The following is a 72089-nucleotide window of genomic DNA, read 5'->3' as shown; positions in this document are numbered from 1 at the left end:
CAGAGTGTGGAATGATTGAGCGCAGGTAGAGAGGTAAGATGACGAGGTTGTTGATAAGTCAGAAGTTCACAGACATGTGAGGAAGAGTGCTGTGAGGATTCCAGCCGAGAAGATGTTAATAGTTCGTGCTATTGAATGGGTATGTGTCCTGAACCCGCTTTTAGTTTGAAGAATTAGACTCACCTGTGCTGCGCAGGTTCCACTGCTGTTTTCATTTATATCTTAAAGTGAGTTACAAAACACTACCACACATATTTTGGTAGCTTTGTGAATAGTTCATGACCTTATCTTTGAAAATTGCTGGAAACAATTGTCAAATAATAAATGTTTGATTCCAGGCATTCATTCTTTTAAAATAGGTTTAGAATATAGCAGTTTCAGTCTTGCTATGACCTTTCTTTCTTATTTGAGAGTTCGCTTAATTTTTAATTTCAGGGTCAGAATAAAATCCGTAAAATTTTGATAGCAAATGCATGTGTCTTTAATCCTGTTACTTTTAGTTTTGTTACAGCGGGAGGTCGGGATATCAAAAACTCGATTTGTCTCCCTAGCACGGGAGCGATGGAGCAGAATACCTGCATTCAAAATGCATTTAGCAATCATAATATAGAAAGATATAAATGAGATATAAATGCAGGTTCATGTAGAGCATTATGAGGCTGTGGTAATGTCTATAATTACTGAACTGGAAGGTTTGAATAGAGTACAAAGTATCGCAGAACGAAGAGGTTTGCTTTGAGCAGAATTGTACTCAGCATTCTGTTTGCTTGTTTACATGAGTTCACTATGGTTGTAATGAAATGTAGATTTGTGTCAATTAATTAATGTAGCACTGGACATTCATGTTTGTAACCATAGTAATAGAAAGAGCGTTCGGATCCCTTGATGTGCTAACATTGAAGAAAGGATATTAGAAAAAGAAATGAAAGAAGGGAAAGACAAATGAGAAAAGCAGGTAAATTGAAACGAAAAAAAGAAGACAATAAGAAAACAAGAAAGCAAAAAGAAAGATCAGTAAGGAAGAAATGAAAGAAAGAGAGATGAGAAATAAAGAAAAGATAAGGAATAAAAAATAAGATAGATGGGAAAGAATAGAAAGAGAAAAGCAAAGCAAAACGAAAAAGGTTGGAAAGCCCAAACATGAAATGTATATACACACAAAAGAAAACACGCACACATGCACACACACACACACACATACGCACACACACGCACACATGTATACATACACACACTCGTGCTCGCTCTACAAAAGCCTAGCAAAAACTCAAAATGATGAAACCTCTAGAGGATTGCAACCTGGAAAATGACTCCTTATACAGATGAAGATTTTTACAGAATAGACAGATATCCATTTTTGCCCTGTAATAGGGACGATTATTGGCCGCTTCCATCAAAGCACCTTCCTTCTCCCGTCTGTCCTGCAACTTGCAACACCTCCTCCGCCTCAGTGAACTTTAGACTGGGAAATGCACGGGTGAGTCGGCTGGCAAAATAAATCAAAGGCAGGCTGACTTGTGGACGAGACCCTGTGGCTGGAAGACAGAAAGATAAATGAGGAGCGGTGCACATTCTACTTCTGTGCATCGTCGTTTGAGCCAAACCCCAGTCGCTGTTGTTGTTGTTGCTGCTGCTGCTGCTGCTGCTGGTTGTGCCTCTCGTGGCCAGGGTAGTCACCTTTGGAGTAAAATGTACAGTTGTACAGTTTGTATTTGCAGTCTTTCAATGAATCGGTTCTGTAGTACCGCAGGCAGAGTTCAACTTAAACTTCAAATGTCGCCGGTTCAATGTTTGCTATGACTACAGACTGCATTTTTCCCTTCTCTCATCAAGCTTCTCGCATGACATGTCCTAGACATGAACTATTTCCAGTTCAGTGTCTTGTGGTCCATAAACTATAGAACTGTTAATCTCGCATTGTTATATCTTCCAGTCCATATAACCCTTGTTTGTCATCACATCTATTCTTGTCTTGCGTGCATCTCCACCATGTCTATTTTATATAATTCTGCTAACCCTTTCCCTTCATTGTGGGTTTGAGAGTTTATATTTTTCGTTCTTTTCTTTATGATTTTCCCACTCGGTTAAATTGTTCATACCACTTAGAAAAAAAGTTATCGTCCAACAAAGATGTTATGCTTTAGTCTCTTTTTTTCTCTAAAGCTCTACTCAAGCTCCCCCCTCTTTCTTTCTCTAGTTCTTTTTATAAGGCCGTAGTTGCTGAATGGTTAATATAATTTGAAGACATTCGTTGATAAAACTTTAATAGAAGAAGAAAGCAGATTGCCTTTGACGATGTCTGTTAACATCTCCGGCACCGACGATCAAGACAGACATTATGTTTTTGCAGCAAAATAATCGCTTTAAATCAGAAGGTTCTTTTGATCTCAAAGCTTTGCTTGTAAATTTTTGTGTAAAGATCAGATTTCCAGATAAAAGTATTATTAATAGGACTTTAAAAATGTTTTATATAAAACTAAAACGACATAACATATCAAAACCAGAGTTTTAAAAATTCTTAAATTTAATAATCAGAAAATTGAGCAAAAACGTTTTTGTAAGCTATTTGCTCTCGTGACATGAGTTTTGTGGTGAAGAGCATGTCTCTGGCCGAGTGCAAACATTGCTTCAGGACGTCAACACCAATTAAAGAGCAACGTAGTAGAATTCAACATGTCGTCCGCACGTAGTGTACAAAACACATTCTTGCCTCGCCTTTGCCCTCGCTCTGGACTCTCGACTTGCACCACGTGACCATATGATGCTGCGTGCAGTGGATGCCAGAAGCCCTATCGTCGTTCCTCGATTGGGTTCAGCACCGTGCAAGGCTTCTGCCATTTCCACTTCTGGCACATCTGACGTTGTGCGCGCGTGCACACGCGCTCGTGAATCGATCATGCATTGACCTGTAACACCTGCCGGGGTGCGGCGCGGGAAGGAGGGAGGAGGAAATTAGAGGCACACGGTGCCCCGGCATTTCGTTACAAAGGGAGAAAACCCATTTGCATGGCCTTCGCGAGGAATCCCGTTAGCAAATAATGGCGTGGTGGTAGCGGTGCTCCACCTATTCCCACGACAGTGAGTCCACCGGGGCCGGACGGCCTGCAAAAACAGCTTCTGTACTCCGTTTGATGTATTCATACCTTACGCGCAACACTAATTCGCACTTCCCAATAAAAACACCGCTCAGACCCATCAGGAGGAAAGGAAGTACCTCCAGCTACGGACAGAAACAGAAGAGTAGGGCGAGCAAAGGGCTACGTTGGGGGCAAGAGACACCAGAACAGGTGGAGTTTGTTGCTTCCAGACCCAAACACCATCTTAACATGCAGACAAACAGAGCAAAGATGCAAGCAGGCAAGTCAGGATGGAAGGCAGAAGCTATATCTTGTCCTATCCGTTAATAAACATTAATCGTTGAAACAAAGGTCCTACATGGAGTTGAAGCATTATGTTACGTCTTCAAAATCATACAGTACCACAAAAAGTTGTACAAGTTTGTCTGCAGACCTACTTCAGTTTGGCTCTATGCTTTGTTGTTGAAGGCGCGAATGTAGTGGGCAGAGGCCATCGGCTGGACCGTCCAGAAAGCAGTTCATGGGGTCAATACAAATGCATCACGTCTTGAAATCGAGGCTTCGGTCTTCTTCGGTAAAAAATAAGAATGGCCATTGGCGATATATTGTTGGAGAGGGAGTCGAGAATGTGCAAGTGGCGTAGCATCGGTGTGCAAAAGTGTGTTTAGCAAACAAGGAAGCTGTGAATAGATTGTGTCTGCTTGATCTTATACTTCTGTCGTGAAAAGCTCGATAGTTACTCATGAACGACTCAGAAAAATTTACACCAATGGTGTCACCATACCAGACGCTACATCATAAGTTGTACTTGCGGGCAGGAAGAGAGACTATAGGATGTTTTTATTATTTTAGATGCTCATGCGCGCGCACACTCACATACAGAACAAACTAATCACCCCAAAATGAAGTATTCTGCTAACTTAATTTAATATTCTAATCCCAACATTGATCTGATGTCATCAGTGACACTAGCTACCGTCCTGTCTGGACCCAACTGCCTTCTCCAGCAGTCTCTATTACCTTCTTTCACACGAGGGAGCCAAAACGAGCTGCAATCAGGATTTCACATGTTTTGGAAGAAAACAAAAGACAGTCCTGCTCTGAGAAAGATTCTCTCCCTTGTTCACACATGAACAAAGGAGTTTCTGTCGGCACATCCTTTTCTCTCTCGCCTTTCTGTGTCGTGTACAAAAGATGAGCGTTTCTCTAATGTAAACAAATATTCTCACCTGTAAAAAACGAGGTGTCAGAAAAATTTGCAAGCGTTATGAGAAACACGCATGCATCAGCAAAGTTTTCGATATTCCGGGAAGGAAACGGCGCATCCTGGGAGAGCGTTTAGCAAGGTTCATGTGGTCCCGATGCTGTTGCTGAATTCCAAGCAGTCGATTAGCTTCTTTCTTGCAAGAGTGGTTCCTTCCTGAGAAGGACCGTGTCCGTGTCCAAGAAAAATAATGCAGAGAATTGTTGTGCAGCCAGACGAGGAACTTTCTCTGGGCAAAGCGAAACTTTCAAGAGAATGCACCATGTCTGAGGCTGCGCCTGTCTGCTGACGTGTGGTAGTCACAAGTGGAGGTACACAACTTTTTCTTAAGTTTCATCAAAGGGTGTCTTAATTTGGACTATCCTTCTAGGTGCAAACCTGGGATAGTCCCAGGATTCTTGCTTACTAAAAACTCAGTCCACCTCGAACTGGTTTCGTGTTGATCGCTGACCAGAGTTGTATCTATCTAGTTGTAGATGGTAAATAGAAGATGGCTGCGTTCATTTTTGTTTTGGCATATATATAAAGCATATATATATATACTTGAGAATTATACGAGAGAGAAAGAGAGGCACGTACATGTGTGTGCAATGGAGAACTTCTAGATTATTTTCCAATTGCTGACATGTTCGTTCACCTGACGTCCCTCATTGTGTTCAGGTTTTCAGGTAGCTACGAGCTATTAATGCAGAGGGAGAGGAAAGAGGGAATGTCTAGTGGGAACAGAGGATTGTTCAACGAACGAATCAAATAGAGATTTCTCCTCGCCATTTCTGCAGTCTTTCTTAACTCTCGTGAGAGCCGCCAAGGATAATGCACTTCAGTTCGGAGCAGAAGGTCGATGGTTCCATGCTCACCAGAGACTGCGACTGGAGCTGCACACCTAGCATGTGAGCACCTGATTCATCTTGGGAGTAAGAAGACAACGGATTCTCTATTTTCCACTTTCATTGCCCTACAGGCGGTAAACCACACGAAGGATGCTGCCTGTGGAACATCCAGGCTGTGGGAGTCTTCACCTTAATTAATTTGACTGAAACATCAACAAATGTATCCTAGAGTCTAACAACCCGAAGCTTGTGGCATTGGCGTAGTTTCTCGCTCATGTTTAGGAAACATTTGCTCTCTTTTTAGTTTCAATGTATGTTATGACAATTTTTCAGTTCTTGAATTATTTATGTTCCAAAAGTGGATGTAATTTCAGTAAAACGTGCATGGTAGCGTGCGTGCTACAAGAAAACTGGAGGCTGGAAGCCACAATCGCTTGGTGCCATTTCATAATGGACCATATTTGGAATTCATGAAATAATATTTTTGCCACTTTCTGCTCCTGTGCATTAATAATTGATAAAAACACAAAACAAAGGATGCTATCAAACCTTATAGACTACAGTTGTATTACGGAACCTGTCACTCTTTGCGGACATGCTTTTCTGTTCATACTGCTCCTTCTTTCATGCTCTGTATGTGTGTCTACTCATATCTGTCTGTCGGCGGCTCTGTATGTATAAGTGTGTCTTTCCTGTTTTTGTTGGGGTTTTTTTGTGAGAGTGAGAAGGAGGGAGAGTACACCCCTGTGAAAAATGTCTCCCCCTGACTTCGGGGCGTTGTGACCGAGGGCGCTGGCATCACATCCAAAGACTACATCGTGTGGGGCTCACTGTCCCATCCAGCATCTCATTAGGCGGAGATAATAGCGCCTCCTCTTTGTATTCGAGGAATATTTTTTCACACGCGTGACGAGTGCTTCTTGATTGCGTGGATGATTAGCACATTCCTGCACGATGAACACTTTTTTTCCCTCTTCTCGATTTCCTCTCAAGATTTCGAGCGAAGGATACTTTTTTTCTGATTATTGTTTGCGTGCGTTCATATTGTTCCCAGACAGTTGGAGTAGCTGTTGTGTTAACTTTGTCCTCGTGACATTTTCTCTTTTTGTGTCCTTTTAGAATGTTGCCGTTAAGCATAAACATCCTATAAAGCAGCTGACCTGTCGGTATGTGATATCGTAAAGTCAGCGGAAAGGTCCAAAACAGACAGAAATGATGATGAAAGTAGAGAAGTGCACCTCATCAAATTATTCTTCCATACCCGGTGAATCCTAATTGCCATTGGATGCTTTCCTCTTCCTTCTCTGGCATTTCCACAAGCCCGCGCCATCGGCCATTCGTGTGTGCAACAAACCGTAAAGAAAACTCTCCCGCAATAAAGGAACATCTCTATTTACATCAAGAAAAATATTGCTTTCGATTGCACAAGCCTGTTCTGCTCTCTAGAGAAAACTATTCAGAAAGCATGCTTATAAAAGGCTTGTTGCACAGAGAAAGCGGGACAAAATATGTTTCTTTGTTTACCGGACACACGATTCTTTCACCGACTTTCAGGCAAACGATGTCATGGCGAGGTGACTCATGATGGCTTTTGACTCTTTTGACTAATTATTCTGGCTTGTATTTATGCCCATCGGAATTTTACTTGTGGGAAAAATTTCCCTGATTTGATCGGGTTGGGAACGAGAGTGGGTAAAGTTAACCTGGAAGAGAAAAGAAGCTTACAATTGTTATCCACTGGTAGTTGCAGTTATCTGACCGACCGGCTAAGCTAGAATGCTTAAAAAGGTTTGTTTGTTTGATTGATTGATTGTTTGTTTGTTTGATTGATTGTTTGTTTGTTTTTTCAAAGAAGTTATGATGATGAATACAAGATTAATTTCCTTGCTACGTGACCTTTTCAAATACAATCAAAGACTTTTATTTGTATATATTTTTTTAATTTTCTCTGATTAACAACTTAATAAAATGATTCAAAAAGACTTTTCCGCTTCTTTTCATGCTGTTGTTGCTGGTAATGTAGCAAGATGATGGACTGTTGAATGCCGGTTGTCACACGCCGTGTCTCCATGTCCAAGAAATGCAGTCAGAACATACAGAAGACATTTCCCTTGAGTCTCTTGGCTTGTCATGAACCAGTCACACCACAAACTAAGAAATATCTACAATGTTCATAAACAGCAACAGAGCCCCAGAAGAATCTGAAAAAGGGAAAACGAATTATTTCGTGGTCAAAAAAGGAAAGGGTCTTATTTTGTAACACTGGAAGTGATTTGTGTGTGTGTGTGGGGGGGGGGCGTGCGTGCGTGCGTGTGTGTCTGTGTGTGTGTGTGTCAGCGGAAATATTACCATTTCAAAACATGGGGGGAAGGGTGTTGTTTTGTTCCGCATGCGTTCTCGTCTTAACAGCAAATATCTCATAAACTAATAGGAAGCTAACAAGAAATAAAAACCAAACAATTACAGAAAACACAGCAATTGTTGTGCCAAAACAGATCAGTCATTTTTGTTATTGTTTCTTGGCATATTTTGCAGTGGGAGTTCTCCCCCTTTCCTGAAGACAGATTGGAGCAAAGGGGTATAACTCATCACGCACAGAAGCAAACACATGCCCACAGGGCCGTCAGGACAACAATTCCGCACCAAGTCGTCAGTTTGCATGACTTATAATCTCTTGTAAACCCATCTTGCAGGCAACATGATCACCTTTTTCGACCATGTGAAATGAGAAGAGACAAGAACATCCATCCGCTTCATGGAAGGTTTATCTGTGATCATTTCATTTTTAAAAAAGAAACAAAACAAAAACAGACCAAGAAGAAAGAACAACATAAAAAAAACGCTGAAAAAAACAACCAACCAAAAAATAAATAATAAGGAAGGAAAGAAAAACACCAACAAATTAACCAAGCAAACAAACAAAACAAATAACCAAACAAACAAAACAAATAACCAAACAAACAAACAAAACCAAACAAGTTAAAAGCTAACCACAAAAATAATCTCATTCTTCTATAAATAAATTTATATCATGCTGTATCTTAGTGTTATGGCTTGTGCGATAGAGAAAAATTAGAAGAAGATTATCGAGCGAGAGTTGCACGCGAAAAATCTATTCCGACATCTGCCGGCACCTTTTCCCCTTTGGGGAACCGCAGAAAGCTGAGCACCGGCTGGAATATGCCGGACAGTGCAATATTGACCACCTTGCAAGCGGAGATCTTATTCTCAAAAGATTTGCATAGATTTTCTTTGACAATCCAGTGCCGCTGGCTGCGGCAATTCTATGCATGAAAGATGGTTGAGATTTATGTCGAAAGGCACAATCTGATTATGAAAGATCTGTTTATGGAAAATCACTTGCAGCTAATGTTTCGAGCCAAGTCCGCCACCCCTTCCCTTTTTTCTTCTTCTTTACTCCCAGGCATATGGAAAAGAATTTGTGAAGAGCGTATACGGAGTTTTGCCAAGTGCAGGTTTCATTTGCATTCGGCAAAGACTTCTGTAATTCTAAAAAAAAAAGAAGTTAGAAAGTGTAGAAAACTCTGTCGAGTTATTTGCGCAGGCAGTTATTGGCACTGACGTTTATATGGGACGTTGTTTAGAGAAGCAGAGAATAAAATATAAAATGTTTATGCCGGTTTTGAAGCTTTCTTGTGACAATGTCCTGGTGGTGGAGGTTGTGGAAGAGAAATGAAAGCAAAAAATAAATCAGAAACATGACAAAAATGTGGAGAATTGTGTTTGCTGAAAGAATCAACCGGCGTTGTTTACGACATTAACAATCCACAATGACAAACCTATGATAGCAAGATGGGTACCGATTGCTACCCCTGCTGCTGAACAGACACCCGGAACATGAACAAACCATGAAAGGGGATGTGGTGAATGCTTGAAACACAAAACATTCCATTTTAAGACAGGCTTCAATTTTTTTTAAGTTCAAAATTATTGAGATTCACGCAGTCATAGGAAAGCACTGCTGTAATGTGTAATATGTAATATGTAATGTATTATATATAGATAGAAACAGATTCAAAATAATCTATTTGCTTGGAAAAATCACATATGCCTTTGAAGAAAGAGAAGGAGGTAAAAGGACTCAAGTTCATGGGTTTGTTGAAAGATATTGTTTACAAAACTAAAACTGTGTTTATGAAGAACAAATTTTAAAAAGACCAAAAACAAAGCAGAATAATATGACCATTAGACACAAAACTACATTTATAATATACAGTCCTTAAAATGTGGCATAATTTCCTATACTAACATTCTAAAGTCTCGACAAACATTTATATCACATAATTATTAACTCGAGAGAGAATTGCAATGTCTTCATAACACACACCTTTAATACGATTCAAATGGTTTCAGATTCTACTGTCTGCTTCAATCACTTCTAATGATTTCAGTACCGCTCCTACTGATCAACTGTCAGAAAGTGTTCCTGTAGTAATAATGTCTACAGGGAGTGCAAGGGGCAATTGCACAGCAATGTAAATTCGTTACACAAAGGCTGCCACCTGTGATAGAAGAATGTCTTTGAGGACCAAGTCAAGTCAATTTTTTAAACTATTTTTCAGAAAAGTTTAGCCACCCACCCCTACCTCTGGACATGTTTGCGCACGCCATTGCTTCTTCTGCTTCCAAGACGGAACGTCTTACACAAGGGACACAACTCATGATGCCCTTCCCATTCCCCCCCCCCCCATCCCCTGACAACGGAAGAAGGCCGACTGTCATGCGCACAGAGGAGAACGCCTACAAAACGATAATGTGTGCTTAATCCATAGGTCGACAATTCAATTCTGCGTCTGCATGTCATTGATTTTCTGCTCGTGCAAATTACACGCGCGCTAAACTAATCATATGCACCGCGACAATTCCCAATAAATGCGCAATGATTCAAAATAGAATTCGGCGGCTTGAGGAATTGCATTTCGGGCCATCAGAAATCGCGATCTGTCGAAAGAAATTACTTTCAGTTGGCAGAAATTTGTCGTGTTACTGGTTTAACGGGTTATCAAATTACCGCAAACACACCTCCGTTTAAAGAACACAGAGAGAAGAAGAAGAAAAAGAGAGACGGACACAGAGAGAAACAGACAAAATTTTCTGCTTTAATATTTTCCACTTGTAGACAGTGTGTCTGCAAAACATCCAGACCGTGTACAATTGTTGTTGTTGTTGTTGTTGTTGTTATTGTTGTTGTTGTTGTTGTTGAGACTTTAGATCTGCTATGATGAGGTTTACACCCATCGTCGTCGTCGTCGTCGTCGTCGTCGTCGTCGTCGTCGTCGTCAACGTGGCGGTCGATGTTGAAGTAGCCGTGGTGGACACACACGCACACGTGAGAGCGCAGTCACGTGCAAGAGAGACTTTGCGTGCGCACGACTTGGCAGTTTTGCGAGAAATGAAATGGAAGAAAAAGCGAATGGGAAAACAGAGAGGAAGGAAGGGGGAAGAGAGGACATCTAGAAGGAGACGAAATAAAATCATCCTGAGAAGCAAATGAATTATTTTTTTTAAACTAGGGGTAGTATTGGAAAGACACGGTGGTGGTGGATGGTGAAGACATGAAGGACGTATTTTTGGAATGAATGCGTGTTTCCGTTGGAGCTGGTGTTGCCGTGGTCATGGGAATATGTCGCATTACACCGGTGTTACCATTCATTTGCAGCTCACGAGACCTTTCCGCGCCAATCGATCCTCCACACGGGTGGGGGAGGGAGACGCGCACGACGTTATCGCCGTTACAGACACTGCAGGACGATTAGCCCTCGTTTGTCACGTCGTTTGCTGTGCAAAAGCTATTTCCACCAAATGTCTTTTCCGGAGCGAGCAAGGGTCATCGCGGACGAAAAACGAGATTCCCCGTCTCGCGAGATTGCCCGCGGACGAAGGTTAGCCAAGCCGTCATCGGTCCACATGAGGGTGGAGATAGGCAAGCCGTCATCAGTCTGTATGTGGATGAAGATGGGGATACCATCATAGGTCTGAATGTGGCTGAAGATAAGCATCACCGGCCCACACCAAACGCAACCAGAAGGCAGGAGAGTTCGTCTTCAAGAGCACCTGTCGATTTCGACTCCATCTCCCCGCCATTGGGTTCTGCTGATGCTGCCATCCGTGCACTAGCAAGGGCGATCGACCCTGCGTGTCGCCAGGCATCATCTGGATGCTCTTTGACCAGGATAGGTATCTTTTAATTCTTTTTATCCTTTTGGAAATCAGGTGGCAATATCACACATTCGACCTGGCAGTCGATCCGCTAATGCGTGTGTTGCTTTGATGTATGCGTGAGAAAGATAGAGAAGAAAGTGGGAAAGTGAGTCTCTCTCCTTTCTCCTCATCCACCCTATAACATTTTTTTCTCCCTACGGATATTCGCACCCTGTCCCTTACAAACGACTCTCTTACTGACTGTCTCGATTTTCACTCTCTTCCTAACACATAACTCTCTGCTGCAAACTGTCGTCTCCATTGCCAGAGACTCATGCCCTGAATAAATAATTTTCACTACTCGAAGTATGGTCACTCGATACTGAAATCTCCAGGCTTCCTCCGGGATGTGAGTGAAATGTCAATGACCTCAGGAGCATTGATGACAGTACCTAGAAAACCCGTTGCCCATCCCAGCAGCAGCGGGTATCTCCGACCTTTCAGCGGCTGCAGTGTCAAGGACGCAGTCTGTGATGCTGAGTGATGGACTGTGGCTGAAGACAGACGACAAAATTATACAGTCGACACGCAAACAGCGTCGTTGTATCCTGAATGTGAAAACTTACCACCAAATTTGAGATCTTCTGACATATACTAAATGTCTGCCAATGTAGGAGCACAAATTGCGAAGAAAATGTTTGAGAATTTATTTGCAAAATAGGAGGACATAAGACATTATCTTATGAAACTTAAAGCCATTGAAATCATTGTTACTTTGTTTTACTTAATTAAACTTGTAAACTTTGGTTTTCTAGCAATTTCTGGACAGGACTGAGATCCGGCAAGCCATCAAAATACTAAATAATGAATGACACTCTCTAATACGAGGTTAAAAAAGATATTGAAGACCAGAGATGAACACAATCTGTGGCTCAGATCGGGACACGACCTTTTCATTGATAAGTATGTACAGAACACCCTCTCTCTCAGTTTGATCATGGTTCTAAACACTTAGTGAAGAAAACAATTTTTAAGTAAACCCCAATTCTGTGACTTCTTCATTCTTCTTGCACATGTTTAGACAACATCACATAAGCCCATATTTTTTATAAACTGCATTGAAATCCCTACAATCGAGTCCTAATGCAGGTCACATGTAGATAATCCGAGGACAAAAGTCGACCCACATATTTGGCTCTTCGAAAGGTTCCGGCACTACCCGAGATTCCCCGTTCCTTGGCAGTGTTCCCTTAAAGATGAAGACAAGAACAAGTGTGATGATGGGACGCCTGTTTCCCATGCACGCTGCCTCCTCCTCTCCCTGGCGGGGCTGTCGGCAAAGTGAAGTCAATGACTTCTGAGAAGCCAGATCAAACTAATCCATTTCCAGCTAACTGTCACAAAATATGCGCGGACTACGTCCTCGTGATCAATATCGGTGAGGAAAGACGGTCAGAGCTGTAATAGGTTTCAGGCCCATCGGCCATGCCTCCGGCTAATAACCTCTGCCCCTGAAATACCGTGCCCTTGACATGTCGTGCCCCAGAAGTATCATGACCCTGGAATATCTGCCAGACTTGCTAATGTTACCTCCTGCTTACCTACCCACCCTACATTTCTACATTTGGTTTTTCCTTATCGAATTTCCTGCATCTGATTTAGATATGCCTATATATGGCCATGTCAGTCCAGAAAAGCTAGGACCTTCCAATAGGACAAGATTATTGCGCTAAATCTGCGGTTATTTCTTTGCTGTCACATTATTTAGTCTTTACCTTGTGTAAGGATGTACCTGTAGTTGTGTTGCAAGCTGGTGTTTTGAAGACTGTCGGTATGTACTTCCAACAAGAAAAACATTTAAACTGTTCAAACTTTAGTCTTGTGGTGAAAGAAGTGGACATTGGGTCTGGAAGTAAAGCTGATTTCCAACTAATTCAAGAAATCTGCTCTGCCACGTTGAATGTGTATCTCTCAACTAACACAGAACACGGAAAGGAAGCGGGGTAGGAGCTTTACCCGAGTCAGCAACTAAGGCTTTGTCACGGCCAAGCAGTCAGCCTGTAAACACATTCCATGTGAATAGAAAGAAGAGCGTGCCAGAGACGAGATTCGAACCCATGACAGCCAGTCCTCATTGTGTTGGTGACAGGCGCTAACCGCTGTGTCACCAGACCGCGCAACACACAACAAAGGGAATTAACTCTCACCTTCACTTAATATGACTTGTTGTGGCAGTGGTATATGGCGACAGTGAAGACAACAGATAAACAGCAGCTGTGAGAAACTGCGACGAATAAGATGGAAAGTAATAAAACTTCAAAGAAAACAGCTCTGGGATCACATAATCACAAATCGCTGGAAAATCCCTAGCGCTAGGAGAGAGAGAGTGAAAGGAGGGACAGAGAGAGATGGCATAACCCACAGGCATAAAATTAATTCAAACTTCTACATTTTCAAGGGAACGAAAAAGAAACAGCGCCCAATTTTTCTTTTCTGGCACATACGCATCAGTTAGCAGCGCCAAAGAGCTACGTTCCAATGAATTCATTAAGCACAATGGTTTTACGCAATCTCCCTCATGTGAGTTTATAGCTTCCCTTTAAAAAGAAAAAAGGAATAAAAAGAGAATACAAAGCAAAACAAAAGCGAAGCATCGATATTCTTCTGAAACAGAAAGACGGTTTCGTCACATAAAATAGTGCTGGACGCAAAAACATGGCGCTCGCAATTTTCCTGCCACATTTGCCAGAGAGCCCGCTTTCTTTTGAAGCCATTTGTTCCAGTCACCGTATCTTTTCTTTAACGACCTCTTCTAAAAAGAAAAAAAAAATCTACAGCCAATTTTTCGGTCCATCCTTTTATCACTTTTAGCTGTTAGGTCGGGGAGTGTAGGAAAGAGGTCCTGTTGGAGAGCGAGTTATTAGTGTTGAGTGTGAGCAATGAGGACACGGTTGGCAGTTTGCTGGGTGGTCACGGTCGTCGCCAGGCTACCGTATCTATGTGTCTAGCTTGCAGACCCTGGGTGGACTCTGAAGCGCAAAATAATCTGCGAGAAAGTTATTGTGATTCAGTGACTCTATTTTCATAGTACTAGAGCAAGAGAAAGAACACACACACATAGATAGATGAACCAGTGAACAACATAAAAAAAAAGAGTTCACTAAAACGAGATGGCAGGCTCAACTGTTAGAAATTTTGTTTACCTTCCCCTCCCACTCCTCCATTTTATTTCAGTGGAGACCGATGCAGAGGATCTGCAAATCATATTTTGTGACTCGTTCTGGTGTTTTTGTGTCTTGATGACAAAGTGGTTTCTCTGGAAAAAAATCTCAAGTCAGCTTCACTTATGGTGAAATGGCAGGCTGGGGTGGCCTCGTTGTCAGTTCTACTTTAAGATGCGGGGGAACACATCGACAGTTCGTTACCAAATGCTGCTTCTCCGATGTTGATCGCAGTCGTCGTACAGATGTTAACTTCAAGTCGTAATTATTACTGTCATCGCCGTCATCACTGCTACATTGTAATCTCTCTCGCCACAACAGCAAAAATGTCAGATTCGTGCGTCCTCGAGTGACTGCTGAAAGAAAGAGAGAATCTCATGAACATGAGTGATATTTTTTAAAAATCTAGTACAGAATAACTTTTTAATGACAACTTAAGCTGAACTTATTTAAAAAAAATGTTTTTAAACTCAAAGTTATTAACACCCATCTGTTTTCTAGATACAGTTCAACAAACATCACCTTGCTTGTAAGATTAATAGTAAAAAAAAAAAAAATAAGAAAAAAAAAAAAAGAAACCACAAAATATGCATGGCTACGTTTATATTGTCAAGACCATGTAACATGTAACAAGACCATGGGCATGTAACATGTGAATTCTGACCTCGGCGTCAAACCCCCGAATCGCCGTTGACTGTGTGTGTATGAGCTGTCTTGAGTACTACACACAAAAAAGAGTTAAGTGCTCTTGACACTAAACGTCGACGTTATATTCAGGAAAAAAAATTTTTCTAAGGGGAAGTAACCTCCCTTTTCGTTAGTATTTATTTCGCTGCGACCTTTCGTGCTGCAAACTCTTTTTTTAAATGCTGAAGGCCGTCTCCGTGGGCAGCGCTGCTCTTGCTTGTTTTGCTAAACCTAATCCTCCAGAGTAGCCTCCCTTCACTCATACGTCATGCTTAGCAAAGAAGCCAGTCAATTTGCGCTTGCGCGACGCGCTTCGGTTTGAATTCGTGCATTAACCGCTTGTCCAGCTCTGGCCTCGTGCGCGTGCAGAACCGCATGTTACGGGCGACGACTTCAGGGGGGGAGGTTTTGTGGGGAGGAAGGGGAATGTAGGGGAGGCGGGTGCCTTGCAGCAACCCCATAGGTGTTGGCGTTGCCAGGATCTTCTTTCTCATTTAGTTCTTGATGAATTGTGGCGGTGTTGTCTGAGACGGGACAACCGTCGCCCACGAAAAGCTAGTGCTGAAATGTAGAAAAACATTGGGAGTTCATTACCCTGCAGCCTTTCTGTCAATGTGCAAGGCGCGCGCCGCATATTGAAAAAGCAATTACCGTTCCATCCCTCCCCCCCCCTTCACCTCCTCCCCTCCAACAACTGCCACACACACGCACGCACGTGCGAGCGCGCATGGAGAGTAAGAGAAAAGCTTCAGGCTGTGTTGTCGTGTTTCATGTTGTCAGATTGAAAAATCCATTTGCTGGCGAGGATTGGAGCAGGCTTACACAAGCACACAAGACTGCTTGAAAGCGATGATTAAGATCGTAATATTGTACATAATGCCGAGTTTTCCTTAAGAATTTGGCAAGCAGTCGCCACATCCTCCCCACCCCAAACCCTCCATCCACTTCCAAATCTTTGACAAGAGAGTCATTACGATCATGGTCGTTATGATATGAACGAGGACGATGACACCAAATGATGATAACTACTAATGGGAATAAGTGAGAGAAAAATATAAAGCTAGCGGACAAGAACGAAACGAAGGTGGTAGAAAAGAGAGGTCCACGGAAATAGCAAAAGAAAGGTAAAAAAAGTTACTCAGCGCTGAATAATTTTCTGCGATTTTATTTTTATATACTCAATGTTCATTCACGATGATGAAAGAATACAATATCTTGAATCTCGTGAAAACACAGACACAATATATGGCACCATGGTAACAAGCAGTATATTAGAACACCTATCACGTCCACCTCAGATAATTCTAGTGACAAACTAACTTCAGCTTCGTTTATCTTCACTGCACGCTTCTCTCTCTCTTCATCACCGCATTGTATCAACGAACTGATGAGAGGACGTGCAGTGTCTTCACTACACGTGTAGCCAAGAACTCCAAGATCCTCGCAGAGGGAGCAGGCATTGCTGTAGCAGCAGCAGACCATAACTCGGCGCTGAGGGAGCAGCCATTGCTATGGCAAGTCAGACGGGGTTAGCGGGGTTAAATAAACCCATTATGCTCCCTCGTTAGCCACCTGCCCTGGGGAGTCAGGAGGGGTTCGCCTGCTACTTAGGGCGTCGCGTGAGCTGTAGGTTCTTGTACTTCAAAGTCTGATTACAAAGTCACAGTTTTCATATCTGGAAACACTGTTTCCACGCGTCGGCGCCGTACCGGAGGTTGTCGGGAAGGGAGGAAATGGTGCATTCTCGTGTGGCGAGTGGTAGTCCTCCAGGCACGAACGTTACATATCTGCTGGACTGCTGACTTAGGTCACGTGACCAGTCAGTCCCACACAGCACGGGGTTTTCATTTGCGGTATGGGTGATATGGCTACCCTTAGTCAAAATCTAATAACACATACATCTTTAGCTTTTTTGTCATTTAATTCCTTTTTTTGAAAAAAAAAAAGAAGAGACGGTTCTGGGTGTATGAGGAAGGTTTGCAATTGCGCATGCTCAAACCACCAACGGAAGTGCATGTGGCTGCGCGCCAGACATTTGTCTTACTTGAAAATGTCTGAACAGACCAAGAAAGTAGAGCTATCCATCCATGAACATAGGTGCGTGAGTTTGACAGTGTATGTGTGAGAGAGAGAGAGTACATAAGTACGTACCTGTATGTATGTGTATGAGGGAGAGTGTGCATGCATAGGTGTGTACGAGTGCGTACTGCATGAGAGTGGATGAAAGTATGTGTGTATGAGTGTGTTTATGTTAGAGAGAATGTTTATGTTAGAGAGAATGTTTGTTATGAGAAAGAATGTGTTCGAGAAAATGTGCGAGTGTGTGTGTTTGAGTGAGGAATATTGCGTGTGCATGTGTGTAGAGTGATTCTGAGCATCGTTCTAATTGAGCACGACGATTTTCGCTGATCCCGTGAATTTGCATAATCCTCAAATTTCCTAATGCAAACATTTCGTGTTAGCTTTCAGCCGGCGACCGGCACTAGGCAATTACCGACACATGCTGAGCAAAGTTCAGTTTCCGCTTGTAAACTTGGCACACAGCGTGTGCTAAGTAATGCAAACTGTCACAGGCGTCAACACCGAGCATATAATTTAAATCTCTTAGTGTTATTTTGGTTCCATTGCATGACCGCTGACAATACATTCTTTATTTTAACGCCAGCCAACAGTTCGCTCCCGTCAGGTCTGTCGTCACACATTCTCTATTTTATTTCACTCTCCAGGGATGAGGAGAAATTAATCACATTGACGTGAAGGTCCACCTAGCAGCTTAGTCAATGAGGTCTGAAAACAAATTCATGAAAATTAGCTATTAAAGCCTAAAGAAATATGGTGTCAAACATACCTTATTCCACACCACATAGATACAGGTAAACATTAAACATTAATAAATATTAGCAGTTTTCCAGTATTTGTCACTTTTAACGCACCTGTATGGTCAATATTTTGACTAAATAAGACAATAGAAAGAGTAGATGTGTCTTTCTTTGCTTGTTTTTGCCCAAAGTCAGGAAATGTATAGCCACTTGGTTATTTATAATAACGTCATTTGAACTTATTTTGTAAAGCAGTATATTTTTACATTTAAATATTAAATTCATCTATACTATGATTAATACAATAGCAGCAATGTATTTTCCCCCTTAGGCACCTGTCTATTATTATCTGATGTTCGTTATTTTAACAACAGGCTTTATGGTGGAGAGATTATTTTAAGACACAAATATGATTTTAAACATCCCATGTTATATTTGTCACTGTTATCTATTTTTTCCAAACTCTCGGTTGGTCTTGCAGCCTTCCTTCAACCTTTAGATTAAACCACCTATTTGGACAAGAAAGGCTGTTCTTGTCGATCGAGGTTCTACTTAGACAAACACCTTGAAGGGTAACTTAAAATCAGTGAATAAAGTTGAACTTTGAAAAGAATTCTAAACATAGAAAACTCAACTATCCACCCCTTCCTCTCCCGCTCCCAAATGTCTGATGGTTGATGCTGGCGAGACTGACTTTGCCCCAGAGACAAGGCAGTTAGGACTGAATGGCCGAGCGTTGGCGTCAAAACAACAGGTCGCATTCCAAGTCCATTTGCACAAAACAGCAGGGAAAGTACCACAGTCTGCTCCATCCACACAAAGTGGCAGCTCTTTACTGCCTGACAAATGTAAACGACGGGCAAAGTCTATATTCGCTTGCGTGAGGCCTCGGTACTTAAGCCATCCAGGGTATATATATACACACGCTGAAACAACTTCAACTCCTCTGAGACTTCCCAAAGACCTTTTCACATACTTATCAAATAGATTTAAGTAATATATGAAATTGTATTTGAAAAATGTCTCCAGTAAACAGATGTCTGTATAAATCGTCCCATGAGCATAGTTAAAGTTTAAAACGCAGATTTTCAAATTAAAACATAAAACAAAATTATCCTGATAGCCGTTACAAGTGTTGCCTTTAAAAAAAAAATTTTTTAATCTGTTTTTTTTCTCCAATAACAGGCCGCCCCTTGCCAGGTCTGCTCTAAGGCCTAGTGCATTATCTAAAAGGAAGACTGAATTTTTATGTCCTTACATTGGACATTTTATTTTTGCCTTTGAATTTTCCAACCTAAATTACACGTTTTTCCTCTTTTCCAAACAGGGAAATTTCCGGATATATGATATTGAGACCTGCCTACCCTAAAAATTCATCATCCGTAAGATTCGCTCAAAATGTCAGTTTGTAGTGGCATTTAGCCCTTTGTCCATAGGGACTTTTTTTCATCGATTCTTTTTTTTTTTTTTTCATCATTAGTTCGGCACCTGAAAACCTGTAGATTTTTATGTTTGACGAGAGTTCCATAAACAGGTTTCTGACTATGTAGCTGGTACAAAAAAAGCTATAGCAGTAGGAGTCTGGATATTTACGAGAAAATGTGAAAGTTTTACAACTGTAACTACTAGAGTCCATTAGCAAAGAGGTCAGTCAGTATGCCAGAAGCCTGGGGAGAGAGTTGGGTGCGTGGGTAGCTTGTGTGGTTTCACGAAGCACATGCGCGCAGCTGGACCTCGAACGTGGGCCAGACAGACCTGATAACAACAATTTGATTTGGTCCTCAGCTACCCCACCGCCTCCACTTTATCAGTCTGACCAAAACTGTGTAATCACCGACCAAAACATGTCTGTTGGTACATCCTCCCCATCAGAAGCGCCCAATAATCTGACAAAAACAGGCGGAAATATTGCTATCCACTAAAGCAATGGACTGGAACGACGCGAGCATTCTCGGGAGAAGCTTACATGTCAGCTCGCGTTCTCCTGCTGACGATGGAAACGGCGATTAGCAACCTCCCACCCTCCCACCTTCCATCCCCAGCCCAGTGCCTAGCAATCCTTGAGTGTACTGGCGACAAATATAGAAATAGAGAATATGATCACATGACTACTCAAACCCGTTTTCTTTCTTATTTTTTTTTTCTTTCTTTCAATAAAGCCTAGCAACTCGAAACACAAGAAGATACAGTACTATGGTTGTTTTACTGAGGGCTGAATGATGTGGACGACCAAGTAGTATTTTTTTCTGGTCATCAACGCTACTACAGACGTCATCAGCAACAGTAATAAGATAAGGGGAGTTTATATAATATATACAAGGAATGTGGTGGGGACTTTACGGTGGGTAAGGGGTGGACAACCACAGAAGGCGACTCAGTGAGCAGCAGCTTTAAATGTAGTAAAACAACAACAGAAATTATTACACCAGCAGAAGCTACTGGAGAAATATAAATTCATCACCTCTACTCCAATCGTCGTCATCATCAGCAGCAACAACAGGAGTAACAATAATAACATAGAAACAGCAATGACAGCAGCAACAGCAATAACAACCGCAACAACAGCAGCACCAGGAACAGTAGCAACGAAAAGATCATAAGCCACAGCAGAAGACGTCCATCTGGCCGCACTCCGCCTCGTTCTGTACGACCGAGGGAGGCCGTGGAGGTCTGTGACCCACGTGCGAGTGACGTCCATGACAAGAGTAAATAAATGTGACGGGGCATATAGACAATCTGCAGTTCGACGTGGGCTATTAGCTGACACGATTGGGCGCCGATAAAGAAACGTTACGTCGAAGTGATCGCTGGTCCTTGTAAACCACGTTGCCGCCCCTACCCCGGCGTCTAGACTCGGTGTATTTTGATGACACGTGACAGACGTAGAGAGTTCTCTTTCGTAGCATCATCCACTTAGCCCTGTGACAGCGCCATCTGCGCTCTGACGCCCTTACATTAGATGCCTCACTCTAGCAAACACCAGAGCGAAGTGTGCAAAGAAGACAGCAGTACGTACAGCTTTTGTGTGTGTGCGCGCGCATGAGTTACACTTTGTGTTCACTCAGATGGAGATCGAGTTCACATCAGAAACCTATGGTGTGTAATAGAAAATAACATAATACGTTCGGTTAACTAAATGTAATCCGTTTTTTTTGTTGTTTTTTTTTATTTTTTTTTTTTTTTGCTTCTTAGATGCGACTGATAATCGCTGTCTTGTGATATTCGTGGGGATTCAGCTCTCTCTCAATCGCCTACACCACAAATTTGTATTACTGACGATTTTTTTCCAATTAACTACTAAAACGAGAAGAAGATCTAAGAAAAACGTGTGTCTTGGAAAAATATTTAGTTTTTCTTTTTAATTAGATATTAATATCAGAAAAATGTGAATTACATTGGCAAATTGGGTACAGCACAAAATTATCAAAGAGTAAATTATTATAAAGATAATCCAAATTTATTTTATTTTGCCATTTATGTAAACTGCAATAAGTTTTAGCTATGTTTCCTTTAAAAAAAAAAAAAGCCTTCACTCGTAAAAAATAAAAATGTAATACCATGTGTAACACTTTATGAAGCACGGATGAAATTCGTTATCTATGGGACGCAACTCTTCTTACATGGCTGGCTATTCTCTGTTGGTTAATGCCCCTCATGCCGACCAAAAGAGTTGGGGAACAGACTTCAATGTCTGTGAGTTGGGGAGTGAATGTGCAGCCGCCACAGAGAGAGGGATGATTTCCCAGTCCCCAATCAATCACACAGTGAAGTTAATTTCTTAATGCGCACGTGAAAATTCACACACACAAACACAGCGGGTAGGGAGAAAGAAAGAGGACACAGCTAACAACTCAGGATTTGCGAACTTCGGTCGTGCCAACAGACTAGTCACAGATTGAGTCTGTTGTAACAGAGTAATCACAGATTGAGTCTGTTGTACAGCCAAATGTGAAGCGCTGAAAGGTCCCCTAGCTCACTGTGAAAAGCAATCAGTCGAGCCGTTGCTAGGCAAAAAATAGAAAACTCCGGGCTGCGTTCATATCCGGCCAGCATGTCACTGTACACGCCACGGTCCAGGAGCTGGCTGCTCTTATCTGTACATCCTGTTACGCAATGCAGTATAAAATGAAACTAATGTGTGTCTTAGCACACTTTTCCTTCTCTACAGTCCTGTAGTCGAAGTCTGGGTGGTGGTTCTAAAAGTTGTTGATAGAATGGGTCAAAGTTCATATTCTCTGTTGTGTAAGAAGAAAGAAATTCGAATTTTAATAAACGGTAAGTAATATTTCTGATCATCACTTTTCATAATTATGTGATTAATTATTTCAACAACTTTGTCAGCAGTGTATTACATATACATGAACTGGATGGGAAAAAAAGGAGTGGGGGATCTTTTTTACATATATATATGCTGGGCGTCGATTAGCGTCAGTCCCTAGAATTATAGGTATATATATATTTCTTTCATATGGAACCACCAGTAATTAGTAATATCTCAGAACCGAGAAAATAAACCCGCTCTAAGACAGCCTACATCAGCCCAACATATTTAGATCCTTTAGTTGCCCCAATACAGCTATTATTATTGCTAAATATGCATTAAAATCGCACATAATTCTAAACCAAAAGCCAACAGGAAGTTAACGCCCAACCCCACAGTCTGTTTACAGGGTAGATGTTTGATATATAGTATTTTTTAAACTCCAGTTATTTCAGACGACCGCGCCCCCCACTCATTTAGCTAGCCTCACAGTCATGCATATGCATGACAAAAGAAAATAGCCAAGTATTGTAACTGATAATGACCATAGGGCTCTATTGGCCTTGCTCAGCCAAGGTGCTTAAAGTGCCACTTTGATGAGAGACAAAGGGTCGTGGTCACTAAATCAAGTTTTTCATACCTTTCACTGATCAGTACATACAATCAAAGATTGTGCTTATGATATTGAGTAAGCTCAAATAGTACACTTCGAGTGTGTTCGCAGGCTTACATGATAATTTTGTACCTTATAACAGTTAATTTCATAAGTAAACATTTTTAATGTGATTTTGTTTACATTTCGTATAATTTATTGGTTTGGTACAAACTATCAAAATGATGATGTTGATACATTTAGAGACATATGATTTTTTAAAGTGGAATTTATACTGTGTAGGACTAGATGCAGCTGGCAAAACAACTGTGTTATATAGAATGAAGATGGGTGAAACTGTAACCACTATTCCAACAATTGGTAAGAAACCATTTTTACAAAAAACTTTTTAAAAGTTAAAGTAAAAGAAAGATGTTCATTTGTGTAGAATTGGCAAAAGCACAGAGAGAAAGGAAAAAGAGTGAAGACACAGATGTCCATTGTGAAGACTGCTTTCAATCTTAAAATTCCAGATAGTTAATCATTATATAAATGTATTTATAAAGCTATAGATTGCTAGGAAAAAATCTAACATGCATGTTATAAAGAAATCTATGTATATACACATCTGTATAATATTTTCAGTAGTGCTAATTAAGACATTTGTTTCCAGAAACATTAAAAAATAATCCATTGTCTAAAATGTGCTCTGGGTGTAAATACCATATCTAAATGTTCTTGCTGTGGCTAATTAAATTTTACTGACTGACAATGCTACTGTCCAGGTTTCAATGTAGAAACTGTGAATTACAAAAATCTACATTTAACAGTGTGGGATATAGGAGGAAGAGACAAAATGGTAAGTAGATTAGCATCCAGAAATTTGTGAAACAGTCTATGACAGCATGCTGCTTAGAAGTTACTGCAGCACCTAATAGCTCTGTTCTATTGTTTTTTTTTTTGGAAATGACAAAAACAAACGACTGAATATTTCACTCACTATATTTTTTTTCAAATTCAATGTTCTTTTTTAAATCACTTTTATCAACATGTATTATTACAACTTTTTGATCAGCACTCTTTATAGAACTAATGTATTCATTTACAAACACACTCAAATTGCAATAGTGTTATAAGCTGCACTATAGTAATTCTTCTTGGCTAATTATTCGCCATCCATTGGTTTTCTAAATATTTTCCTCTGTATATGAAGATTTAAATATCTTTTTTAAATTGTTTATATCTATTTATAATGATGGATTGAGAAGTTTTGAACACGTCAGAATAATGTAATAGAAATAAACTGTTGTTATATTGGGTCAGATAATCTGTTATTTTCAGAGGCCTTTGATACGTCACTACTACCCTGGCACAGATGCACTCATATTTGTTGTGGACAGTGGCGACAGAGAACGTCTTTCCTATGTTACTGAAGAGTTGCACAATATTCTGCGTGAATATGAACTCGAAGGTGTTCCTGTTGCAATTATGGCCAACAAACAGGATCTTGCCAACTGCATGACTGTTGAAGAGATTTCAAAGGCACTTCGAATTTCCGATGAACAGAAACGTAGAGGTAGGAAGATAAACCTCAGTAAAAGAAATCATTCCTGTTGGTTTTTTTTGTTTTGTTTTGTTGGGGGGGCGGGGGGGTTTGGTTGGTTTGCTTTTCTTTAAATGTTAGTTACTTGGATTGATAAAAGAATTCAAACTAAAGAAGCTTTTATGCTGATGACCTCCATTTCTTGCCATCTTTCCCTGCCTTTCCTAATCCCTAATTTGTTTGGGGATTTTGTATTTTTTTACAAATTACAAACTGTGTTACTGTATGTTTTTCACACTACTCATTTGTTCAAGCTCACCGTAAAAGGAAAAATATGTGATATTAATAGTTTCGTTATTATTATTTGCCTGAGTGTATGAGAAACATTTAGGATGGCAATATTAGATGCACATTTTGATAAATATTTTTGTAGTTGTGGAACCTAGCTTCACAGACCATAAATATTCCTTTTCTCTGCATGAGAATTTTAGCAGAAGAGCTCACGTGCCACTATAGGAAACAGGTATTTGAGAAACCTCCTGGAAAAGAATTAAAGATACACAGCAAGAAATAAACCAAATATATCTAAACAGAATAACTCTGCCATTAAATATTGTGTCATATTTCATACCATTGCAAGTGTCAACATGTAACATGTCCTTATTCCTTCTTGAAAATAAATCTTTCTGTTGCAGATATCACAGCTTTTGCAACATGTGCTGCGACGGGTGACGGACTGTCAGAGACTCTAGAGTGGCTTGATGATCAGCTTGCTGCAAAGCAAGCCAAGCATGCAGTAATCAAGCCACTTATAAATGCTGTACCAAGCAGTGTTGCCAGATTTTCAGGTTCAGTTTCCGAGGCTGTGAAAGACACCTTTGCTTACATGATGGCTTGGTTTTCTGCTCCGTCCTCAAACGAAGGCTCATAGCACTTATGAACTGTTTCTTTTTTCTACCTCATGCTTTATGTTACAAATATTAAAGCAGTGTTAGTAAGTACTCTTTCAGATGGTAATTCTGTTCAACCTACAAACATCTGCATATGTGTTTATTTGCAAGTACATTTGTGTGCTTGTGCACAAACACATATACACACAAATACATGGAGCAGCAGATCCAAATTAACTGAGGCAATCAAGCCCCATGTCAGTACGCCATTGCATTTAAATTTTGTGGCTCAATCTAGTTTTCTGTTATTATGCACTCTACTCTGTCATGTCTTAGTGGAGACTTGATCAAGTCCAATGTTAATATTTACCATGTAGTTAAATATCCACAAAGATTTAATCACAATAATCCCCTAATCCATTATACCGATTTATTAGTAATTTGATCATTTGTGATAAAATGGTTTAATGGCAAGGTAATTATTTAATGTAGGTGCAGAGATGGAATGACTACACTAGAAATAGACATTTCAAGTATTGGTACAATGCACAGACTGTTCAATATAAAGTGGATACCTTTTCTACAACTGACGCACATCTGCCACTCAAGAAAACAAAAAGAAGTCATGTATTCACATGAATTCATTGTTTAACAAATGCAAGCTAACATAATTTGTCCTATTTTTGCATGTAATAAATTTGTGAAAATGTTTTATTTCCAATTATGTCTTCATTAAATGCAGTTTTAAAAGTTTGGGATGTGGTGAAAAGTACATATACCTAAAATGTATAACTGCACACAAAAAAACTTCTAAATGTACACTTTAACCAGGTAACAATTTTCAGAATAGCTCACAAATCACCATCCTATTATTCTTGAAGGAATACTTCTTATGATGCTCCCCAAACGCATGTCACTTGTAAAATCTTGTCATCTATCTTAATCAGTGGTTAGCAGAGCAAAACTTCTTATACTTTGCCACCTGGGAAATATCTCCCTTGCTCACCACTTGAAGCACTTATTAATGATATCAGTAATTATACATTAATGATATACGGCAGTTATATTAGAAATGTTTATTTGAAGTGTTTTTTATGATAGTTTAAACTCAAGATTTAAATACTCTGTAAATCAATCATTCATACTGTTTTACTGGGATTCAATGTAATTGTTTAAATAACTAGTGTTATAAAACAATTTTGATGAGATTTGCCATTAGTATGTCTTTTAAATGGATCAACATAGTGCTGTGCATTGTGATACTGTGAGCAAAATGTATTCATAATGTGGAAATGCCGAGAGAACACGGGGGATTTTGTTTTTAAATCCTCTACCTCATGTTTTTTTCATTCACAAGAGTAACTGCAATACTGGTAATATTCAAATGCTTTCACAAACCAAAATTGTAAAGACTGCTTCAGTAAATAAAGCGCTTATCGAAAAGAATTGTGAAAATAGAGTTATTACCGACATGTACACTAGAAAAAGACTTGATCCTTTGTGGAGGAGACATCCTCTTCAGAGCCAAAATCCCTTTTACCACATGGCATGCTACTGGCATATTTGGTACACATTTTTTTTCATCCACAGAAGTAGTTCTCCAAAAAACATTGGCTTATAGACCAGTATATCACTGAACTCAACTAGCTTGGCCATGACTCAACCACTGATGCCTTGACCACTATCAAGGGACCATTTGACCACCAATAACAAATTATTTGCATCAGTCATTACAAACATCCATTTAAATCAGCCAATCAGATACTTGGATTATTAAACATTAGGTTTTTTTTCCTATGTGGTTTCATGCCAGTGATCTTGTGTCACTGTGTCATTTTAGGCTTCTGAACAAGTCCATTAGTGCACACCTAAAAAGTAACAATAGACTGGTAGTTTTTAGGCATGCACTCCAGCTGACCTTGCATGCATTCACCGCCTTTTTTGGAGCTACTGCCTAAAAATAAAGATAACATAGATGTACAGGGTAAAAACTAAAAAAGTATGAAAATTGCTACTAGACATGGCTAAGACTTTCTAGCATATTAATTTGTTGCAGTAATGGTCAGAGGTCAAGTAATCTAATTACAGTGATTGTCTCTATGCAGTAATCATTTCACATTGTGATCTAGATTTTCAAGTTATCAAGTCATCATTGCATTACAAGCTGCATGAGCAAAGCCTGGAGGGTCTCATGGTAATCAGGGTATTGGTATTTCAATTTGTTGGTCTATAGCCTACATTTATATGAAATGTACCTTATTTTAAAAAAATAGCTGCAATGTATTTTTAACAAAATTACTAGCTTAAAGAAAACCTTTCAACACTGTTTAAAAAATGGAGCCTTCTGTAGATTTTGTGATAGGAACATCTTAAAAAGACAACACAGATGACACATGAAGAGAACAGGTAAAGGTCTAAGAAAAGCATTACTACATTGCAACCAGGGTAACTGCACAACAGGAGAACTGTGCAAAATTCAGGTAGTGAAATTGTTCCATGTTGACTGCAGAGGACACTAGGGCTTAGTGTTATACTTTCCTCTGCAATCATAAATTATTTTTATAACTAAACATTATAAATTTATATTATCTAATAAAATTCAGCTTAAGAAATTTAGGAAAATGAACTGACAATTATATCAAATAGCTGTAAAGTCTGAGGCCAAAGAGGAACAAGTCTAAAGAAAAATATGCACATGCATTGCTTGCACAGCATCATAAATATCTGATGGCAACCATGCAAGCCAAACCACAAGAAGTACAGTTTACTCACATAAAATTAAACTCGAAAATGCCCATTAAACTAGATGAACCTGTTATTAGTACCAACAAAACATTCCATTACACTCATTCCTGCAGAGAAACGCAATGCTCATTGCCCTCTGACCAGCACTAAGAGGTTAATCACATTTGTAGCACAATGTTCAATGACTTTTTTCTTTAAGTACTCGCATCAGTACATTTTCAGGTTATGCAGCTTTCAATGTTTTACAACAGTAAAGTTTGTAATCATATTAACTGGCAAAGAAGTGAAATGCTAAAGACTGAAGAGCACCACTATTTACTCATACCTTACTAGTAATTTACTTTAACACTTACAAGTTCAGTAAAATGCTTTTAAAATTTCACTATATATTCTAATTCACATTTTCACACAAAAATGAAGGTCAACATTTGCTTCTTTTTTTTTTTGGAAGCAAAAATGAACAAAGGTAATTTCAATTTACTTACCCTTCATTTGAAAGTTTGTCAAAAGACTTTTTAACACCAACACTTATCTGTATATGCTCTTTTAAAGGCAAATAGAATAAGAACTAAAATGATTTACCCATTTGTTAAAAATATGTTGGGTATATATATTAGATATTTATACCTAAAACTAAATAATGTTAACAAAAAAGATATGTTTAATGATCTTCATTAAAAATGTGCACCATGGGTCACTAATTATTATCTCTTCACAGCTTTTACAAACACCTGTAGTTGAAAAACTATTTTTCATCCATAACTTACCTAACAACCCTGAATAACAAAGATTTAAAACAAAAGAAAATATTTGAAGAGCTTACATTTTTAACACATAAGCACACTAACAATTTTTTACTTTAGCAACAAAGGAATGGAATTTATTGACAAGGAGTTCATCGCTCACTATACACTATTTATTCTCTGCATGACTATGCCATCATCCCCTTTTTCCCCACTCTCAATGTGATCCCGGTTCTTATCCAAAACTGTCCTTTTGTTCATGAAGATGATGAGCCTTTAGAGCTCTTCATACAGAACAATTCAACACGGCCCTAACTAAAATGGTTCGTATGACCTAAAACATAACATTTTTATTCAGTACAGAAACCAGCACCAGCAAAAAGCATTCATACATTGTCATTATACAAGCCAACAATCACCAGGTGAAAAATGCACTCTATCATGAAGAAAACTCAAGCACAAAAAAATCACCACAGACTTCGTTTTGTTTGTTGTAGTCAAAGATGTATTACTAGCAGTAAATATGTACAGTACACTTATGCCAAATAGGGTGGGGTGATACAATCATCAAGCATTTTCAATTTCCGAGAATCTTTGGTGTTCATACAGACATAAATATTTATGTTATATATATAAACTTAACTGGGAACAGTGTTCCACAAAAAATTATCCCCAGAAAACCATTAGTGCATTAACCATTCAAATTATATAATCTTCAGGAAATCAGCAACCAGAAAAAAAGATCAGTTCTCAAAATTTTTTTTACAAACTTTCGTTCCCTGTTTCCTGAACCAGATCCTTTCAGTGTGAGATGAATGAAGTAGTTATGCAGTTTATTGACTATGATGCAAGACGAATGAAACAGTTTGACAATACTAAATGGCAATTCAGAAAAAAAGCTCATTTACTTTATCAGCAATAATGAAATTAATGATCTGGTGTTATCTCAACATCATAAAACTCACTTGAATAAATGCATTCACATCTGAACAAGCCTATCATGATCCTCTTGCAAGGAATGGCATGTTTATCAAGTTGAAATGATGAGTTCTTGCATGCAGTCATAATCCAGTAAACTGTAGTTTTCAGGGGCAAAAATTTAAGGAGCATCCCATTCACGAATTTTCTCCAGTGCCATCGTCTTACAGTCTTTCAATAGGACAAATGTTTGACACCTGTCACCAGCTTTAAAAATGGCCAATAAGATTTCCCTTTCAGTCAAGAGAAGAGGGAACCACTGCCGCCAAGTTGCAATACTTTTTCAGGTAGATAAACATTCTGAAAAATTCAATGAAAAATGTATTACATAATAATGAGTCTTTAAATTATGTTTCTTTTAATTTTTTTTAAATGTCTGCACAAAAATTTTCACCTGTTTTAGGACGTACAAACCTGTACAACAATTTAATACACATGTATTTCAGAAGTACAGACCAGAATTAAATGGTTCCATATCATTAGTTCTGTCCAGTGTACTTGCTAGCTCTAGAAAATAGTGTCACTTCAGCTGAGCTCATGCAATCACAATCTTTACCATATTTATCCTAGTTTAGGATAAAGTTTTCAGAAGGGGAGATTTTTGATACAATACCAGCTAGCAAAACAATTTGAGCCACTTCTGCTTAGTCATTATACCAAGCTCAGGTAAGCTAACAGGCTGTCTAAATGTGCTTCTTTAACAGAAGCAACTTATTCTGCAGAAGTATTTGAATACATGCACTGTCTGGTACTCACACAGCAGCCCCAAGAAAGAATGTGCAGGCATGAGTCAAAAGCAAAGTAGATAAGTTCTCCAGGTGGAAAATGTTTGTCTTCATCACTGGTGACTTTCGTATGCTTAAAGGCGTACGACGTGGTTTGGATATTGGATGGCGAAACTTTCCATTCCAGTCACTAATAACAAGAAAAAAAAAATGAAAGAAAGAATAAAAACTGGCATTACATATTCACTCTTACCTTCTATTTCTCATCTCCCTTTATTTCCCCAACTCAAGCTTGCATGCATGAGTGTGTATGCACTTGTGCAAACATTCATATGTATACATTCCCATGTGAAAAATTCTTCCTTTTTTTGTGGTGCAGTTTTATTTTCTTAGACACATACACCCCTCTTAACACTATTCTTGTTTCAGTTGGTTTTTATTATGTCTTATTACATGTGTATGCTTATATGGTATAAACAAGCTGACATCATCTTACCCTTGAGGCTGAACTTCTGGTCCACTAGACCAGTCCCATATCCAGTCTGTACCAGGATCCTATCAAACAAATGTCATTATTCTGCATTCTGCTTTCACAATATGAACAAGTTTAATAAGCAAATAATGTTTCATAATAATCCATTATAAAAAATGTTGCAAATATATAAATGACTGACGAACAACAGCTTCAGGTTAGAATCATCTGTGTTAAGCAAAATATGAATGATGTTCCATGAATTGCTTAGGGGGAAAAAACCCTAGATGTGACCTGCAATGCTCCTCTTTCAATACAACTTTATTGATCCCTGGGGGCAATTTAAGATAGTACTTGTACTAGCCCTGTGGGACCCCGGGGTATGCTTGCCTAGCGAGCATTGTAAGAATAGGGTCCCTGCCATCCAGCCAGGCATGTCGTAAGAGGTGACTACGGTGGACACCTCACCTAGAGGTAAAATATGTTGTGGTAGGGCTAACAACCCCACAATGTAAAAAAAAGCATGTTACCAAAACTGAAACCAGAAACTCGTACTACATAATGTATACATATATAAAAGAGATAATATTAATGTAAGTGTTGAAATAGTGTCTCTCTCACACACATATTCTCTCTCCCACACACACACATATTCCCAACAACAGTGGATACAGTTGGTGACCCCATGCCACCTCAGGCTAGTACAAGATCACGACCAGTAGAGTTTATCAAGTGAATAGCACGTGGAATAAATGAGTTGCAGTGTCTATTGGTTCTGCATACAGGCATCGCGTACCTACTGCCATACCACAAGAGTGAAAACAGAGGGGATGTGTGATGCCTTCCTGAAGATTTGCTGATGACATAAAGCTGCCAAATCCCTCTGCCTGTATTCAGTGACCTTGGAACAGATATTAACAAGGAAGACAAGACTGTTCCTATTCCCTAGGGAGAGGCTGTAGAACCAAGAGATGAAAGAAAAAGTGACGAGACTTTCAATGAAGGACTGATAGAAGTGAGTGAGGATGACAGAGCTGACAGGGAAAGATCTGAGTTTCCATAGGAGGTACAGTCGTTGTTGGCTCTCATGGAGAATAATATCAGCATTGATGTCCCATTTATGCTTGTTATCAAAGATAATACCTAGATATTTGTAAGAGTTGACTACCTCGATGGCATCATCATGGATAATACTGATGACTGCCTCATGTCTGTTCATCCAAAAGTTGAAAATCACTTCCTTAGTCTTTGAGGCATTCAAGACAAGAAAGTGTTCGTCACACCAATGAACAAAGTCAGGAAAAGCGCCACTATGATCATGTTCACCATTATACAAAAGATACAGCAAGACAGTGTCATCAGCAAATTTTACAAGTTCCAATCCGTAATGCTTCTACAACTGTTAGTATATAGTATGAAGAGTAATAGAGACAACTAGCAGCCTTGAAGGGACAGGTGACAACAGGATCTGAGAGAAGACTGTTAGCAGAAACTCTGTTGCCTGTTTGTTAAAAAGTTCAGGATCCAGAGAACTAGTGAAACAGATGGTTAAAAGCAGAAGAAAAATCAGCGAAGAGAAGCCTGGCATAAGCTCTGGGTTTCCCAAGATGATTGTACAGAGTATTTAGTACAAACAACTTATCATCATCGATACCTCTTCCAGGTCTGTAGGTAAACTGCAGCGGGTCATGACGTGGATCAACAGTAGTCATTAACTCACTCCTAACAAATTTTCTCAAGTGATTTCATGATGATTGAAATAAGAGCGACTGAAGTAGTTGGGGTGACTGGGCCTAGTGATTTTAGGGACAGGCACAATGTGCGAAAGTTTCCAAATATCAGGAATGTGACCAGAATCCAGACAGCTGGAATAGATGTTGTAAAACTCCACTAAGTTGTTCGGCACAGTAATGAAGGGTGCATCCACAGTCCCTTCTGGACCAGAAGCCTTGTTAACATTTACTCGCCTAAAAAGATCTTTGACAGAGGACTGGGTAATCACTTATTCATGCTCAGAGACCAGGGACTGTTTTAGAGTGGAAACCTTGTGGGAGAAGTCATGTATCTCAAAGCGGGCATAAAAAGAATTATATATATATATAAGCATGTTGGAAATATCATACTAACACTCAATCAGTATCCTTGTCTATAAAAGACAACCCACACTGCACACTTGACCGGCAAGAAAGGGCAGTCAGTGAGTATTAATTCCAAAACTGTTCAGTCCTAACATCAAGCAAATCCATCTTAACTTTCAAAGTTCTTACTTAACATCAAAACAGTCAAGCTAAATCTTTGTTCATGACTGCACCTCACAAACCTGAACAGTAAACTAGCAGTGTGCACATACAGGTACTCCCATGTGTGCCTGACTGCACTTAATGCCCCTGCCTTATGAAATACCCCCCCCAAAAAAAAACGTTTAGGTCAGCGTAAAAAAAACAGATTTATATTACCTACCACAAAACAAAAAGTTTCAATTTGGCTTACCTCTTTTGTCTTCCAGTCACCTGTAGACCACTCTGAATTAGGACTGTGTGGACTCTTTGGGCTACAGAAGAACAACAGTTTATGAGTGTTTTGGCATGCTTCACCTAACCAATGACTTTAATGGAGGTGAAGTAAATTATCTTCAATACTCTGTGCGATAACTGCTTGATAGAGAAAATATGTAAGTTTGAGGATACACAATCTTAAATCATTGTAAAATTATAAACATTTTTAAAACAAAAACTGACAGCCACCAAGAATTATTTCTATGCAACATAGTTCACTTTTAGGTCACAAGAGCACACGAACACTGTAATGTGATTAAACATAAGTGTCAAGCTCATGTGGTGTTACCTGGTTCAAAATGCTCCTGACTTCCCCTAAAACTTGGGAACCCCAATTATAAAAATGTATTCTTTAAAAACTCTTGAAATTCCAGTTCCTACAACACCATTAAAGAGTAATCTTCAGGAATTCATTAAGGATGTTCCCTCTTTTCTTATCCCTCCTCCCTTCTACTTCTCCAGTCTCTCTGGAAACAACCTCCAAAGAAATGTTTTTGATCAGGAAGGAATGTTTACCACAATCAACATATGCAGAGCATATCCCAGACAAAGTGCTTAGAGAATAACTAGCAGGTGTAAGTCTTAAACACTTGAAGCATGGCTGAGTACAATGATAAAGGGTAACAAATATGCTTTGTGCAGCACCTTCCCCTAGCAGAAGACTCTTTACTGTTGGCATGGGATGGAGTTCTAGACTCTCGCTGTGCTTCAATCAGCAGTTTTTCAAGACTGCCATTATAAATAGAAGGGTGTGGTGTCTCAATTGTTGGTTCTGCTGGTGGTGTGGCAGTTTGCAGCTCCACCCAAGAATCTGCAAAGAGTTATTGAAGGTTAACATTGGTCAAACATAACATTAAACTCAAAGTTGCTGACAGGTTAACATTGCTCTCTTATTGCTGATCATTAAAAAAAGTTATGATGATTATTTTGTCTACTAAAAACAAAATGGGAAGAATACACATGGACTGACTTAAATTTGTCCCTGAAAACATCAGCCAATATGAAACATCAAGCACATATTAATGAGGTAATGCCTACTTCTATGATAACTTAAGGATTATGGTTTATAACAAGAAGGAAAGTACTTCAATGATCACACATCTGTCTCTCACATAAACCGTGAGAACATTGGACTGATGTTAATATTCTATATACTTAACACATGTCTTTTCTTTGATCCTACATTAACTCACAGCCCACCATCACTCCTGCCAACCTGCTATTCCCAAATTATATTATATCGTTAATATTTATGGAGAACAAGTTAAAAGTTTTCTCTCTGATGATGATCAAGCATGATTACTCTCAATATTAAAACTGGCCTGTCAAGTTGTAGCACCTTTCCCTAGCAGCCAATTGGCCTATCACTCATAACAGCTAAGAGCTATGAGAGCTTAATATAAAAGCAAATACCTAATGTTACTATATTTCTCATGGTTCTTTTATCCTGCAGGTTTTATAATATATACATACACAAACATATTATTCCATATTTTCTAAAATAAGAAATTGATTCTCTACCTGACCATCTTGAAGCAATAAAAATTCAATGTACATATATATCCTAAAGGTACAGGTGAGTCATGCTGCATTCATGTTTCAGCCTGTATTACCATTAGATGCTGGTTTTAATGACATGTTTATCAATGAACAAATGAAAATATTGTATTATTTAGTGAAATATAACTTATATCTGCATCTAGACCTGTTCTACAAATTTTGATGAAGACCTTTTCAGTGCTTAGTTCTTTTGACAGGAGAGAACAGGTAATCTAATGAATGTACTTTTGTGAAAGGGAATTATTTCTGATACCAATATTTTTTGCTTGACCTATCAAGTTGACAACTAGTACTCTCATACACACAAAAGCTCACACTTGTACACATCCACACATGCATGAGTGCAAAAGAAGAAACATAATGCTCCTTACACATTTTTATTTGACAAAAATCTCAGCTGACACGATAATGTTTCTTCTGGCATCAGGCCAGAAAAAAAAATAATTTATAATATAAAATTTGAGAGGGTAAATGTCGCCCTAATCTCCAGAGCTCTTTTATCCTCATGACAATGTGATGTGAGACATGACAGCTGTAAATGTGACTATTTACATTCTTCCCCTTTCCACTTAGTACATTTTCTAGATTTTCCTCTCGCACTGAAATCATTACATGAACAGCCTACTACCACAATGATGGAAACTTCCAAGTTACATCAATCATATCAATCCTCACAACGAAATGAAATAGAATAACTCCTTGATGTTTTTTCTCTAGTCTTGGATATTTTATGACTGCATCTCTGTCTTCCTTGATCCAGAAATAGCTTGTCTTCTGACCCCATTTTTGCACTGATAGCTTGTTCTCACCTTGACATTCTCAAATTTCAAGACAACCAGTACATGTCTGCATTACATCATCACTACTTTGTCTTCTCCTTTGTTTCTTTTTTTCCAAGCATTACTGTGTTTTTCCTCAGTGCCATTATAAAATTACTGATTTCCTTTTTAAAAGCAGACACTTGTTCATCACAGGGCACTATATATTTTTTTTGCTCATTAGCACTATTGTGATGTTTTTCCTTTTTGCTGTCATAACCTCCTACTATGGTCTTGGAAAACAGTACACAAGAACAGCATAAGAAAAAGGAAATGATCAGTCATTTAAATATCAGTTGCGAGCTGCCACCTGCAAAGGTGAGAATAACTGGTGTCTTGTGTGCCGGATCTGTACTTGTGTTATAAGATAGCATAAAGAAACATAGCCAGTCATCCTGCCTTCTCATGCATTGTCCCAGACCTGGTACATCTCACATTTCCACCAATGTATCAGTCACTGAAGTTTTTTCCTGATGATATCATGCGTAAGAACCTTTTAGCATATAAAAATGCTTAGGATGAATAAGTTTTGTTGAATAAAATGTTTTCCTCTCTACTAACCAAAATGTGAAATGGCAAAGTTATACCGTACCAATACCTGTAATGCTGCATGACATACTATTTATGCTATAAAGAGGAGTGAAGGTAGGAAGAATAAATTAACACAATTCTATCAATTTTAAATTGGCCATTAGGTTAGTCCCAAGAAGGAGACATTTGCTATCAACCAAACTAAAAAGGATTGAAATGAAATCTGGGTTCACAGAATACTCTTGCATCTATACAGCTATGACTATGAATCCTGCGCCATCAAAATAACCATCTGGCAGTAAGATCTAGCTAACTGATGTATAAATGTGCTAATAATAGGAATACATGCTTCACATTGTTGAAAGCTACTTCATGGACTTGGCATGGCTAATCGCACTCATAGTATAATACCTGTTTAATTTTTTAAGAAAAAAATATAACAACATAATGACAAAAACCCCATTAAATTCCAGTGCTTGATCACTATATATCAGATTTTAATTACTATTACAGATCTTTCGATCTCTTACATTTTTTTCCAAAAACGTAGAAAACATAAACCGACAATGAAACAACTAATCAAACGAGCAGCGCGATATACATTTAGCAATGTCAATTGGCAAAACACAGTTGCACGAGCACTTAAAATAATCACAACAAAGATGGCCAACTACACCACTTCAGCAACTAGAAGAAATTATATGATTCTCTCTTACCATTCAAATCGCTCTGTTGCTCAGGCTTCTGAGATAAAGCCATCACAAAATGGAGGCAGTGGCTGGCAGGTTCGTGTGAGAAGCAGACGGGCTGTTGGTTTCTACGTTCTAGCTGTCACGGTACTGTGTTGATGTTTAGCCTTTATTTACAATGACGTCATATCTTGATCATGTGATCGTAGGCAGCGCCCTTCCGCGTTTCAGGGGAGACAACTTTCACGTGTTGAAAGCAGACGACGTGGTCATCATGCTACAGGCGAGAACTTCATGGTTGTATATATATATTTCTCTCACACATAGTGTGAGTGAAGAGCCATCATTCATAATTTTCGCTTCCTGAAAGTGAGTTATACATCTAAGAAACAATCTGTGGCACGTGGCATATAAGCAATTATCGATCTGCTTAGCGACCTTCACGATACTGCGATGTATCCCTATATTAGGCCTATACAATCGAATACTGTATAATGTTTTTGAGTACAATAGTGCGCTGCAAGTATGCGACTTTGCGCAAGCGCGCACACACACATTAAAGTAAAGGCGCGCAGTAAAGGCATAAATCAAAGTTAGAGACATATCTTGTACATACAAAACGTGGCAGCTATATATAAGCGAGCCGCTGGTGTACGTGTGTGTGTGTTTTCAGTACGAACTAGATTGTGGCCAAGGGAACCTCCCAAATATGTTCTCGATGCTGGAAACACACACACACAAGCATATTGACTTACAATTTATTAATTCGTGAAGGACAAAAGAACAGCTGCAGTTTTAGGAAAGAGAAAAGTACAGTGTAAAAGTTGGCCAAAGGTGTTGATCATTCCTCGGCTGGCCGTGACATGCAAACAAATTAATTTTATTAGTATATGCGCTTAATGTGGCAACGGAATCGTAGAGTCTTGGTGATAAAATCGTCGTCCTGTACTACGTAACCCGTAAGCAAACGTGCAACAGTAACTATGTAATCCACTCTTGTACCTATATACAGCAGTGATAACTTAAATTCACACTAACATATATAAAATGATTTGTCATATGTAGATACACAAAGCACCAGCTAAAGCTAAAGAGACAATTAGAATAGGGATGTTTATGGCTGGTGACCGATGCAAACTGTGATACAAAACATCCAAGTAGACACCTTATAAACACTATAAGAACACTATGCACCTATATACGCTTTGCAGACGACCTGCAGCGATCTGTATCAGGTGTCAACAGAGAACTGCAAGTCATGTCCTTACTGACAGTTCAAACACAGATCGAGAGACTCGAGGTAGGAGCAATAATGTCGACCGGCACAGAAGTAAAACATATGGAACCCACAATTTGTGTTATGCTGTCGAAAGATTGGTAGACTGTGCTAGTAACCCCACCTCTCCTGTTATACAAACATCATTTAACGAGAATGACGTAAAGAGGGGGAGGGGTTGATAACGCTGTTTACCGCAGTCTCCACAGTTAGAACTCGACCTCTCATTCTTTTATCTCTTTCGCTCGATCATTCGCTCGCTTGTTCACAAGGTCATACCGTCGGTCTAATTGTAATTGTTGTTTAGCGCCTACCCCCTCCACCCACACACAATACCTCATATAAACCATATTATATATTGCGTCTGAAAATAAACATATAAACAAAAACAATTATTGTGATTATTTTCCATTAGACAGAATGACAGCTTTCTTCTTTTTGTTATTCTGCTTCTACATCCCCGCAATTAAGCGCGCTACACGTCGATGTGGTCCGCTTCTGGTTTCAAGCAAATGTTGCTGTATTTTTTCCAGTACTTCCGAAAACCTGCTTATGTTAAAGGATACATATTACTGAGTATATATATATTCCGTTTCCTGATTTACATTCTCGAAAACTGGGCGCTGTAATTATCCAACAACTAAAATTTAACAACTCGTATTCCAGCAATATGGCTCTCAGCTGTTACATATAAAGCGACTCTTCAGCAAGTCGGTGCACCTTAGCCGAAATCGTGGCAAAGCTCACGTCCCAGCCTGCATCGTCTCGAAAAATAGCTTTGCAAATATTTTATGGGAAACTAGCCAAACATACATTCTCCTCCAATCTGCGCAAGGTCACGCCGACTTTAAGGTTTTTTTCCTTGTATTTTTTATATTATTATTCTTTTCCGGTGAAGGAGCTGAGTTCAGGCTGACCGGTCAAACATTCACTGATGCATCCATCTGCTGCGGTAGTGTCACGAACTTTAGCTGAGACACGTAAGCCACTGTACCTGCCTGACGAGCTACACGTCGTCACAAAGCTAGGCCCTCACGTCCCCTTCACCTACATTATTTGACCTGCATACCCGTTTAGGCGAGTCCAGATCAAGTGTAGTGGAGACCCAAAAGTCTCTTTGATGACTTTTATGTGTGATGCATAACTAATCCATCATAAAAGTTTCTTCTAGACCGCGTTTGCGTCTGTTAGATTCCATATATATATATAAAATAGAAGGTTATTGGTCTCAGCTTCAAATTTATACTGCGTGCGTAACTCTGTGGTTGGCCAATATAATTTTCATTATAAAAACATATAGCTTCTCCGTACTCAAAAACCTGACTCGAACACTTTGTCTATAGCCTTGACATGATCTTGGACGAAGGATGGGAGGAGATTTTATGAACACGAGAAGAATAAAAAATGATGCAAACAGTGGTGGTGATAGTGGTGGTGGTTTCACTCTGTATATAAGTGCTCAGTCGCGCGCTTGTAGTATTCAAGAGGGCTCAAAACCATCAGAAAGTCAAACAATTAAATTATGCTGATGATTTAAACAATGATGATACAAGATATGTTACGATGAGAGATCTGCTCTTTGATGAGATGTTAGGCTCTCCATTGTCCGCTTTCCTCCGACAGGAGCATTAATAATAGATTACAGTGTGCCGCTTTGAATCAGTAAGGTAAGGTCTAATTATAACCTTGTTTGTGTTCCATTTTGAACAACCGTGAACTTTTAAGAGCCCAAAGCATGACATGCGCAGAAGAGTCCGTGCCAAAGTGTTTGTTTAGATATATCATGAAAATATTTTGATAGTGACGAAAAAGTAACCAACGAAGCAACAGCAGCACCACCAATAACAGCAGCAATAACTATAATAACGAAGACGGGTACATATATATACTGGAAATATAATAATGATTAGAACAAAGCATGACATTTTCAACTTTTAATAACCCAAGCTTTTTCTGATTATTCTATTCTAGATTATTGATCTCTTCTGCTTTAATCCAATTTCTTTCCGATCTGTAGATCGACCTGTCTCATCGACATTTTGCTCTATGAACGACATCCATCAGAACGATATGGAATTTCCATTAATTTTACATAGAAAACCAAAGTAAATTTGTCTGTTGCTTTTGTAACACGCAGAGAGCCTAGCTTTGGCTGGAAAACTCGCTATAAAAGCTATAATTACATCATTAGGGATCTTGTCTTGTGTCTTGATGTCCTCTCTTTTGTTTGCTACCATAACATTGGATTGTGTCCCAGTGTGTGTAATGTACATTTTGTATCTTTTACTTTGTGTATTAGCCTTTCTCTTGTAAAACGCATGGAGCCTTCTGCTAAGTAGAGAAATTCGCTGTATAAATTCTTTTTCTTTTCTCGCCTTTTTTTTTTTTTTTTAATTATTATTAAGGGGGAAAAACTCCGTCGTTATAGAGGTTAGCTATAAAAACTTAGTTACTTCTCTTATTTGTTGGCATTATGAAAATGTTTTATTAATATTTCTAACCGCTGTTTTCATAACTCTGCACGATTTGATATATCGTTACAAAATTTTAATGTTAAATAATTTCATGAAATACATCTGTAATCAACTACGTTAATCAATAATTGAATAATGTCACCGAGGATGTCTGGAAATGTACATCATACACATCCAAGAAGAGTGCGTTACTAAACTATAAAAATGATTGGTTGTGTCTTATGATTCAAATCTTTAAAATTCTATTTTATTCAGTTTTATTTTCAGTGTTTGTATTTATTAACACTTTTTCCGGTACTGTCGGATGTTACTTCAAACAATATGGCGCCAATGTTTGGGAATTTCTGGTGATTGCTCGTGTTGTGTTATTCACTGCGTGTTCTGTACGACGTTCGTCAGCATGGCTGATGCAGTAGTCAGTAAACCTTTTTCCAAGATAGAACACCAGTGCTTAGAAAATCTTCGTCTTTTACTCTGGGGTCCAGATCTCAAAGATGAAGTGTTCTCAAGATGGACGCAAGGTTTGTCTTAATCACGCTCATAGTAATCATTCACAAAAGATAATACATGAATAGCTTTAATAACTCTGCTAGGAAACGAGAAAGATTTTAAATATTCATTAATGTTGTTTTCTTCAATTTCATCTTCCACAAACTATTTATATTTGGCTATTTCTTAAATGAGTTCTTGAATCAGAATTTAATCCTTAACCTATTGACACTTGTCTTCGGTTTAAAAACTTTACTGTTTCCAAAGTGGTTTAAGTAAGCAAGAGAATATCACATAGTAGTATTACTGAGTGAGCTACTTAGGCTCTAAACAAGCTTCTTTTCAAATGTCTAAAATAACGTCAGATGGTATATTCATTTGCACGTAATAATAAGAGTAATCCAACCAAGTTATGATGTTTGGCCTTGCACCTCACGGTTTCTATTCCTCATACAATTACACCGATCTGCTATATAACGCTAAATTAGGATCTTTTCTATAAGTTTGTGTTGAGGCAATATTGACTTTATCATGTTTGCATAATTATCATGTTTTTAGCGTTCAGATAAAATGTGCACATACATGTGTATGAATTTAAGAGAAAACAGCATATTGACTTCTAAGGGGGAAAAGAATCATACCATAGTCTTTTTGCTCTTGTTTCAGGGTTTATTTTCAGCAAAGATGAAACAACTGCTCTGGTTCAACTGGAAGGAGGCCCATGTGCAGTAATTGCTCCTGTGCAAGCATTTTTGCTAAAAAATGCTTTATTCACATCTAGAACTGACACTGTCAATGACTTGTCCTTAGTCACAGGTAGATAATAATGTACCATTGCCACAGTACTGATTATGTAATTGTTGAATACAGACTTAGTTTGCCTGTATTTAGAAACCTAAAGCAAGTTTTATCAGTATCTAGTTGTAAACTAACAATAATTATACAATAATGTACCAACATTGATCATGATTGTTTGCTTAAAAATACAACTACTAAATCTACAAGTTAGTTGCTGCATTTTAAGTCTTTGTCTACCCTGACATCAGTAGAGAGAGTTAAATTACATTCTGTGGAAACTGAATTGAACAGATTAATGTAATAGTTATGTGTAATCTAGTTTACAGCAGCTGACAGCATTCCTTAAAAAATAAACTTGTAACTATGCTTTGAATTTCAGTTTTGGGTTTTTTTTTAAAAAACCTGAAACGACCATTTGCATGATTGGGCAATAGCTAAATAAACTGTATTTCTTGACTGTATACACTTTAAATGTCGGAAATCAAGTGAGTAGATTTTGATTTAATGGTTTGCAGTTAATAAGAGATAAATGCAGTGATAAAATATGTTTGAAAGAAAGAGAAGAAAGCCTATCAGCATGTTTGTTTGCAGAGGATCAAGCAGCAAGGTACCTGCTGGAATCTTTGGCAGAGCTGCTGGAGTCAATGGGGACAGATGTGTACACTCTGGTCAGTCTTGATGATGGCGACTTTGGCAACCCTTCTACCTCCAGTGAGAATGCAGAGTCCTTGGAGTCTGGAGAAAGAAGCCCAAAACGTAGAAAAATTGACCAGGAAACATTCCATAATAAACTGAGGTCTGTTGATGTGCTTAGAGTACTGTTCAGATACTAATGTTCTTTGCACCATTTCATTCCTTTGTATATTGATTATCCACAGTACAAAGCTTCTGCTTTATTAACTGCGTAATAGTATCTTTGTTTAATAATTTTTATCTGTAATTTGGTTTGATGAACACTATAACACATTTTACATATTGAAGTCTGTAACAGAGAAATGAGTTACCTTAGAGTTCCAAATTTCATTCATTTAGCTTAATACTGCAAGGAAGGTATAGTTTTGCATTATTTTTATTACCTTGATTGCAGGTGTGTTAAGTGTGAAGGTGCTGAGGAGATGCGGCAACAACTAGAAATATTGTTAGCAGAATACCAGCAAGAGTTTGGTGTTTTACTCTACCTCTACTCTTTGCTTTTGACTAAGGTTAGCAAGTCTTATAGTTGCTATATTATGATAAAGTTGACACTCAGATTTTTAAACAAAGATTAAATATTACTTTGACATTTTCTTGTGATCAACAATTTTCATTACAGAACACAATGTTTTTAGTTTTATAAATACTTTTTTAAAAAAGTGTTTCTTATAAACAAGTGAAAAATTCGTTGAGTCTGTGACATTGCAGACAGTTTAGATTCGTGATGATGTGTTCTAGGAATGATGCCATCTTCCAGATACAGGGTGAAAATGTTTTAAATTGTGCAAGTTCTCTAATTTTTAATGTCTCCCACTTTCTTGACCTCAATAATGTCATCCATGTCTACTGTCCCTGCTTGATGTTTAGCCTTCTGTAATGTAAAATACTTTGTAAAAGTCTAAAATCAACCTGATTTTTGTTTATCTACTTGTCATTATTTTGTTGATATTACTGCTTAATCAGTTATATATGCATTTGTTTATCTGAATGAATTGTTGAAATATGTTGTGATTGATAATAGTCTTTAGGTATGCATATTGCAGTGTAAAAAAAAAATTTAATCATTTATTCTTGTTTCAGGGAATAGAACAGGTGAAAAATGAAGTTGAGGATCCAACTGAAGCTTTAATAGATGGGATCTATGGTCATGGAAGGTATTTGTTTGCAAGAAAGTTATTTGTATCATCTTCACTAATGAATGGTATTCATAATTTGCATCCATTTTCTTACTTTTATGGAAACTGTGTGTGTGCATATGCACGTTCACATTCATGCATATATGTTAAAGTTTATCCTAAATAAAGCAGATACCTTAATACCTATGATGGGGCTCTGTGTTATTACGAAGTTTTGTATTTGGTGTTATAAGAGCTAGTGTATGTTACCACCTTTAAATTCATCATTTTAATTATGATTCGGCCTCTCACTTCCTATAGTTACACATAGTTATACACAATAATCTATTTTATTGTTTCCACCTTTTGTGTTGCAGTCAAGCCTGATTAACCTGTTTCTCACATCAAGAGCAGTGACTAATGTGTGGGATAATGATAAGGATGTTTCTGGTTTGAGTATGTGTTTGAAACTTTCTGTGACGTTTGATCATGTGGATGTCACTTTGCAGTCCTAGCTACTATGTACTTTTTGCTTTGTGGTCAGCCAAACTAAGCACTGAAAAGGCCCTGTATGCTGTCTTGACAAAACTTTTTTTGTTAATTTTGGGGAACATTTTATCTTTTCCTGTTTATATCTCTGGAAAGTACATGGCAGTAATGTAAAACTACTAAAATATTCTCTTTTGATTGTTTTTTTTTTTTAGTCTAGTAATCATTCTGACTGATTGTTAATTAAAGGAATGGAATTGCAAGCTATTCACTTGTAGTTTCAAGGGAAAAAATTGCAGCGGAGCTTATTTTTTTATTTTAAATAGTTTTTTAATACTTTTTTGGTTACTGACGAGTCCTTTTATAAACTTGTTTTAAGATGTGATTCCTGATAAAAAAGAATTGACATGTTTGTCTGTTGCAGAGTTGCGAGGTGTTAAAAAACAATCCACTATTGGATTCCTCACTTTGTTAGAGCATCTACGATACTGTGAAGTAAGATTTTATGTTAATGTTATAATGTATTATTAGAGTGTTCTACATTTTGACATAAGTATCATGAACAGCTATATGATGCATGAAATTCATCTGTCAGAGCATTAACTATAATCTAGACAAAATATATTTTAGTATTGACTAGTTTTAAGCTATTTAATTTTAGTTTTGATTATGTACCATCTGATTTCTTGCTATGACAATAGTTCTTATTAGAAATTTTGGGGCTTGTAAGGAAAGCTTATTGTATCTTTTATTTTATTTTATTATTTTTTTTTAAGGATAAATTTGATTCACAGATGATTAAAATAAATCTTTGTTTAAAGATGCTCCCTTGTCTATTAGATTTAATGAAGTAGTGACCTACTGTTGTTTTCAGGTAGGATGGTATCTTAAAAATCCAGAGTTTCCCATATGGCTACTAGGTAGTGAGACACATTTAACAGTGCTTTTCTCCACAGTAAGTATCAAAATGGTTTAGTAAGCTCTGCTTTATAACTATTTTAAAAAAGAAACCCATAGAGCACTCTTTTAAAAAAAGGTAAGAGTTGTATGATGGAAGAAAATTAAAATGCTAGATTTGTATATACCATGTAAAAACTCAATTTTCAAGACTTTCCACTCCAGCAATTTTCATATTTATCTTATTAAACACATTTTATTTAACCACAGTTTATCCACCAACCTTTCTAACAGTAACATTTATCCTTTTGACAAAAAGGACCTTGTGTGTATGTTTTTACAACAACAACAAATGTTACAGTCTGTTTCTGTACTTTGAAAATATTAGCATTCTTTTCTCCTGCTTACAGAATCCCTAGATTTAGGATAATTATTACATCATTATAATTGTGAGATACTGCTTTTAACCCATATGACACAAAAATCATTAAATATCATTCACTAGTTTTTTCCCAGATTTTTTAGTAAACAGCATCACTTGCATTTTTATCTCTAGTTATGTCTGTGCTGATTGCAGGAAAGGAATTTAGTGGTAACAGAAACACCAGCTGCAAATGCAAGGGTGGTATTTTCACAATATGATCCAGAAGGTAGGTACACTTCCTGTCTTTTATATATGCGATGCAGTGGTTGTAATCAAAACCCAACCAACCTAGGCTTCCTTTTGGCCTTTTAAGGCAAGGGGCCTAGATGCAACTGAGACATTAACACAGTTGCTCAAAACACAAGATCATACATAAGGAATTGCTTTTAATCATCTCTGGTGTGGTTGGTTTGGATTTACAAATTCAGTTGCAGACATGCTGTCCTTATTAAATGGTGAGCCTGCAAAGAAAGCTAAACCTTGCTGTCTGTGTTTCTTTCAGAGAGCAGGAATGAAATTATGCTTGTCCTTTTTCTAACAATGGTTGCACATGTATCAGACAAGCCTGGCTTTGGAGATTTTAAGAATAGACCATGGCCAGAAGAAATGGGTAAAGATAGAGACTTTGAGGTTTTGTTGCAAAGGTCTGCTTGTTCGTCATAAGGTTTAATTAATTACAATATTATTAGGTACATATTTATTACTGTAACACTTCATTTTTGTCATGAAGTATTTATTTATAAATGTATTTGTCTTGATACTCCACAGTGATGTTTGCTTTTTATAAATAACAGGCAATGGATTTGTGTCTGCAAGCCTTTTGGGCGACATCCTGACAGCCTTAGATCTAGTTTCTGACCAAGAGTAGTGAGTACTTTAAAGTGTTTGTACCTGTCAAAGTAGATCACAGTACAAGGAAGTCATTGTATGTTATCAGATATCATAATTCCTGCAAGATACTGAGGTTTGTTGTATGCATGAGCTACATTCTAGCAACACAAACATTTTGTGCAAATACACACCTGTATGATACACACCATGTTCCCTGCTTGTTTTCTCAGTTGTGCCAATGTATAGGTTTACTTTTTTTTTCAATAGCTGTGCTAACTAATATTGTTCAAAAGAAGTGTCAGTGGAAGTGGATCACAATGGATACCAATAGAATGAATGATGAGGGGAGCTAAATACATGGAGTACCAATAGTTACTCATGGCTTTTATTTCAGTGTTGACATCATGCGCAACAAGCTAGATGCAGAAGAACTAGGCATCATCACCCGAAGTAGCTTCATGGATGAATTCTACCCAGAAGATGAGAATAGTTCCCCACTGCAGTTCACACTTTATCACTACAATGGTCTACCCCGATCCTGTCTTTCTGGCAAGGTAAACTTATTAAACTCAGCTGCCTTGCATCTTTTTTACTTGTTGGCAGGGAAGTGCTGAACTTTGGAAAATGCTCATTGATTGTAACATGCATGCTGCTGTTTGTTTGTTCTGATTCCAGTGTTCTTGAAATGTACATTTTTGTTCATATCACCTTGATCTAGCCTTAAGTGCTGGCACGCTGTCAAACTCAACCAACCAACCATTAAATTAATGAGAATTTGTAGAATGCTTGGACAGAGTGGGGCTCAAAATAAATATGTACAATGATGGAAACTCAGTCAATCTACACTTAGTCCCATCTGATGTGGTCCTGTCGATACAATCAAGAGAATGTAGTTAAAAAGATAGTTAACATAGAATATCATTTGCAGAACATAACATTGTTTTAATTTGCCTAGCTGAGCACTGTGTGTTGTGTGTGTGTATATAGCAAAAATAATGGTCTCAATATATTACAGGTGCGATATCAGCAGTGTGTGGCACGAATTGTGGAGGATGTTGACACTCTCACCATCACTGACACATCTCCAGTCAGGTCTTGTCTTCAGACCAAGTGGCCCACGATTGAGCTTAAGTGGCAGGCAGAGCATCCCCCTTCACTGAACTAGACTGATCTCATTAGTGCTGTCTGTTCTTTCCCAATGTGCATGATCTGTTGTTCAGCTTTATGGTGATAGTCACTAGTTCACCTTGACCAGTGTTGCCTCTTGATAGTCACTAGTTCACCTTGTCCAGCATTGCATCTTGCCAGAGAACACTTTTGTCCATTTTCGTTTTGAGATCATTGTAGTGGAGTCATTTTCTTTATGTTTTGTTTCCCTATGTAACATTGAGATTTTATTTTTAAAGTTCAGCAGTGAAAATGATTTAAATGGAAATATTTTTTATTGATGCAGCAAATAGCAATCACTTATTTTCAGCAGAACTTGAGGCATAGATTTGTCTCAGTATAACTTGTATATGACATTTTTTAACCTTCAGAGTGTTCACTTCTAACTAGAATTTAACACTCCGATGTTTCCTAACCACAAAAGACAAAACTTTGAGGTCTGGAAGAGTGTTAGTCTTAAAGGGCTGATACTAAATCCATACACAATATAGATCAAAGTAGATCACATCATAATATGCAAACTTTTTGTACCAAAACTGCTAGTGAAATATTGAAGTAATATTTGGCACACCATCACTTTGAAGCTTGCAGGTTCATCTTGAGTTTTTGGGTAATTCATTACAATAACAGAACATCTAGCCTTCCCTTTCATTCTAAATTTTATTCTTACATGTGCATGTCTTTTCCCTTATTCATTTTCATGTACACACATATGCACATTCATTCCTTCTGGAACTCTAGAAAATCTGTGCCTTGGCTGACCTTGAGCACTTTCTCTTCCAGAATTCCAAAAGTGGTGCTGAAATCATTGTACTGTAAATAGCAGTGTCAATATTGACAGCATTGTCAGGCTTCTGTTGTGATCTCTGGTGCTTCCTCTTTTTTCTTCCAATTTAAAACTTTTTCTTATTTTTGTTTTCGTTGTTTTCCGTATATTTCGTTCTTTTTTCTTTTTTGATGTCTCTTAAGTGGTCTAGATGGATGACATTGGAAGGGCAGTTATCAGAAATTAAGGGTGTTCAATGGTAAATAAGAGTGTTAAAACACTGGGCACTTTTTTCTGTTTGTTTCTAAATATCTCAAAAACTATTTAAGACAATCTCATTGAGTGTCACGCTGCTTTTCCTTCTTAGTCTTTGCTTCAGCTTTGTCTCCATAATTTTATCTGTGTAGAGTGCCAGACATGCCCTTTTGTTCTTTGCATTATCTATATCTTGCTACTTCAGTTAAAGTATGATCAGATAGCTGAAGTGTAGTCCATAAAGTTCTGCTGACATTGTTGCAAAACTAGGTATGGCAACATTTCAGCAGTCTCACTATTTTGTATGATATTCATCAAAAGTTTGAGTAATTAGCAGTTTGAACTAACTGCACAAGATGTTCCTTTCCCATGGTTTGCTATGTTTTTGTTGATTTTAGTTGTCCTGCTGTCTTCTTCCATACCTCATTCCCTTTATCTGAGCTCAAAGACAATATTATAGTGTTTATCTGTTTAGAGTTTTCCATTGTTTTACTTGCAGTATTTATTTGTGTGTGTATGTGTGAGAGAGAGAGAGAAAAGTAGAAATGTGCTACACAGTAAGAATGAGGAGTTAAAGGTGTGCTTATAATTAAATGTGTCTGTTAATGATTAAGCGAATGCTTTGAGGACCAGTTCCATAGTTCAAAGCACTGTGAAAACAAGACAGGACTCACATTTTTCACATATCTTTGAACAAGAATAGTCCATTCTGCATCTCTAAGGGCCAATCTGACCACAGATATATTGTACACTTATTTTGCGTTGAATCATTTCTCTTTTGTAAAATTTATTTCTTTTGATGGAATTTTTGATAATTTTGTTCCAGTAGTTATCCATAAGGTTCAGTGAATTTTATATTGCTGAATGCTTCAGATGTAGGAGTAATAATGTATGTGTGAGTCGTATGTATGAATAACATTTCGCTCAGATTTTTGTTTTTGTTTGCTGACATCATCACGTAGCAACGTGTTTTAGTTAAATGGAGGTGCGTCTAATGAAAAGTATTTCCTTGAAATTGAAATTAATCTTTTGATGGTGGTGCATAATCCATTATCATTTGCCTGTACAGCAAAGCTGGCATCACACTTTTGTGACTTTTTACTGATGCCCTTTGAATGCTACAGAACACCTATTCTTCTTTTAATTAACAGCATCCCCTCTCCATCCCACTCCCATTATTTTTTTTCAAAGGAATGATGCATCGGGTGCTAAAGAGGTTGTTAAACTACAAAACATTTTGAGATGTTTTATTGGGAAGAATGAGAGAAAAACTTTTGATTGATGCATGCAGTTTAACAAAAATGTTTAAGCACTCACTAAATTCTATCCTTATGCTTCAGTTATAATTAAACTAGAACTCTTCTTTTAGCTCCAGCGGCCTTATAGTTACTGTTCATCATTGTGTAAAGGTCCTGGAGGAAATAAATGCATGCTGTGGCTTTTAATGTTCTGAAGCAGACAGTTGCTTAGTTCTCCAGTTTTGCAAAAGTTACTTTCACCCCAGCATACTCTCTGGCATTTCTTAAGTCTGGCCTGTTGGTATCTCTAAAATGTTGCAGGATTGTAATAAAATGGATGTTAATAACTAGTTTTGGTGGAGGCCTTTGTCGAAAAAGAGAAGACTGGTTTGTTTTGCATGCTTGTGGCCGTTGTGGGTGTGTGTGAACATTTCTTTTAATCAAATAGTAGCTGCACAGCATAAATCATTTTCTTATTAAGTACACACACACCTTGTTGCTAATCCTTGCTGATCGTAACCATTATTTTAAACCACAGCTATATCCATCAACCTTGTCTTGGAGGCTGGGTGTTTGTGAAGTACAGCAAACTTTGCATCCACAGGCACATGAGCATTACCCCTGAAGGCTTACACAGTTTGGTGATGTATTTAATGGCAAATAATTGAACACAATGAGGATTCACTGTGAAGAAAAGAAAGATGCATCATGCTAATCACAGGACGGATTTTCAGTACTCCTGTTTTTGAATCGTTTCGGGTTACTATTGTCTTAAAAGGCTTCACAAAGTCTATAGGTCGTCGCCTGCATGCAATGTGAAACCTAATGCAAGTAAGAGTGAAAGACATTATTTCACCAGTTGCATTACTTTTGGTGGCAATTGTTTACCCAGCTTTCTAGAGGACACAGTATCCTTATGGTGGGCCATGACAGGTGTGAGGCCTGTGCTCGGAGTTTTGCTTATTGATTGTAGTGAGCACACGTTCCGTTCCACATTTTTATAGACCACACGTACTTGCAAGCTCTCTTGTATTGAGGCTGGGATGCACAGCAGGTAGTTAGGATCTACCTGGAAGCAGTGAGCTAACAAAAGGTGATAATAGAAGCTGACTGCAACAGGGTAGCTATCATGCTGTGCATCTGTTGTTAAATATTTTATTTGCAGAGGGTTTTTATTTCTCATTTTTCAACACGGGTATTAAGGCAATTTTTTTCAATGCTCACGTACAGTTCATTTTTGTTGTTAGCTTATATTGCGTTTTAAAATCAAATGTACGTGTAACGGTAAAACAGTTATAGCCAGATACATGAATTAATTCCGTCTTTCCTTTGCGGACACGTGGCCGGTCAGACCGTCTTGTAGATTGCTGATTTCTCAGACACGTGACAACACAGCGCATTCTTTCTCCCTCCTTCTCTTTTTCTTTCTAAAGCGTCCATCGTGAGCTCCAGGAGATAAGTTATCACCACCAGCCCAGTGACAGGAGCTGGAAAAGGCTTTTCGCTGAATTAGGGCGGCCAACGTTGTTTCAGTTATCGCTCACCTCAAGTCACCTCATCTTTGTGGAGTTCTGATCGACAACATGAAAACGTCGACTGCACGACGTCTAGACTCTGAGAAAGTTTATAACTTCGTGCTCTTTCCGTGCCTTACAGTCCATATTTTGTTTTCTACAGACGAACACAAAAGGAAAATATGCTGAATGAGCTCGTGCTGATGAGAGTTCTTTTGCTTGTTGTTTTGTTGGGGTTTTTTTTGGGAGGGGAGTTTTTTGTGTTTTGTTTGTTTGGTGGGTTTTTTTTTTTTTTTTTTAATGTTTACTTTCGTACGAGTTTCCTCTCTACTGTACCCGATGAAAAATGATCGAAGACCAAAGATGATTTTTTTTTCCAATGATCCCATCTACGCAAGACGAACTGCGATGTGACAAAATAAGTGGAAGTGGAAGGTAAAGGTAGAAAGTAAGTAAAGGGTTGGTAAAGGAGAAAAAAAATATCATCGTGGTGGAAGGCGATTGGACAACAGTATTTCGAGGTTACAAGAGGAAAGGGATAGGACAACAAAATCTCGAGTGTGCCTGTATATGATCGACGTAGACAAGTGACTGTGGAGGCGGAAAAGGTTATCGTGGGGAGCGAAAATTGTTTAAAACAGACGCGAAGATCGCAGCTGATCTAGAGAGAGACTGACCAGCGTGTCAAGTGCCTATTGTCAGTTTCAAAAACAGCGAAGGAACATGGATAATCAAGCTATTATACTGCTTGCCGGGGTGAGGGAGGGATGAGGGGATTGGTTTTACAACAAAGGCTACATCACGACAAGGCAGCCAACCCTGTAAATAGATGCCGCATGCATAAAAAAAAAAAAAAAAAAAAAAACAGCGTGCCCAAGACGAGAGCTGAACTCATGACAGTCGACCTTCTCGGGTTGGTGACGGGCGCTAACCGTTGCGCCATCGTGCCTCCCTACTTGCCGGGGACGAAGAAAGAAGGTGGGGGGTGGGGTGTTGTGGTTACAAGAAAAGGTGTGCTCTAGTAGCACGAACCGACAATAATTTGTGTTCATATTTGTACGATTGAATAACTCATTCTTTGCTTTATTTCACAGGCCAACATTTCACCTGCAACCCTTTCACCCAAGCTCTGTAGGCTGCTGTGCTGGGTAATGAGGCAAAGATAAATTATGGTACAGATCCACATTGTTTAGCCAAATATAAATATTTACAGTAGCAATGCTACAGAAGAAATGTGGAATTCTTGTATATCGGTCAAAAAATGTCTGATTGTTTCACTATAAATAAAGATCAGGCGCGCGCACGCACGCACACACACACGCACAATGGCTCACAAGCAACACTTTTAGTTGCATTGTTTCAAGTTTGCCCCCAACTGATTAGTTTGAGCTCAATACAAGACAGTGTATTTCTCTAAAAATGTGTGCCCTTCCGTTCTCGAGATACAAGTCTATAAACATGTCAAAACCGTGACCTCACAAATGTTCCCGATTTTAACAAATTAACACTTGGTCCTGGTTCTCATACTGACAATACAAGCTTAAACTCATGTGCCATCGTCATGTCAGTTTTTTTTTTTTTTTAAATATACTTCATTTCTGTGCTGAACGGCTCGGATTTAGTAAAACAGTCGTATGTTGAGTTCAGCCCACGACTGAATTTTTTTAATGCAATATTTGACCTTTCACCTACACTTTAGTCTTGTCTTTTAGACACCTATCTACCAAAATTAGTATATTTAACGGTTATAGTCTGTTTTTAAACATGCTAGTCTGCATGTCTCCTAGAGGTCTCCTGTGGATTTCTTGTAGAGTTCCTAAAAGTCTTTAATCTGGGCTGTGTGGCAATCAAACGGGCATGAGAGGTCAAATGTGAGGTATGAAATACAATGAAGCTGAATGGATTGGAAGGATAGTCGGGAGCTTGTGCGCATTGCCGTCTGCCGAGTGCACGTTATTAATTTATGCAGGAGAGTTCCTTCGTCTGTCCTTGCCACAGAGCTTGTGACAGATGAGTGACTGGTGTCGCCCTCTAGTGGCGAACAGTCCGGCGAATGAGGATGCAGAGGTCATAAGTCACTGACCCTTCACATAGATCTTTGTCCCCACTAAGGGAGCGCACGCATAAAGCTTTTAAACATTTAAACACCCCAAACATCTGCCGACGAAACCGGACAGTGACGAGCTGAGAGAGAGGGGGGTGGATTTTCAACAGATTGTATCGACCCGATGATGATGATGACGATGAGGATGACGATGATGATGATGATGATGATAACGATGGCGGCAAAGCTGCAAAAACTCTCCAGTACTATCCAATACCCACACACACGTACACACTCACAGACACACACGCACATCTTCACGCATTTTGATTGCGAACACATCTACCATCCGCCACTCACTTCTGTCTTGGGATGAGGCAGCGATCGACTATAAGACTGATAGAAAAGGGTCTCCTTATGATAAAACGATTACATCCACCTTGAAGGTAGCACTCGCAGGGTGAATGAGATTATCTCAGCGATATTAACCCTCTTCGTCGCTACCTTTTGAAGTGCGCTCTCCTCTCGTCAAGTGTCTGGTCCCCCGTGTCGAGCTGCGAAGGTTGTCTCGCTCCCTCTCATTGGCAGATTTAGGGCGTCCGATGCGAAAACTTCTGGTGTTCATCCATTTCTTTTTAAACATATACCCGTGCTTTTCCTTCGTATGAGGAAGTCAAAGATCATACAAATCTGGCTAGTGACCTGCTTTTTCAAATTGAATCGTCAGACTGACAGCTGTTGGGAGGGATGAGACAGCTGACAGATAATCCCAGGTCAATCTAGGTAGCCTCAAGGCCTTTTGACACATCCACTTATTGTAATGATTTTATCTTTTGAAAGCATACACGGTTTATTTTCCCCCTTCGATCGTAGTGATTGTTATGGGGATATATTGGTGGTGGGGGAGGTAAAATGGTGGTGGTGGTGGTGGTGGTGGTGGTGGTGGTGGTGGTGGTGGTGGTGGTGATGATGACGATTGAGATACACTCGAGGCTGTGACTCAGTAATAAAGAGTATGGTAAAACTTGACAAAAAGAATACTCAGTTGACTCTGTGTGTTGCTGTACCCTGAGCTCTTCACGGCCCACTGTAAACACAAAAGTGTTTCAGCTGTGCAAACTTTGGCGATACTTCATATTTTGTTTTCGCCGCCACGAATGTTTTGACCACATTAGCTGCATCGAGCGCTCCCTCCCCAATATCTCCCTCTACTTCGCCTTTTTCTCACTCTTACGAAAGTTATAGGCAAACACATATTAGCGCACACACACACAAGTGTTGTAAATACAGAAGTAGAAATACACACATTAAGTGTAATCGCAGTAACAAAGAATGTATAAAAACAGATGTAAAGGTTGACAAAAGAGACCATCAGGGAGTGGGAAAGGCAGGGCGAGAGATGAGAGAACAGAAGGAAGATAAAGGGGCTCGAGACATTGGGTGAAGCAGTATTAAACACATTCTATGAAGTTAAAAAAAAAAATGTGCATGAAATTCTGACATTTTAGAAGCAGAGAGTATAGTTTCAAACTGTGGGTCTCCTGCAGCATCCCTCTACAGTGCCCCACGTGATACTGAAACAAAAAACTAGGACCAGGCGTGGGAATCGTCACCTTGTTGTTGTCTTACAGCTCGCTGTCTCCTATTGTATTACTTCTCTCTGTGTGATCATAAATCAGGTATGCAAATGCTTCTTTTTCTTTTTTCGCTGGCCGTCTGCTTAGCCACAACTTGTCCAGGGCTTTGCACTGCAGTTTGTTAACTATTGTTTCATTTATTTGCATTATTGTTTAAAATTCTATTTGCACGTGTTTAATGTTTTACTTTATCTTGACATATTTTCACATATCTGTTTACTAGGCAACCACTCTGCCACCTTTCTGCACTCTTGCCAAGTACAACTGCAAGCACTGTCGCTACTGTTTAACATGCTTAGAATGTTTTGCGACAGGAGAGTTTAGCCAATCAACTGCAAGAATTAATTACCAAATGTGGGCGCTACTTTTCCACCCTGGACCTTATTAGCGACTTGAGTTCAATCAGGGTTTGGAGAAGTTCTTTTATAATTTAGAAAGGAAGTAGAATCGACAATAATCATTGATCCTGAACAAGTTCGGATCAGGAAGGATCGCTCCATGAAGACAAAGCTTAGCCAAGCAGCTAGCACTTAGCAGCATGCTAGATAGACACTTGATTCCCGGCCCTTCATGAACTACAATCTACAAGTGAAGCAGAGAGCAGTCAGAGAAAAGCCTCTTTGGGGAGCATTATCTGTTTGACAAAACAATTGATAGATTATGTTCTCCTATCGTTACCACCTCTCAAAATTGACAGATTGTATTTTTATATTGTTACCTCCCTCACATAATCACAGACCAAATACATGGATTTAAGTTCTCGTCTCATGTCATGTGCGGTCTCAAATTTTGAACAACTGGGTAGATGTGAAATATATTAAAGCAACATGTAGACATAGAATAAGTGAAAACACATTCTACAAGAGACAGGCAGACAGCTGGCTAGTTCGTTCCACATCGCGTGGGAGGCACATTCACCAATCTGATACAAGTTTTCAACAAGCGTTTTAATATTCCTGCCTCAGATTCCAAAGACACTAAAGCAAATTATCAAGAGAGGTAGTCACTCACAAGCCTGTTTATCTGGAGATGAGCCCTCGGTGGCCGCGAAGGACAGGTCTACTGTCTCGTGTTCTCCACGGCGATGACAAGAGTTCACGGCCAGTGCACAAGGTTGATCTTCAGGTTATCCGCATTCTCATTTCATTTGAGGCTATAAGGTTTTCTCCATCATGCACGATGCACAAGACGTGTTTTGTTTACTGTAAACCTGCCATGAAATCTTCATCAAAAGTCTTTCCTGATCGCTTGCTTGGGTTGTGAAAAAATGTACTTGTTTCAAGAAATTTACTTACGTTCATCTGAATAAACAAAATAAATTTCTCCCCCCAACACACCGAAGTATATATGTATGACCAGTCTCGTGGTCTTACTCATGCTCGGCTTGCCTCACTCACTCAATTATTCACCTGTTCGGTTGACTATTAACTGTAACTATGGTTAGTCCCGTCTGACTCACCTGTTTACAAGAATAACCGTTGTTGAGATTTTTTTTGCGGGTACTTCTGTTTCCTCTTCCTTGTGTGTTTTTGTTGTTTTTTGTGTATGTGGAATTCAAGCGTTTGAACCCGGGTGGTGCTGCTAAAGGTGCTGTATAAATACGCTTTATTATTTGTTATTATTATTTACATATATATAATAGACACGTATGATGTCATATACACTTCTGCAGACATAATACACTAACGTGCACGCACTAGCGCGCACGTGCACACACACGCACGTCCTTTCGAGTTGTGTACCTAGTTGGTACTCCATCTTCACAATGTGCCAAAGATCCTTGTATGAGATGAAAGGTAGGCGGTGTTCAAGCGCTCTCGTGGTTGTTGTCGAGTGTTTTTGTTTTCACGCTCACAGCCACGAGGCATAGTCATCGGGTTCCTCCACTCACCCAGGCGCGTGCCAGCCGAAAAGGGAGCATCTAGCATGGGAACTGGTCAGCTTGCCGCGTGCGATAAGGCGCCATCTTGACACACGACGTCATCGGACGGCAACCACTCTCTACCCGTATTTCGAAGGTTCGAATGGATGCCTCCTTCCCCTCCACCCTCAGGAAGCAGAACAGGCTCTTTGGAAAAAATCATTCATTGTCGTGTAAACTATTTTTCCAATATACAGTGTAGTGGTGGGGCTTATGTAATGCGAAAATTCATTATCTAAGAGGTTCTCGCTCAAGTCATCAAAGTGCTGAATAAGAGATGAACAAGCTCAGTCCTGCTGGATAACCAAATGGCAGCTTCCATTTACCTGGCAGTTGGCGTTAGTCAAGGGTGTCCCTATCACCTGTGCTGTTCAACATTATTCTAAACAACGCCATACACGAAACCCTCCACAACCATCACACTTTTAATCATGTTTGTCCAAGCCTAAACACTTCGACCTAATCTACTCGTTTTCAACGAAGAACGGTTAGACAAAGAGTCCTGTATTCTCGGGGATTTTTGTGGTCTGCTGCAGAGATGTTTTCGGCAAGGACCTTTGTCTGACGTCCCTCTCAAATTGGCAAACATTCTTTTCTTATCTGGCTTCACTCACAGACTGCAAGACTAGATCATTTTTATGCCTGACGTCTGATTACTCACAGTTAGTTAATTAATACTTTAATACCTGGACTAGTAGACTAGTCAGCTAGTCAGTTCCATGTCTAGCAGGTGCTAGTCACCCACCGACTAGCAGGATAGACTATTTTATATCTGACGCGCGCGCGCGCCTGCCTTCGTGCGTTTGAGTGTGTGTATGTGTGTGGATAGTGCTCACCTCTTCCTATTACGCTTCTGATAACAGCAGCCTGTAGTAAAGTGCTAAGACCATAGATGGGGAGAGACACAACACAATGGTAAGTTACAAACATAGCAATATACTCCTCCACACGCTACTGTTCGGCGTTCTCACACCCACACCCACAATCACTCACGAACGCGCCCGCACACACACACGCACAGCACACATATTCCACCTGTTCCCTCAAAACTCAGATACCACACCACACAGTTTATGGTGTCGAAAACAAACGGATGTACAAAAATAAAACGAGAGGAAATTACGGGCCCTTCAGTGTGACAAGAGATCAAGAGGTAGGCAGGGCAATGACATAAACGCTAATTTTATGTCCACGCAAAACGAGTCTTATGGCTTTTTCATGGGGTGCGGGCAGTAAACGGGGCGTTTTATGGGTGTAAAAGTGAGAGATAATGAGGGGATTGTGGCTAGGAGGTACTAGCGAGGCCAGTTTAGCTCTTGTAGCAGGTACCTGCAAGTCATAAATTTCGCATAAAAGTAGCCATAAGCATTATACTGAAGAGGAAAGAGCATGCCATCGTGTCGTTTACTGGATGTACTACCAGTTGCTTTTTTTCTGGGTGTCACATGGATGAGGAGACCCGAAAACATCCCAGAAAACGGACCAGTGAAAAAAGAAAAATTCAATCCGTTCTCCGCAGTAACAACACGTGCTACAGGTATGATCGCACTCTTTGTTTTGAGGAGGGTTACTGCCTGTGAGGATGGCCAATTCATAGTTCGTGTGTGTTTGTTTGTTTGTGTGTGTGTGTGTTTGTATGTGTGTGTGTGCATGCGTGTTTGTTTTCTTGTGTGTACTTGTGCGTATGTAGCGTATATTCGCTACGAATGGATTATGCTCGCTCGCATGCTCATGACACTTGCAGTACAAGCTCATCAAGTTCCAGAACAAGATTTGTTTCCCTTTTTGATAGTATATCTGCTACTATGCTAGTGTTCCGCTTAAGATAGATGAACATGAGCACTATAGGCACAAAGACTTTTCAGGACAAAGGTTATCGCCTGACCCACATCGCACGTACCTGCCGGATGTATGTCTGGAGCAAGTAGGTGCCATCATCACCAACTGGCGAAAGATCCCTCTCGAGAAATCTCAAAACACGAGTCGTCCACTTCAGCACAAACTCCAAAACTCCATGAAGAGAATCAACAAATAGACGTTCTCCACCCCTCCCCACACTCTTGGGTCATCTAACAGAAACCTGTCATCCAAGTTGTCGCCAACTAAATCATCTTTTCTGTTCATTCAGCGATGTGAAGTTCTGTTTTCCAGGGATGCCACCAAGCTCTGTAATTCTCTCAGCCTGGATAGTTTTCTCTGTTAAAGACCCAGTTGGGTGATGCGAGTTAATAATACAGATGTTATAGGTAGAGACAATATAAATGTATTCTGTTTTTTTTTTTCTGAGATACATTCGTTTATTTATTATCTAACTTCAAAGTTGTCGATATCCACGTATACTCAGCAAGTCATGCAGACTCTCGCTACTGCGCGTGAAGAAGTTGCTCGATCGTATTATGCGCGTGTAGTCCACGATTTCTCACATCAAGCATAACAATGGTCAACAGTTTGATATTAATATTCCTTAAACGATCTTAATTTATTTTACTCCAACAGCGAAACTCAAATACCGGATAAAGATTAAATGATGCAGACAACGAACAACGACTTCAAAGCTGTCATTGTTAGTTTGAGTCAAATTCGTCACATTTTGAAAGCTGGTCGTTCAGTAAAGAAACAAAGCTTTTTTTGAGTAACATTTAAAAAAAAAAAAAGAAATGAAGAAGAAAAACATCTATACTAGATATATTTTTGGGAACGCCTTCATATGTGATCATGATGGACTATTTACTGTATAGAATCCCACCTAAAATTTAGAAATAACTCGTGACTTCCCAGTTAATACTGAAATTTTTAAGTGCTGCGATTATCTAACGTTCTATCTACTTTATTATCTATTTAGATTATATTATCGATTATATATTTGAAGTACTATGGTTTTCTAACTTCGTAAAGATGACTTGAATGACTCATTGACACTTGAAAGACAGCACTGTATTCTCAGTAATTTTGGGGAGAAGAATTTAGCAATTGTCCTGTAACATTTAGACAATAGCACAGTGGCGTAGAGGATAAGTGTTTTTGTTTTTTTGTTGTTTTTTGTTTTCGTTTTGTTTTTGTTTTGTGTGTGTGTTGGGGAGGGGGGGACTCCATGGTAACAGTGAAAGACGTTTGCGCTCGCACATTACGAAAAAAAAGCCCAGAAGGTGAGTGATTGCAGCCATGCGTACACGCGCGCGTACATGCTGGTAGCATCATAACATATGCTGCTTTTAGTGTTAAGCGAAAAGCAACACTTTTTTTTCATTTTTTCATTTTTTTTTTTTTAATTTAAAAATTTTCAAATGTAGGGTAATATTTTTCTTTTCTATTTGCTGAAAATAATGAGTTACTTTTCAAGCCTTTTTCGTGGGCACTTGAAGCTGTATTTGTGTAGCTGCAATATCTCGCACAATCACCAACGGGCTGTGTGAGTGTGTGGGTGTGTGTGTGTGTGGGTGTGTGGGTGTGTGGGTAAAACCAACCCCACGGTCTACTATCATCAACCCTTCCCTCCCCTTAGCCCATCCTTTAAAGATGGAGGAAAGTGGGTGAGGGACATCACTTTTAAACATCTTCTGATAAAACTTTTTCATATTCTGAAGAGACATTTCCCAGTGCTTTTCTTTCTCGATTACTTTTTTCGCTTTGCATATTATTCCCTATTAACAGTTTAAACACAGTCCAGCTTGAATAACAATTGAATTGTTTTTTGATAACTATATAATTTACACTCAAAATAATAAACCTCACCCCACCTCCAACACACCGAAACAACATTACGATAGTAGCCCCTGAAATGGAGATGAAAGTTTGCTGAAGCTTGGTTGTTTCGATGACAGTAAAGTGTGGGTTTGATAATGTATGAACACTGAAAAGTGTTTCCATGGTCGGTCACATCAATGCAATCTTACAAGTCTGATGTATTACACAGTTGTACACGGGGACACATGCAACAGCGAGCACAGAGAAAGTAATTACACATTTCCGTCATCTCAGTCAGGATTGTCCACATGTTTATTCAGTAGTCAACAAAGTTTATTGATAACAAGGCACTATTATTTTGCTTCGAAGCATTGTACAAATTGTATTAAAATGACCAAAAATCAACAATTGTTTTAGGGATTTCAGGACGACAAAAAGGTGAAATTCAAAAAGAAGGAAGAAATAAGAGATGAAAAGCTAGAATGTTGAAAGACAGGTCAACACAATACATATACAATTAAGGCATCAGGAATAAGTTGTAAAAATTTGTCATTTCAGATTTTTAAAAAATTCTTTCAGGTCGGTGTGTTAATTAATTTAAGATTTTGGCAGTGTTAAAGAGTATTTCAAATATTTAAGAAATATTTTAGAGACAGAGAAAATGAGAGAAAGAAAATTAAAAAAGAGAGGGAGAGAAAGGAAACAGAAGGAGAGAAAAAAAGAAAATGAGTTGTCAACGATAGGTTACAGAAAATGAATAGACAAATGGCATGTGAGATGCTATGTCCGTGATTCTATTTTATATATATTATTCCCCCCACACACACATGGATGCACGCACACACGCACGCACAAATCGATGCAAATTAGTCTAGAAATCCATTAACAGTATCGAAAATATAATTATTTCTTCAGTTCTCTTCATTTTTCCTTGTTGTATAATTAGTATCTTGTCAGATTTAGGATTTTTTGTTTCGTCTTTTTGTCTCCTGAGCTGCATCGTCCTCTTCGTCCCATGTAATAGCATATTTTTAATTAGAAAATAAGATTTTAGGGAGTCGTCACACTTAAAACATTTGCAAGAGCCAGCTCTGACAAGCACTGGCGTGTTGTATCTGAACATGTACTAACTTTAGTTTCCTTCAGAATTGTTTTTCGTCTTGCAGGTGCTGTAAACAATGTACTTCATAGACGAAACTGAAACTGCAGCCTTCTACCGTTACAAAACATACACTTGTAATAAATATATTATCAGGAGAATGTTTATCGTAGGTTGTACAAAGCTCTCTCCAAAAGGAAAGTTCTTAATGAGTACACAGTGTGTAAACGTTGTACAAATAGGAATGCCAGAAAAAATTATCTGCAGACAGAAGAGTTACTTGAATTGTGGACATGATGTCAACAGAATTCTGATTCAGTTTCGAGGATTCACATCACAATACTGAGTATACATGTTCGTGGAATCACGATGCGCCATCTTTGTAGAAAAGACAGACCTCGGTGCTGTCGAGTCTCTGTGGCATTGCACCCGGTGCCGCAGGTCTTGTGTGGGGTGGGATGCTGCACAGAGCTAGAGTTGGGAGGGACATGCATGACACTTCTGTGCAGGATCAAGATGGGCACCAAACGTACGTCACAGCCGTTTCCAAACTGAGAGAAATAAAAAACAAATCCCGATTATTCGGATGACCTGTATTCGCTTCTTCCTCCGCAAGGTTTCCGACTCCTCGTCCTCCATGCTGTTACTAGTGGCGGCACCCTCGTCCCTCACCGACATGATGGAGTGCAATCGACGTCAGACCGGGTACGTCGCAAGGGTGGCGCCGTGGTTTTATAGATCAGCGCAGCATTGTTGCGGCAGTTGTCAGCAGGTCGTTCAGACGAGGAGCGGTTAGGCAGTGGGGAGGGAGGGGGACCGGGAGAGAGTTTCATCCAAAATATGCAAATTTAAGGTCGTTGTTGTAGGCCAGACTGTGGAGTGGTAGGCTTTTACTTCCACCACACACTCACGTAAACACATGTCAAAAGAGTTGTCCTACAAATCAACAAGCTTGTAAAAAATGTGTCTCCGCTTTTCTCACCGGTCAGACATACATGGCGATGCACACGCCGTTGGCAGTGTTGCCGAAGACATCAAAAAGGCTTTCGTTTGAAGAGGACGTGTGGGATGTGGATAGTTGGTAGATTAGGATGTGCGTTTCAGGATTTCGTGGTCTTTGTCCACCGAAAATTTGGTCAATAGTCACTAGAGTAGGTGGCAAGGTTGATGAGGTCCGACTCGGTGGGGTTCTCAGGTACCCACACTCTGGCCACCAGCTTGGAGTCCGCCTTCGGTCGACGACCTTTGGTGTCATCCCAAGACAGAGAATGGCCCAGCAGCATTTGCCCGTCTCCGCAATCTGAGTCGCGTTCTGAAGCAAAATAATAATAATCATCATAATCATAATAATAATAATAATCATCATCATCATAATCATAATAATAATTGTCGTTTGTCGTCGTCACATCGGAAACAAGCTCATGTGGACACACACACACGTGTACATAGCCGAGAAAGAAAAGAAGACATGTCAAAATCCATCCCTCGGATTGTAAAAAAAATAATAAAGCCGTATCGCTTATCATTCTGTTGAAGTTACAAAGTGAACACAGCGTGCTTGGCTGTGTCAGTGACCAGGCTACCAACAGCTGTTGATTTTCAGAACACAGTACTTTTACCATCCCTGTGATAAGAGATTCCATTTTAAGCTGAACTTTGGTCCAGCACGCACTACACAGAAGTAGATAAAATTGTGCAGGAATACTGACAAAGATGTTGAAATGACGAGTCTTGCCAGAAAGGGATGACCTTACCGACCAGAAAATGTCAAGAAAGTTTAGATTAGCTGATATTTCGCACATCTTCGATTGGGTTTTTACTTATTTCCTTTGTGATTTCCTTGCAGGGTTAGTAGTTGTATGAGCATTATAAGATCTGACACACAGGGTCAGAGTATACATAGTGATTATTGGACACAGTTCACCCCCTTACCTTTTTCATTTAGACACCCTGAATTAAGCAATCTTTCTTCGGTCGTTTGTACTTATCAAGAGCACAGTTACTAGAGTAAGTAGTATTCAGACGTTTTTAAAAAAGAAACAATCAGTCTCTGTAACAGATTTGAGTGAATCGACAGATGATACTGCTAAATTCTTATTGTGTATTATTTACAAGACAGTAGCAGATAAACGAATATTTAGTAGAACGAATATTTGCATCGCATTTTATCTCTAGAAATCGAAAATATGTTTAAAAAAAATTAAAATTTTTATTAGCTGTCAACAGTCCTTCTAACGTTGTTTATTTTTTCCATGGGTAAAACCTTATTCCCATCTCCCAGTAAGCCGACGAGAGCTTAAAGTAGTCCTCTATCGGTTCAGAACGTGAACAATAATCAGAAATTCCGCACCAGTGACTGAAAGTGTTCATCGTGATTTGTTTGTTTGTTTTTGGAACTCATTGCAGAAGCTGTTGACGATTCCAAAATCTCTTGGAAAAGACACCCACGACATAGCAAATATGAAAAAATTAAAAAGGAATTTTAAGAAACCAGAAGAAAAAAAGGAAATAAATTGAATAGACAGAAAGACGATATAAATAAAAAACATAAAACAAAGAAAGGAAGAAGTGGGGGGGGGGAGAGAAATACCAAAAGGAAGAAAGAAAAGAGAAATAGAGTAAGAAGGAAGGCATAAAGAAATGAAGAAGGAAGAAAGTTCATACCTGTTAAGTGACACCTGACAATGACCTTCTCCTGCACGCGTGACCCGTGCGCGTTGTTGGAGTCCCGCCCGTAGTCGCCGCAAGCACGCAGCAGGTCGGACAGGTAGCCGATGTACCTGATGGCCAGCCGGAGCGTGTCCACCTTGGACAGCCTCCTCTCCGCCTGCACGCGCGCCGGGATGCACGTGCGCAACGCCTCGAAGGCGTCGTTGATGGACTTCATCCGCCGCCGCTCGCGGAGGTTGGCGGCGCGCCGCTGCATCACCTTCTTCACCGGCGGCTTGCCCACGGCGTTGTTGTTGTTGTTATGATGGTGGTGGTGACCACCGCTGCTGCTGTTAGGGTGACCCGAGAGGCCGAGGAAGGGCGCGGGAGGAGGCAGGGTGTCGAAGGGTGGGGGGAAGAGGTTGTTGTGGTGGTGTGACGGCTCGTACACGATCTGGTTCTCGATGTCGGAGCCCGGCGAACAGGGCGAGTCGAGAGAGTCGGCGTAGTCGTTCGCATCGCAGAAGTCGAACAACTCCTCGTCCAGCGTGTACAGGTAGGCAGTATCCATGGCGACGACTGATGGATTTTTTTGGGGGGAACAAGAAACTGAACTTTTACCGAGCTTTTGCCCAACTTTTGTCAAACTTTGCTCTTCAACGAAGCGAAAACTTCGTCTGACAAGACTTCCAAGCCACAAAAGAACAGAACGGTTCGAGTCTTTTTTTTTTTTGAAGAAATGTAGTCAACAGATTGTTGTAATAACGATAGTAAACAATGTTTATGAAACAAACTACGCAAGATCATCACATAATCTTGGGTTAGCTTTCGGACCTATCACAGCTGACATTTTATTTACAAGATGTCTTGCAAACGTCTTGGTCACTTCCAGAAGCAAGCCGGGAGGAACAGATCAGATGAGTCCTGGGTTCTCATAAAATAATTACCTGACCTGGAGGTGTCCATGAAGCGCGTTGAGAAAGAAACATCAACATTTTTCTCTCTAGTCCAAGCCTGGACGTTACTATAACAACAAATATCTCTGTCTGGATGAAGTCTACAGGAATACCGATGAAAGTGCACGCAGCCAGCTGGCTTACCGCCGACCTCCCAGCATGACAATAGCACGGAATCCCTCGGGTGCCGACAGATTAATAACTCTCCCCTCCACCCGCAAATGCCCACCCCACCCCTAACCCTCACCTACTCCTTATATCTGACACCAAAAGCGTGGCCGCAGCCGATGGCCACGCGTCTGTGGCTGTTCACGCACGCGACACGCTCGCGACGTCGCGTGCCCGGCTCCGCCCACCTCCTCTCTCAGAGCTGCCGCCGCCTCCCGCTGGCCACGCCCACTGGCCTTGTCTAGGTCAAGGGAGATGATAGCTTGTGGCTTTCAGACGAGGGCCTGTCCTCGCCGCTCTCGAGCAGCCATCGCCACCAACATTCACAAGAATTAGACTTAGATACTCGGTAGAAATGTAAAAATGTAGACCGTGGTTGTAATGTGATAAAGAACAAGAAGTATCAAAATAGTTAAAGGCATGAGTGATCATTAGTAGATTAGTGTGTGCTACAACAGTTCACCGTTGAAAGCGTCCTGTCTGCTATTCTCCGAGTAGATAGCTTTAAAAGTTAACTTATTGCTAAAACAGAACAAAGATATTTATTTACAAGATGTCTTGCAAACGTCTTGGTCACTTCCAGAAGCAAGCCGGGAGGAACAGATTAGATGAGTCCTGGGTTCTCATAGAATAATTACCTGACCTGGAGGTGTCCATGAAGACGAAGAAGTTATTACAACTTAAATTGTCCTTCTGGATTCAATGTTCTACTCTTTGTTTCCCCCCTCCCCGCTATTTATACTTAAATAATTGCTTTTGCACCACCTCTAAATCTGGAACCAGACAAACCGAGAGTTTGAACTGTCAAGAAAGGCATTAGCTGTCAAGTAATCTTTCGAACCTCGAAAAATTCACAACTTAAGATATAAAGAAAGAATGAAGATGCATCAACAGAAAAACCACACGCACACACGTGTATCCGATTTGCATACACAAACGGACAAACTCAATGTAGACCTCCTTATGCTCTCTCCGCTAAACCAATTTTAAGAAGCCACAGTGTTCAGAAGAACTCGTGTCGATGGGTAATCAACTGTTAGAGTGAAGATGGGAAAACATTTGTTTGCGTATTTAACGCAAATTCTTTTTTTTTTTAATTTGCAGCGGAGAAAACAGTACAATGTAAACATAAATAACCACGAAGCCGTAGAGAAATCGGGAGGAAGGACGAGAAAATCAAACGTCTGGGCTGGGGACTGGGGTCCGTGGGGGTCGTGGGGGCCATCACCCCATAGCCTGGCGCTTCTAGAGGCGAGTTCTTTTGTGACGGAGAGATTTAGACCAATCAATCGCTGAGGCGCCATCCCCGCTTTTCTCCTCTAGTGGACAAGAGCTACACAAGGGGAGAAAATCGTGAATCAACAAACAGCCTCCGAGTCAACACACCGCTCGTTTGTCCCTTGTTTCTTCTTACTTTCCTCACTCTGGATCACAATCGCCTTGCCCACTTCTGGTCCCTCCCAGCTTTCTGGTTCTGCCAATGTCAGGTGTTCTGTGTTCTTTATTTTGCCTGCACAGTCTTCCCTTCTGTCTTCGGACTCCCCCAGTCTTGGGAATCTCTGTGAGGTTTTCAAGGATGAAAACGAAATTCGATCGAGTGGACCTTGATGATTAGTGTCAACAAAATTTCTGCTGCTTTGAATAGTGTTCTGTTATCTACAGCAGGAAAATTACACTATTTGTTTACAAGAGCATTCACACCATTGTTTTGCTCTCTCTCTCTCCCTCCCACATTCAGTATTCGTCCTTCAGAAATCTGTGATAAATAAGGGAAAGACTTTTGGTAAAATCAAATATTTAATCTTCCTGACCCTCTCATTCTCTGTTCTCCCCTTACCTGCACCCCCACCCCTTTCACCTGTGTGAATAAAAAAAAGATAAAAAATAAAAATTGGAATGGATCAATTACATGCTTGATAAATACAGAACATCTTGCACAATTTATATGACGACACCCTAAATGATGATACATATCTTTCTTTCCTTCTACTTCCTTTGAAGAAACAACAAAATGAGCACCTGCAGGCTATATTGCATTCCGCATCCGAAGCTGCATCCTGCCCTGTGTACAAGTGTCTGTGGGCATTTCTCCCCGTGTGTAGATGTGTAAGGAGCACCATGGAGCTCGGAGTGTGAGACAAGTACTTCATGCAGCGGAACATAACCAAAGCGATTGAATACACAATCACAGTTTGCTATACCTTCCCCTCCAACACCACAGAGAAGCATGACGGAGCCGAGATCCGAACCGCCAACACATTCACGATTCGCATTGAAGTGTAGGCGGCTTAGCAACTGCGCTCCTTGTGAATTCAATCGATTGACGAGGAGCAACTCAGCTGCTGAAGACGGCGCCTGGATACGTGTTCAAAGCTCTAGTGAGTGCTGCCTATTTTTTTTCCCCTTTAGTGAAAAGGTTCAGTTTTCTTATTCCACGAAAACATTAATTTTTGTTCATTTAGAGTTGCTATTCACAACACTGACTTACGCGCGCACACACAAACACACACAGACGCACACAAAACAACAATCACAACAACAACTACAACAACAACTACTATGTCATGTTTGTGCCCCCTCTGCAGCCTTTTCTTCGTCTTTTAATGCTGAGCACTAGGGTTAGCTTCAGGAACGGTTTATAATTTAAAAAAGAATCTGCCTCTTTGAAGCTGGCTTCGAGCACATTTTTGTCCGTATCCCGGGTGGACAGGTAAGGCAAGAGCGGGTGCACGTGGCCAAAAGTGTAGTAGTTTGCGTTCGTTCGTCAAAATGGCCCTCTAGAGCGCGCTAGCCTCAGCACCAGCACTTTGTCAATATTGGTCCTTGCCCTCCTACAGTCGCCATGTCTGACTGAGTGTAGGGTGGAGAAGGGGTGGGTGGATTGATCGTAGGGCGCATGCGCCACGTGCCGAGCTCGCTGCTTTATGTTGGCTTTGCGCGTGGGGGCGCGTGAAAAAGACGAGTGCCGACTGGAACCTGCACCCGCACTTGGGCTCTTGTTTGTCCTGTGTCCGAAGCCCTTTTCTTCCCATAACATATCGTGTGTGAGGGAAGGTGCAGTTTCAATAAACAATCAATTACACTGTTTCTTCGCTCGTGTAGCCGCATGATAGTATCCGGGCACTGCGCGCACGTGCGTGTGTTTCCACTCGCGGCCGATGTCGTCTGCTTCTAAGGTAAACTCCTTCACGAGGAGAGCCCACAGCCATTTATATTTCTGGCGACAAAGAGCGATCGATGCGGTTGTGCTAGAGATTCCTAATGAAGATAGAGATGGCACTAACAGTACTATAAACATTAAAAAAAAATTGTGAAGAACAGGAAAAAAATGGAAACGACAGATGTATTGTATTTAAAAAGCAGTGTTCTCAAATGGTACAACAAGTTGCTTCACAAAACACTAGTATGATTTCTGCCCACGTGAATGGCTCTTCAATCAATGTAGATGTTAACTTCTCACAGATTTATCAAGCCAGGTAAATAAGATGGGAAAAAACTTTACTGACCTAACCTATCTATGTCTTTTTAAATGTCTGTTCCTGAATAAATCTGCCCATTCTTTCTCTTGAATACAAATACAGTGTTAAAGAGGGACAGAAAATTGCTCCTGTTGATTTATTATGATGGTAAGGGTGATAACTAACAGAAAATTGGATGTGGACTGTTTAACTTGTAGAACTTTTGCTTTTAACTGTTGCTGTGTCGTTTCGCTCACTTCTCATTTTACCAGAAATAAAAAAGAGACAAAAATTAAATAATAAATCATATATTAATTTACAATAAAAGACACAAAAGATGATGATCCGTAGTAACAACGGTAAAGCAAAAAATAAGATAGAAGATACAGGACAGAGGATTCATTGTTTTCACCCTTTCAGGGGTACTGAGATATTCAAAAGACAATTATCATGACATACCATGTAAATCCTAGATAATATAAATGTATACACACCCATTTACATATTTGTGCAAACACACAGTTATATATATAATACACACATACATGCACGCATGTGTCAACTAAGTAAATAGTAATATATAATTTACACTTCATTCTGTTACTCTCACTTTGTCCTTTTCACATTCATAGCGCTTCAGTCACATCATATATAGGTAATTTAATATTAATCAAATAAACAAGAGTATACATTACACATTAAATAGTCAGGTCGAAGTACAGGACAAATTTTAGGGGAAATATTTCTCGCTCACATTTTTTCACCTATTTTACATGTACATCTACATATACACACACACATATCTGCTTATGCATAAAATATGTATATACACTCAGATGCATTCTGGTTAGTTCTTCGAGGATACACATCTTAGTAGTAATCTAACAAGCGGACTAATTCGTAAGGGTTAGTTTATTTTTTGGTAGTAGTAACATGGGCCTTAGGATGGTAAGTATAGCAAAATGGCAAACTTTTGTTATGCTGGTCAACAATCTTTATATCGTAGAATAGATAACAAAAGTCATCCCCTATGTCTTCATTGTCACAGACTCTACATAGCTTTTCATTTTGAGGTTTCCCATCTTGCCTACATTCATTTCTTGAAAAGTAGTTATTCAATATACAAAATTTATATTAAAGAAAGACAATTATCATCACAAACGTCTCTGCAGCAGTTAGCTGTGTTGCCAAGCATGGCACAAAGAAGGATTTTTTTTTTTTTTAAAAGGGCTGGAAGGTCTGTGGGAAATGACAGACACGGAGAAAAAGAAAAAGAGAAACATCCACCCCATTGTTCGTCATCCTTTGTATTAATTTACGAACGTGAATTAAACGAGTGCATTTTCGCTAAAGGGGATTAATAAAAAAGAAAAAAAAAAGGAAAAACAAGAAAAAGATACTTTGTCGTCAAGAAGTTCCAACCATGGCTGTTCTCCTGCGATCCACTCTCATCACGAGCAGATCACAAACAAAAGACTCGTGGCCACAATCATCAGATGACAGAACACGCGTGGAGAGCTGGTCAAGTGCCGAGAGGTGGAGATCAATTGCTTCTTCCCGTGCCTCCACGCGCCATAACGGGCTGCTTTTCGGCAAAGTTCTCCCCTCCCCGCTTTCCCCCTTGGCTCAGTAGTCCCTCAAACAGTCTTGAGAAAAATGACACATTGCGTGGCCACCGCCATTTGTGTCGGTCCCGTCTAGCGACAGCCTGCGGTTTCCCAGCATTCCGCGGGACGGTCGTCTGCTTCATTCCCGTCTCTGTGCGAGTGGCGTCCCTTTATGTATGGTGGACGAGTGGCTCTTCGCTGTACCTGGAGTAGCATGCCGTAACTGGTCGGGTGGCGGACCACTTATCGACATCTAACGGAATGCTACAAGGCTGTAGTGTCTGCGACCCACCACAAGTATCGTCAGAAGGTGGTTGCCAGCAAGGTAGCCGCGCGCCTGTCTCATTCCGATACACAAAAGCCATGGGTACGACAAAGGTATCTCTCGCTTCAAAGGGGTTTGCTTGCCTCCAGGCTCTTCATTTTGAGTAAAATTTATCACCACCATCATCGCCAACCCTGAATCTTGAAAAAGATCGATATGATGATGTTCGACATGAAAGAAAGGTTGGGGTGCTTCTTATATCCTGGTAAGTCAGCTTCGAGATTAATACCAGCCGAGGAGTATTCGTCATTTCGAGATATTGTTTCACACCGTGTTTCTGTGGAACTTTATAACAGATTCTTTGTGTTGGCGGATTCACATGTTGAGTTTTTACATTTTAATTTCGAGAAGGATTTATTTAACAAACAGAAAATAACATACTGAAAGAGACATATGTGGGCGACAGACAGTGGCGAGAATGACAGAAAAAGAAATAAGGGGGAGAGAGGTAATAAGTCAATCCAAATTATAAGCCCAACTATTTTGGTGAACCTTTGTGAAATCAATCAATCAATCAATCAATCAATCAATCAATCAATCAATCAACGGCTCACAGATACGTTGCTAACACCTGGCAAAGACAGCATTAAAGTTAAGTACTTCTACATATAACAGCTGGGAAGCCGCTGACCACGTCCAAAGTCCAGGTAGTGGGCACACTCATTAAAATAAAAGAGCACTCTCGGGGTCAGGGAGAGACTTGCTGACTCACACACTTGATGACTAGAACGCTGGGTGACTGGCTGATTAGCTGACTGGTTGGCTTGTCTGGCTGGACGGCTGGCTGGTCTGAAATCGGTCCTCACTCGTAGAATCTGTTTCAACGCCATCATCGGGTGTATTTGATGTCGTATGGTGCGCAAGAGAAGCAAGAGATGTGGAGACAAGCATCCAAGAAACGTGGATAGCGGATTACTTTCCACTTTCTAGAACACGGATAATTCTAGTCATCC

At 39.5% G+C, this 72089-nt stretch overlaps 4 protein-coding genes across 4 annotated transcripts; 2 read left to right on the top strand and 2 right to left on the bottom strand.

Annotated features, from left to right (window-relative positions):
• Window positions 1–21767: 21767 nt before the first annotated feature.
• LOC112564134 (ADP-ribosylation factor-like) lies at window positions 21768–26792 on the top strand. Its single transcript, XM_025238739.1, has 5 exons — window positions 21768–22335; window positions 23217–23294; window positions 23699–23772; window positions 24255–24489; window positions 25152–26792. Exons 1-5 carry the CDS (start codon window positions 22275–22277, stop codon window positions 25385–25387), a joined length of 684 nt encoding a protein of 227 aa, XP_025094524.1. The 5' UTR covers window positions 21768–22274; the 3' UTR covers window positions 25388–26792.
• A 1600-nt stretch (window positions 26793–28392) lies between these two features.
• LOC112564133 (BCL2/adenovirus E1B 19 kDa protein-interacting protein 3-like) lies at window positions 28393–37360 on the bottom strand. The gene is made up of 6 exons (XM_025238738.1): window positions 37190–37360; window positions 34210–34375; window positions 33500–33560; window positions 31034–31092; window positions 30569–30727; window positions 28393–30112 (listed from the first exon to the last, which is right to left on the bottom strand). Exons 1-6 carry the CDS (start codon window positions 37230–37232, stop codon window positions 30049–30051), a joined length of 552 nt encoding a protein of 183 aa, XP_025094523.1. The 5' UTR covers window positions 37233–37360; the 3' UTR covers window positions 28393–30048.
• Window positions 37361–41041: 3681 nt separating this feature from the next.
• LOC112564649 (ubiquitin carboxyl-terminal hydrolase MINDY-3-like) lies at window positions 41042–50425 on the top strand. The gene is made up of 12 exons (XM_025239606.1): window positions 41042–41433; window positions 42068–42217; window positions 42791–42995; window positions 43287–43401; window positions 43973–44052; window positions 44390–44463; window positions 44921–44991; window positions 45371–45451; window positions 45971–46043; window positions 46612–46684; window positions 47043–47202; window positions 47664–50425. Exons 1-12 carry the CDS (start codon window positions 41217–41219, stop codon window positions 47811–47813), a joined length of 1449 nt encoding a protein of 482 aa, XP_025095391.1. The 5' UTR covers window positions 41042–41216; the 3' UTR covers window positions 47814–50425.
• Window positions 50426–61189: 10764 nt separating this feature from the next.
• LOC112565077 (pancreas transcription factor 1 subunit alpha-like) lies at window positions 61190–67315 on the bottom strand. Its single transcript, XM_025240331.1, has 2 exons — window positions 64638–67315; window positions 61190–63285 (listed from the first exon to the last, which is right to left on the bottom strand). Exons 1-2 carry the CDS (start codon window positions 65191–65193, stop codon window positions 63110–63112), a joined length of 732 nt encoding a protein of 243 aa, XP_025096116.1. The 5' UTR covers window positions 65194–67315; the 3' UTR covers window positions 61190–63109.
• Between the last annotated feature and the right edge of the window lie 4774 nt (window positions 67316–72089).

This window comes from Pomacea canaliculata, linkage group LG5, assembly GCF_003073045.1.
Source record: "Pomacea canaliculata isolate SZHN2017 linkage group LG5, ASM307304v1, whole genome shotgun sequence".
NCBI lineage: Eukaryota > Metazoa > Mollusca > Gastropoda > Architaenioglossa > Ampullariidae > Pomacea > Pomacea canaliculata.
This window is presented reverse-complemented; position numbering and strand designations above follow the sequence as displayed.

Excerpts from the sequence above, each read along its gene's own strand:
- LOC112565077 (XM_025240331.1), bottom strand. The coding sequence starts at position 65,193 with ATGGATACTGCCTACCTGTACACGCTGGACGAGGAGTTGTTCGACTTC. Across the intron at positions 63,286-64,637 it reads TGTCAGGTGTCACTTAACAG|AACGCGACTCAGATTGCGGA; the intron begins GTATGAACTTTC and ends ATTTTGCTTCAG.
- LOC112564133 (XM_025238738.1), bottom strand. The coding sequence starts at position 37,232 with ATGGCTTTATCTCAGAAGCCTGAGCAACAGAGCGATTTGAATG. Across the intron at positions 31,093-33,499 it reads GTGACTGGAAGACAAAAGAG|GATCCTGGTACAGACTGGAT; the intron begins GTAAGCCAAATT and ends TTTGTTTGATAG. Across the intron at positions 30,113-30,568 it reads TTCTTTCTTGGGGCTGCTGT|AATGTTTATCTACCTGAAAA; the intron begins GTGAGTACCAGA and ends TGAATTTTTCAG.
- LOC112564649 (XM_025239606.1), top strand. The coding sequence starts at position 41,217 with ATGTTACTTCAAACAATATGGCGCCAATGTTTGGGAATTTCTGGTGAT. Across the intron at positions 44,464-44,920 it reads TAAGGATGTTTCTGGTTTGA|AGTTGCGAGGTGTTAAAAAA; the intron begins GTATGTGTTTGA and ends TGTCTGTTGCAG. Across the intron at positions 45,452-45,970 it reads TAACAGTGCTTTTCTCCACA|GAAAGGAATTTAGTGGTAAC; the intron begins GTAAGTATCAAA and ends TGCTGATTGCAG.
- LOC112564134 (XM_025238739.1), top strand. The coding sequence starts at position 22,275 with ATGGGTCAAAGTTCATATTCTCTGTTGTGTAAGAAGAAAGAAATTCGA. Across the intron at positions 22,336-23,216 it reads AATTCGAATTTTAATAAACG|GACTAGATGCAGCTGGCAAA; the intron begins GTAAGTAATATT and ends TATACTGTGTAG. Across the intron at positions 24,490-25,151 it reads CGATGAACAGAAACGTAGAG|ATATCACAGCTTTTGCAACA; the intron begins GTAGGAAGATAA and ends TTTCTGTTGCAG.